Here is a 72089-nt window from a genome sequence, read left to right on the forward strand (position 1 = left end):
TTTCTCACCCAAATTCAAAAAAAATTACATATTCTTACTCCTCTCTTCATCCTCTTTAATTCTATACCAAAATTTCCTACACTGCTACAAAAACTGGAATAAGAAACACAACGGTTAACTAAGATAGGCGATCTCTAGGATTATATAGAACGCCTATCTAAGTCAACCGTTCCATTTGATTTATTTTTTATTTTAATTAAATTGTAAATTTACTATACAGAACGCCTTTCTTATTAACCGTTCTATTTGATTTTAACATATTAAAAAAACAAAAAAAAAACTAGCAAACCCTATTTCCTTGTGTATATGAACGCCCATCATATTTTCTAACTTCTCATGCTCATCAACCGCCGTTCATGCTTCCTTCTCTTCCCTCACTTCAAAAATTTCATTCATCTTTCTTTCTCCCTCTCTTCAGATCTGGTTTATAGCTTCTCCATTGCACTAACCTTAACTCCAATAAACACTATCTCCATCACTTTCTCTAATTGCAGAATACCCATCTCGTCCCTAGTAAAAAAAAACCCTAATTTGGAGCTTCAACAATGGCAAGACAACACAAGGAACTAAGACAAAACTCGATTTCTCTCTCCCTAAACGACTACGACTGCCTAATTTTTTTGCGGGGTTGTTAGAAGCCACACTGCCTTCTCTGCATTCTATCATCAATTCTTCAATACCATTCACATCGGTGGCATTTGTCGAATCAACAATTCCCTCAAGCAGGTAAACTTTTCTCTCCTTTTTAGATTGCATATGAGTATCAATACTTCAAAATTAGATTTGAATGTCAAATTGATATGGGCATCAATTATTATTTGAATCTTTGATTATGTGATGAGGGTTGTGAGTTTAGGATGGTTTTCTATTAGTTCATTGTTAATTAGCATGTACTCCTTATTATTTGTTCTTCTTTTAATTCCCGTATCTATTTCTTTTTTTTCATTTTTGAGATTGTTCATCCGATTAATGTGACAATTTTATGATTTTAATTTATGAATTTTGTGTTGTTGATTAATTTTGAAATGATGGTGAACATCTTCAATTTGTGTTCTATTTTGTGATTGTTCATCTGATTAATTTGACTTTTTTGTTTGTTTATTTCAACAGATTATTCAGGATATAAAGGAGAAGAAAATCATAAAGATCAATCTTCATGGAATCATTTTTCAGTATTAACATGTTCTTCGATTTTTTTTCTTTGTACTTGTATCAAATTGTACTTGAGATGTAATTTATTGAATACAAAGGATAATAAATTTGTTTTAATTTCGTATTTGACTTGACTTTTACAATTTCAATTGCAATTCGATTTATTATATTGTTTGATGTTGTGGATTAGTAGATATGCAACCTCCTTGATTCGTGCAAAATTACATTTTTTTAAAAAAAAAATAGCTCATCATAGAGAACGGTTATCTCAGCCAACCGTTCTCTTTTATTCTGGTTTTTTAATGAGCTAATGAAAGAGAAAGAGAACGGTATCTCAGCCAACCGTTCTCTTTTCTATTACATATAGAATGCCTCTTGCACCCGTTCTTTATACTTTACGCATCGCTTAGCAGAAGAACGCCTCTGAAGCATTCTATAAGGCCTATTTCAACAGTTCTCTATTCCCTTTTTTGTAGTAGTGCCAATTCAAATCAAAAATTTTCACACCCATTTTTACCAAATGGCAGCAAAGAGGGCAAGATCAATTCTCGGGGGAAGTTCAAGCTTGAGCCAACAATATGAACCAGATTTGTAGCTTTCATTGTGGCCAACTATCCGGATAACCACTCAATTGCAAAAGGAGCGGCTCGAAAAGCTCTATGAGCGCGAGGTAATCCCTTCACGGTGGTTACACCGCCCTACTCTCAAGTCTTTGGGCTTATTTGATTATGTTAGACGATTCATGAACGATTAGGAATGAGAAAATTTGTTGATATGCACTATCCTACGTATCGTGAATTAACATGTGAATTTATTTCCACTTTAACTGTTGTAAATAGTAAAAATGGGCTGAATTTGACTTTTAGGTTGAACAATAGGAATATTAATTTAAGTTATTTTGAATTCTGTAAATTATTTGATTTGGAATTTGAATTACCTCATCATTGGCATGCTGATTATAAAATGGATGATGTTTATCGTGTTTTAATTGGTTTGTCGGCCACTAACACCCAACATGCTAGTGCTAGACCTATCCATCACCCCGTTCTTAAATTATGGCAAAGATTTTTGGGTGTTTGATTTTTAGGTAGGAATAGACCACATAACGCCCAAATCAACGAACTTGCTGTAATTGGACATTATGTGTTTGGATTTGGTAAACTGAACATGGGTAGATATATTATCCACCACCTTGTTAGACATGCCACATCTAGTAACTTGGCTAGTACCCCTATTAGGTTAGGAGGCCAAATTACTAGGATAGCCGTAAAGAAGGTCAGGTTTGTTGAGAGTATGCCCCAAGGTCTCACTAACTGTGGGCCGGACACCTATATGAACCTTAGGCACCTTGAGGACTTGGGTTGGGTGAGATTGGATGGCCAACAAATCCCCCAATAGTGTGTTAGGTTAGTAGCCAAGCAACCCTTGCCTATCTTTTCGCTACCTACCCCTGACTTGACTGCTTTTCCTCCTAGGTAAGACTCTTAAACTTATGACATGCTAGTTTCCCATGCCCGAGGGCAAGCACAGCCAGTACCACCACCCCAACCTGAGCCCGTGATAGCACCATCACCACCACGTATGCCTCACATGCCCCCACCTCCTCCTAAGATTGACTCTGAGCCAGTTTGGGACCTAAAGAGTATAGGTCAGGCCTTAGGACGTATAGAGCATTCACAAGGGGACCTTAGGAGGATGGTAGGCTCCCTCGACTAGCGATTAGGGTACCTTGAGAGGAACCAAGGTAGAGCCTTGTACCCCATGTACGATGATTATGCTCGTCGAGGTAATATTCCCGACGATGCTATTTACCCTGATTGGTTTCAGCCCCCACCCTAGGGATACAATAGAGATCCCACCACCCGTGTTATTTAAACCAACTATTCATCTTTCCACGGGTACGGCCAGGACACAACTTTTTGGGGACCGGCTGGGGGGGTCTTTAGCCTAACTATTTTGGTGGTAGCTTTTCTGGTGCAGGTGGCAATGGTGGAGGATTCGGCTCCATGGATGAGGATGATGTGATTTAGCCATGTTGGGCTAGTTCCCGAGCCAATGAGGACATTGTCTAATCTTGGCTTTGGGGAGATTTTTGAATTTGGTATCTTTCTTCTTCTCTTTCTTTTATTTTTGGTGTGTTTTAGTATAGGTCTATTACTTTTTGGTTTATTTTTATTGCTTTTATAAAAATGAAAAATACAAAAAAATTGAAAAGATCAAAAATCCAAAAATACGTTCCGATGAATTGTAAATCATGCTTCCCTGTGCCCCATACTTGAAAATTGTTTCGATTCTTGGTATATGATGATGAGCATTGTGGATAGGTTAGCTATGATTTGAAGTTTGATTGCTTGGATGCCATAACATGCGTCAATTTTGTGCAACTACTTGTGAATATAGTGCTTGACTAGTTGATTTAGTAAGTAATGTGTGTTAGCTCCTGGTATGTCAATGAATTTGAGTATTGGTTTGCAACTTTGAGTAATATTTATATGACTCATTATTATGCACATTGTGGAGGACAAAGGCATTTGTTCTTTTAGGTGACCTTCAAATGATTGTAGATACATTTGTTCCCTTCTTGCTACCTATGTTGTTGCCTTGACTATTTATTGCTTATAAGCCACATTACAAGCCTATTTTTCCCCATTGGTTACTAGTCACAAGCTTGTGTTGGGGGAGCTATTAGTGAGTGAGGTGAGGGAGTTTGTACCGTGCTTATTGTTTGCACAATTTGGGTGGGTTTTGAGAAGATATTTTGTTCTTTATTGTGGTTTATTTTTGATGAATTTGAAAGTTTAATTTTCTTGAAAAAATAAAGTATGATGTTAAAAAAAAAAAGAGAAGTTCAAGAAGAAAAATAAGTGAAAAAATAAGTTAACTTTAAAAGAAAAAAAAAAGCAAAAGGAAGGAAAAAAATTGTTTCAAAATGTTCAAATGTTCTAGTTGGAGGTTGATCAAAAGAAAGGAAAAAAAATGATGAGTTTTAGTGAAAAAATTAAAAGTTTGGAAAATAAAGTTTGTTTATTCACTCAAGTTCAATATTATTATATTTTTGTGAGTGATATTGTAAGTGTTGGGATTTGTTTGATATGATTGGAATTATTTGGTGAATTTTTGGTGGAGTTGAGTTATGTTGGAGATGATTGGTCATTACTTGTTTTTTACCTTAGTTTTATTAGGATTTGGCTCCTTTAAGCATGGCTTTACTCTCACATTTTCCCAAATTTATCCTACCCTTTACCCTAGCCTTACATTACAAGCTTCAAAGACCTTCTGACCTTTGTGCATAGAGTTGTGTGAATGTGAAAGTAGTTGTTTGTCAAAGCAAAGAATGATTTGACATGTTTCGAGTCAACTATTTAGGTTGAGTGCTTGTCTTTTTAAACACACGAGAGCGTGAGTTTGGGAGGGCATTGTTCACATTAAAGGGGTTGGGATGGAGAGCGATCGAGTACATCTTTTACTCGCCACATAAATGGGAGTTGAGTGTGTGAGCACTAGTCTTAAATTCTATATGCTCTTGTGGTTTGCTCTATTTGACAATTGTTAGAGAGGATGAGTGATTGGATGGATGAGATTGGTTGATGTTAATGCATGCTTGTTGGATTTGCCCCGAATTGGTTGTTCTTGATATTGACTATTTGGGGTGAGGCATGTATTTATTTATTCATTGATGAGATCTTTGCTTAGGGACAAGCAAAGGTTTGGCTTAAGGGAGTTTGATATGTCCATTTCATATAGTATTTTACCCCCGTCCCTTGGTCATAATTGGTAGTATTTTTGGCTCTCTAGAGCCACTTTTATTACTGTAGACACCCATTTGTGTCTCTCCAAAACCAAACCCAGTGATGAGTATCTTTCGCGTCGAATCATAATCAAATGAAGTGAAAGTGTGGAAAGTTTAGTGTTCCGGATAGTTTTAATTTCTTTTCTCTTCTCTCTGTTTTTGAAAACTTATTTTAAGAAAAAACGGTCAATCCAGTTTGGTTGGTCCATTATATGGGTCTAATAGTAGTGTTGTTGGGTAGGGCTTGACAAGAGTTTTCCAACGATATATTATAAGCCCAATTCCGATGAATATTGAGGAAGTTATGGCCAATTTACTGAACTGGGCCCGGTTTGAGCCTTATATGCGGCCCAATGATTTAGGGGAGGGCCTAATATAGATTTATCATTCCTAATAGGAATGGTTTTAGTCTTCTAGATTCTTCTAGAAGGTTCTTTTCATTCCTAATTCAAATTTCTTTATCTTTCGGGGGCCTTCTTCATCTATGCGAACTGAAACATCTGAGTAGCTAAAGGAAGGGAAATCAACTGGCGAATTCCAAGTAAGATACGAATGAATCCCAGGGCACAATGGAATGAGAAGGGTTGGAACAAAGAGAAGAACAGCATCGGTCTTTATCCCAAAACGGTACACACAGGTGAGTTCGATTCTCGCTCTACCTTATTCCATTAAGCTAAAAACTATAGATTGTTGGATCTCGTTGGTAGTGACAAGGACAGAATCTCCTATAGGCCGTTCCTGTATAGCAGTCTCATCAACCCGATAGGCCGAAAGAGACGAATCCGTTAAAGACTGCATTGAGTATGTCGCATTGGATACTGACTCCTGAGAGGGTGACTCATCACTCTTGCCTTTGGTCAAAACCTGTTAGTTGGATTGCTTGTTTGAGAGATAAGTTCGAAGATATTAGCCCTATGTAGAGTAGAGAAGGAAGCAGTTACAAGTTATATATAGACTTGAGGGGTAAGCATTTAAAAGAGCATATATCTCACTCTTTGGAATTCACTTTGGGGTGTTTACTCGCTAGGTTATCTTTTTCGTTCCTGCCCTACATGCGTGCTTCACTTCACTCTAACTAACACAAGGGCTTAATGCAATTGACCGGCCCGGCATCTCTTTCGTTCAATAATGCCTTCGCTTCAAAACAAAACGCCGATTATTAAGGCAGGATGCTACTGTACCAGTAGTGCTGTTGAGGCTTTCCTTGCCCTTGGTATACCGGAGAGTGCTAGTTCCCTTTCTTCTAGAAGGTTCTTTTCATTCCTAATTCAATTAGCATTGATAAATTGACTTTTGTTGACTTTTCAGAGTTTTAATTAAAATCAAAGAACATTTTTTGAGGAAAAATACGATTTTATCCTCCTGTACGGCAATTTTTATCTGATTTTAAGAAAACGCATGAATTTCTGATCAACGCCAAACGCCAGCTGTAGCACCTGGTGCTACGCTTGGCGCCTGGCGCTAGCATTGGCGCCTGGCGCTAGCATTGGCGCCTGGCGCTAATGTTGGCGTCTGGCACCAATAGCCAACGTTGGCGCTAATTAATTTTTATCTGCGCCAAAACTCTGTTTTGATATTTTATCTTTTTGGCTGATTTTCTTTATAAATAACGTCGTAAAAACTCTGTTTTCATTCACCAACTCTCATCAAGATTTTATTGATTCCTCTCTCTCTCTCTTTTCTAAACTAGCTTTTTCTCATATACAAAATTCCGCATTCATTAGATCTAGAAACATCTAGCCATATTCGAAGTTGCCTTCGCCCTAGACGTGAAAGGTTTAATTTCTGAGGGTTTGGTCCCAAATCTCTCTTTCCATTATTATTTGATTTAATTGTTTTGTTTATTATTTTCCTTGAAGTTACTGATGCGTGTATTTTATTATTAGAAAGAGGTACGAGGCATCAAAGTAAGTACCTTAATGGTTTAATTGATTTTATTGATATTATGATATAGAGTTCATGTTTAGATTGTTATTATGATATTCCTAGTATCATGTCTACGGTAACTTTAATACTAAGTATGATCGTTATGATGCCTTTTATGTTCTTCCTAATATTTATGATTGTTAGTATCATGTTAGGGCTAAATATATGATTTTTATTGATTAGTGACATGCTAGGGTTTGTTATTAATTTTGTTAGTATCATGCCTAGGATCTTGCTATTAATATTATGCTTTAATATGATTCTGATTATTTTTATAACTGTTATGATTTATTATTATTATTATTATTATTATCATTATTTTTATTATTATTATGTTGCTTGATGATATTTATTTTTATTACTTATCACATCTTTTATCCATGCTTAAAGGGAATTGGTATTTGTAATCACGCTTAATAAGATGATTAATAATCTTGTTTAGGGTTAATTTAATTATAATTCAAGTGATCGCCAATAATAGTTTATTTGTGCATTAAACTCAACCAACATAGATAAACAGGTTTAGGGTTAATCCTATTGATTGCATGTTAATCGGAAAGAGCACATGAATACGATCTGAATAAAGTAGATGCCTATTATTAGGGCAGGTTCAATCTCTTTTAGGTTGGATTGGTACCTTCATCCCCGAACCCTATTTGGTTCAAGACCTTATGGAGTTGACGATCTCTTGGATCATTAAGGGGTGTAACCTTCACCTCGTGAACGGTTTACAAGTTCCTAAAAAAACTTATTGGCAACTCTTTTGCTCTATCTTCTTTCCCTTTGGACGCCACCGTACTTTAGTGTATGATCACAGTGGGGTTCAAGCTAGGGGATTAACGCTTGAATTATTCCCTACAATTACTAATTGGTGTTTTCTAGTGTTTTTGTAGTTTTGGTTGAGTTTTTTAGGGATTTGCATCTTTGGAGCATTTTCCCATGATTTCTATGAAGCAACTACGAGCATTGTAGAAGCACGACCGGTTTTCGTAGCCCAGGGCCGGTTAGAGTCATCAAATCGGTGATTAAGGGCAAAACATTGTGGTACCGAGGCATTTGGACTGAGTATTCAAAACTCGAAAGAGGAAATCCGGATTGGACCGAAGGATCGGAGCCCAATCAAGAAGTCCAAGATAGCCTAAGAGCTTCGCCCGGCCAAATATGGCTCCGCCCGAAGGCGCGCCTGGCCAGGCGGGGTGAAAGAAGAATGAAGCAGCCCTTCGTCCGAGCTCGCGCTCAGCCGGGCGCGAGAGATGCCCTTGATGGAAAAGAGGAGGGCCCGACCGGGCGCGTGTTTTTGAGGAGCTGATTTCGGCGATTTCCTTAGTTTTTTTTTTTTTTTTTGGCAAATCGATTTCCTTAGTTTTAATTAGGATTAATTAAGTGTTTGATATAAATACATTTTTAGAGTTATTAGTTTAGTATCTCTTCTCCTATACTTTCTCTCTCTACTTAGCTTTATTTTCTCTCTCTACAACTCTACACTTTGTTCTTGATTCATCTCTTTATTTACGTTAATTTTGGTAACGATTTCTTCTTTATTAATTTCAGTAATTCTATTTATTTTATTCATTATGTTCTCTTTAATTGCTTTGATTAGTTTAGATTTAATTATGCGTGGGTAGTTTTCTTTCTAGGGTTTATGGGGATCTATAAATAATATGAAGGGGTAATTTATTATTGTTGATTATCAATGCTTGATTAATTTCCTATTGATTGATTTAATGCTATGCAACTAGACATGCGCTGGTCTTTTATGTATGAGTTTAGCAATATTGATTCGAGATTCAAGAGATGAGAATTGATATTTAGGCTTAGTTTCAATAGGCAGGTTAATTTACAAATAGTTAAGTCGAGATTCGAGAGATGAGATTTAATACCGGTAGATTAATTCTGTGATTGTAATACGTAGCGAAAGCCCTTTATGATCTGGTTAATTGATGCATTGATGATTGATTTTTATGTTTTACCCTTGAATATTATTTATTGGTGAACCTATGCCCTAGGTCCTTTATTCATTGATTTCTCTTTACCCTTAATCTTTGTAGTTTAGTTTCCCTTCGATAATAATAATTTGTTACTCAATAATTTAGATTGCTTTGATTAATTAGGAATAGAAAGACTAGTTTCCCTGTGGATTTCGACCCTACTTCCCTATTTATATTTAGTTAGTGGTTTTAGGTAATACTTTTGATTGGGTGATACAACTTTAGCCTGTCAGCATCCAAGTAAGTAATTAATTTGAAATCATGCTTTGATTATTTTGATTCCTAGTATCATGTTAGGATGTATTTATTCCTTCCTAATATCATGTTTAGGGTAATTGTAGACACCTAAAAATGTCTCTCCAAAACCAAGCCCAATGATGAACAACCTTTCACCGCCATTATTAGTCGGGTTGAGTATTTAATCTTGCAGTGCTTCAATCCATATTTCCATTTCATGAACCAACCCAAATCCTATCCCATTTCCCCAAACCATAACTTATTTTCCTCTTTTCGTGCCTTTAAACCTAAAATAATTCATTTCGTGTCCTTTAAAATCATTCATTTCGTGTCCTTTTTATAAAAACGTTTAATCCAGTTTATTTTGGTTCATAAACTGGGTCCAAGATTAAATATTTGGATAGCGCTTGAAAAGAGATTTCCAACGATATATTATAAGCCCAAATCCGAGTTATAACGAATAAGTTATGGCCAAAATATTAAACTGAGCCCAAACCGAACCTAAGTCCACCTTACCCACGACCCAATGATCATGTGGAGGGTCCAAATGATTTAATCCAATTCCTTAACCAATTAGGATTAATTAGAAGCTTCTACAAGTTTCTAAAAGATCGTAATTATCCGTTTTGAAAAGATTAGATTAAAGAGTTTGAAATTGAATAAAACTTTTCTTTTTGAAAGTCCTAATTCTATTCGAATCGAAAGACGTTCAAAGATAGACATATAATATTTTAGTGCCTCACAGTTTTTATCCAAATCTTTGATGGTTGGATAGCCCTTGAAATTATCTTTCCAATAATATATTATAATATCAATTCCGAGCCATAACGGAAAAGATATGAATAAAATGTCAAACTCTATCCAAAACTGACACCGTCTCCCTATTTCGGCCTACAGACACCTAAAAATGTCTCCCCAAAACCAAACCCGATGATGAACAACCTTTCATCGCTACTATTGGTCGGGTTTAGTATTTAATCCCGAGAGTGCTTAAAAAATCGTATTTGATTAAATTCGTATTTTTGAACAGTCCATGGATTAGTCTTGATGTTTGGTAAAAGCATAGTTTTAATTTCAGCCCAAACTTATTATTTAATTTTAGCCCAAACCTTTTTTATTTTATTGTTTTATTATTTATTTTTGGCCCAAACCTTTTATTTATTTTATTTGCTTATTTTCTTATTTTATCCCAAATAATAATAAATCAGAAAAGGCCCGAAATTATCAATCGACACTTAAAATACTGAACGAAATTAGGGTTAAAAATGTATTTAGACTGAAAAGCGGACTGAAAATTCCCGCGCCACGGCAGGAATCCACCGTGTCATGGGAATCTTCCCCGTCTAACGGTGGGATTTCCCGTGACACGGGAATTTCCGTGTCCTTTCCGCGTAAACCCTTAACGCGTTTTCTTCCCCGTTTACTAAAAATTTCCAACGTCACTCAAAAATTGCACTGTGTCACGGGAATGTTTCCCGTCTGACGGTGGGATTTCCAGTGTCACGGTACAGTTTTCCGTGTCGCGGGATACTTTTTTAGGGTTTTTATCATTTTAGGGTTCCGTGTGCTCCCTCAGCACATTTTCTCTATAAATACCCCCTCATTTCTGATGTACGGGGCACCAATTAATTCTCTAGTTTTTTCTCTCTTCTATGCTCTAGCTTAAACACTAGCCTACCCTTCTTATTTCAAAATTCCTTCTTCAAGTACTCCAAGGAGTCCGTACTTTACTCGTAGTTCTGTCCTTAAGCCAAGGCGTGAAAGGTAAAACTGTTTGAGGGTTTGGCCCCAAATCAACTCTACTTTATTTAGTTTAATTTAATTATTGTTTTATTATTATTTCCTTGAAGTTACTAACTCGTTTATTATTTTGTAGTTGCAAACAAACAGAATCAAAGTAAGAATTATGTTCCTTTTATTTCTATTATTTTTCTAACGATTTTATATTGTTGGAATTATTGTTGAATTGCTTCCAATATTAATGTTTATTCTATTATTTTTATTGATCACCATATTGCATGTTAAAGGGAATGTGTAATTGAAAATCACGCCTAATAAGATAATTTGGACAACCGGTTTAGGATCCTTTTTAATCTTGTTGTTTAATCAAGTGATCACGAATATTTTAGAATTATATGTTGCATTAATATTAAACCAATTTAGCTTAATAATAGTTTGGAGCAAATTGAATCTCTGTTTGTATGCCTTTGAGATCGCAGGAATGCTTTTCACAATAAGAATTGAGTAGAGGCCAATACGGGCGAATGTGACTCCATGACTCACTTCGTACCATCATCCCCAATCCTCCTTTCGTGGTTTCGAACCATATGGAGTTAGTAATCTCATGGATTATGAATGGGGTGTAACCTTCACGGGTCAATCGTTGTTGCCTTCGTTGTCCCTTTATTCGTGGTTGCCTTTTAATGATCTGTGAACGGTTTACAAGTTCCTTAAAAACTTGTTGGCGGCTCCCTACTTTCCTTGTCCGTAATCGTATACGTCAATTCCCACTTTCTATGATTGCCAAACATATTCACCACATGCTTTTAACATAGGCGCACTTCGAGCGACGCCTACACGGCCATATCTTTTATTTTATAAAATATTTTAATCTGATTCTAATTGGGTTAGAAAGTAGACTTTAAGAGCTTTCTAACGATATCTTATTCATATTATTCCGATTTCTGGATCAAAAGATATGATAAAAACACAAACCGCAAAAACTGTTGTCTATCGCAAGAGTTTTAATCCGATTCGAACTCGATCTTTTCTTGATTCTTCGACCTTTTTTTTCCCTATAAATAGATGTCATATCACCCCTTTTCCAATGATCAACAAGCTTGATCACAAGTTTATTCTCTTCTCCCTCTTTAGCCTAAACACTAGCCTCCCTATTCTTTCATAACACTTCCCTTAAGCACTCCAAGGAGTCCATACTTGACCCGAGGTTCCGTCCTTAAACCAAGGCGTGAAAAGGTAGAATTAACTGAGGGTTTGGACCAAATCAACTCTAATTTTAATTTAATTTAATTTTCATTAGCTTTATATTTTTATTGAAGTTACTAATAGTTTATTCATGATGTAGCAATTTAAAGGAACGTGCGGAATGTGAGTAATTAATTAATTTAATTACTTATTTTATTTTAATATTGCTAGCATTTATATTATTATTTGATTTGACTAAAAATTTATTGTTAAATTGCTTCCAATATTAATGTTTATTCTATTATATTTTTTATGATCACCATATTTCATGTTAAAGGGAATATGTAATTGAAAATCACGCCTAATAAGATAATTTGGACAACTGGTTTAGGATCCTTTTTAATCTTGTTGTTTAATCAAGTGATCACAATATTTTAGAATTATATGTTGCATTAATATTAAACCAATTTAGCCTAATAATAGTTTGGATCAAATTGAATCTTTGTTTGTATGCCCTTGAGATCGCAGGAATCACTTTTCACTATAAGAATCGAGTAGAGGCCAATACGGGCGAATGTGACTCCATGACTCACTTCGTACCATCATCCCCGATCCTCCTTTCGTGGTTCCGAACCATATGGAGTTAGTAATCTCATGGATTATGAATGGGGTGTAACCTTCACGGGTCAATCGTTGTTGCCTATCGTTGTCCCTTTATTCGTGGTTGCCTTTTATGATCCGTGAACGGTTTACAAGTTCCTTAAAAACTTGTTGGCGGCTCCCTACTTTCCTTGTCCCTAATCGTATTATGTCAATTCTCACTTCCTATGAGTGCCAAGCATATTCACAACATGCTTTTTACGTAGGCGCACTTCGAACGACGCCTACGGTAATAACTAAAATTTCTAATATCATGTATGTTTTTATGATGCTTCCTATTTTTCTTCCTAATATCATGTTAGTGTCATGTCAGGTATAAAGTTTTGATCTTTATTGTTTAGTGACATGCTAGGATTTGTTATTAATCTTGTTAGTATTATGCCTAGGATCTTGCTATTATTATTATGCTTTATTGAGAATATTATTAATATGATTATGATGATTGTTAATTATTATGTTGCTTGATATATTATTATTGTTATTGAATGATCACACCTTTTATGCATGTTTAAAGGGAATTCGTACTTGTAATCACGCTTAATAAGATAATTAATAATCTTGTTTAGGCTAATATGATTATAATTCAAGTTATCGCCAATAATAGATTTGTTTGTGCATTAATATTCAACCAACATAGATTAAACATGTTTAGGGTTGACCTATTGATCGTATGTTAGTCAAAAAGCGCACATGACTACGAGAAGAATAAAGTAGAGGCCTATTTTTAGGGCAGGTTCAATCTCTTTTAGGTTGGATTTGTACCTTCATCCCCGAATATCCAGTCATGGTTCCAGACCACTATGGAGTTAGCGATCTCATAGATCGTGAAGGGATGTAACCTTCACCCTGTGAACGGTTTACAAGTTCTTAAAACTTGTTGGCGACTCTTTTACTCTAACTTCCTTCCCTTTAGACGCCACCATGCTTAAGTGTATGATCACAGTGGGGCTCAAGTTTGGGATGCTTAAAATATTCCCTACACCGTACCTTCCTTCTGTTTGTTGTAAAATCTGTATAATTACTGTAATATCATCCATCTTCAAAAACTTTAGATTAAACATCCGTAAAAACTTACAAACAGTTGATACAAGTTTTGGCGTGTGAAAAATGTATTTAAGAAATGTAAGAATCAATAGGTCTTAGCTGCATCCTGGTGCAGCTAGGATAGCTGCGTGCACCATGCCCTATAAAATGAGCATTTAGTAAAAAAAAAATATGAATACGCAAAAACATTGAGCATTCAGTTATAAAAAATGAACACGTAAAATAAAGAATATTTAAAACTAGTAACAGAAAATATTTTAAATAAATGATCATTTGAAATATTAAAAATGAATATATTATCATATAATCGCTGGCGTACGATCTTAGAAATGAAAATTTAGTAAAACAACACATAAAAAATGAACAAATAAAAAAATGAACATTTTCAAAAAAAATAAAAAATAATAATAATAATAAAAAAAAGAAGAAATTTTGAATTTTAACACCTCCAAAAAAAAACATAATAAAAATGCTCTATTTTAGCACCATCTAAAGTTTAAAAATTTTGATTTTACCATAACTTAACGATTGTCGTCCAAAAAATCGTTAAGTAGGGTCTTTTGTGCCGCATGTCGCCAAATAATTAGTTTTTTTTTTTTTTTAAATCTGAAAAAACAAAAACCCTAAACTAGCCACCCTATCCTCACCGCTGGCAGCACGCCGCCGCCCACTATCCCACCCTAGCCACTGCAGATTCCGCCTCTCCCTTTTCCCTTCCCCAAAACCGATAGCAGCTCCCTAACGGCCGCTAAAAACAAGTAGTCTTTTCAAACCACCCAACACCGACTATCAATAACGACCGCTAATGGTCGAAAACGATCGGTGTAGTGCCTAAGTGGTTGAAAACGACCCTTAACGGCCATAACTCGGTCATTTTCGACTCTTAGCAATCGTTTATGATGGTCGTTTCTAAGGGGTGTGAAAAACAACCACCGGTTTTTTGTTGCCATTTTGGTTTGGTTGCCAATTGTAGGGATGGGGAAAGAGTTGGGGTGGAGAATCAGGTGGCTGTTGGGCCCGGGAACGACGATGTTAGGGGGGTAGTGGCGGTGACGTGCTGCCAATAGTAGCGAAGTGGGTGGCTGGGTTAGTTTTAAGGTTTTTGTTTTTTTTATTAATTTAGACCAATAATGTGTTGACACATAGGAATTGTGGGTCCCACTAACGGATTTCATCCATGAATTAGTGAAGTAGTGGTGATAAAAAACCATTTTTTAAAAAATTTTTGTGGTGTTAAAATAAAAGTTTCTATTTTTGAAGTGTTAAAAACTATTTTTGTGTTTTTTTTTTTTTTGATGTTAAAATTCAAAATTTCCTTACAAAAATATGAACATTTATCATACAAATCATAAAATAATTGGATATTAAAATGAACATTTCATTAAAAAAAATATGAACACATTAAATAAAATGAATACGTAAAAAAATGAACACATCAAATAAAATTATAGTATTTAATATTTTAAAAATGAACATGATTTTCATATAGCTGCATAGGTTCAATTTCATTGTATATATATAATTAATAACGACAAATAAAGATAACATAATCATTAAAATATGTTCATTTTTATGTACTAGATATTCATTTTTAAGTGTATTAAATGTTCATCTTGTACTAAATGTTCAATTTTAAATACTACGTGTTCGATTTTTTTAAAGAAATTATACACAAGTTTGATTGTAATTATTATCTAAATAGTTTAATATAGGAAAAATTGTCAAAAAACATCTTTTACAACACCTGTTTTTGTGAAAAAACTTATTAAATTTCCTTGTGAAAGCACATCTAAAGCCACCTTTTAAAAAAAAAATAATAAGTAACACCTTAACCCAAATTTTGGTGTTTGATTTGGTTTTCTGACATTGACTTTGCACATGATCTCATAAAATTAGCTTCCTTTATATTTTTCCCCATTCCCTCACCAACACCACCTCACTACCACCCCACCGCCACCACCTCACTGCCACCACCAATTCACTACCACCCTCACCAACACCATCTCACCCAATAAATCTACTCCCATGAAAATTCCACCCCCGTCAATCACCCCCACCATCCAAAAACCCCACCCCACCTCCTCACCCCCTTCTTCCATTGAAGCTCAATATTGCAAACATATAGAAAAAAATAATAATAATAATCAAAGACCATATTGGTGGGCATCCTAAACACATCGGCCCCTTGAAATTATTGCTAATTCTATCCTAAACACATTGGTGAGCATAAATCAGTCCCAAAACAGTAACCCTAATTTCCAATTACAAACCCTAATTTATGAATATTTGAATACCCAACAAAATTAACAAGTAATTTCATTAAATAAATACCTTAATAGCCCCGAAATTAGGTTAATTGCAGCAATTTGAGCTCAAATATGGAGTTTCCTTCTTCATTGGAAAGTAATTGAGGCTTGGTTGGAAGAATAGAGGATAAAGGAAGTTCGATTGGAGGGAAAAAGTGGAACAAAAATTAAGAAAGAGGTTTTTATCAGACCATGTGTGACTCATGTGAGAGTCAATGCTTGAAAATAAAGTCAAACACTGTAAATCAGGTTAAGGTGTTCGTTCGAAAAAAAAAAAAAATTAGGTGTGCTTTCAAAAAAAAAAAAAAATTAAAGTGTTTTTTTCACAATTTTCACAACAAATATTATAAAAAGTGTTTTTTGACAATTTTTCTTTAAATGTAACATTTTTAAACCATAGTCATCATCAAAATAGCTTAATACTTCCTCCATTTCACTTTGTTAGTCTCTTTTGAAATCAATCACTTAAAATAAGAAAAAAAAAAGGAATCTTAGTAATTTGGAATTTGATTGCAACTTTGTAATGTATGTTTTGTCTTTTCTTGTTTTATTTGTTTTACTTATGGTTATTAGCTATAATTAAATTGCATATAATAAATTTTGATTGGAAAATTTGTCAGCAATTCACTAGCACATACATTAACCAATCAAAATTATTTGATTCTTTAAACACTTTTTTTTTTTTGAGAAAACTTTAAATACCTAATTAGATTAATTAGGTACTAAATGCAGGACAATTTCACCTAAATACAAAATAAGTTATTTTTTTTTAAAAAAAACATTATATTCCAATTTTGTCCTTATTTTAACTTAATCCTCTACAATTTTTTTAAATGATAAAAATTAATCTTGTATACTCCTAACTATATAATCATCCATATTCCCTACTGTTTAATTTACAACCAAATTCTAACGTATTCAGTCTTGTATCCTATTTAATATTGAATACTATACAAATTCAAAGACAATAATGAAGTGCACTATGACGATTTTTTTGAGGTGCGAAAATTATGTGCCGTAGTAGATAAATAATCAAACTTAAATAAAATTTCCATCTTGTACGGCTAAGATTTTCGAAAGTCTCCAGCACCCCCCTAATACGATTTATGGGGGTCTCTGGTACCCGCCAGCTAAGATTTCCGGGGGTCTCCAGTACCACATCTATGATTTCCAGGGGTCTCCAATATCCACTTAATAAGATTTTCGGGGGTCTTTAGTACCCATCGGATAAGATTTCCAGGGGTAAACAATACCCCCAAAAAACATAGATGGGGGTACTTATAACGAAAAATTACAACAATTCAACAAAAAAATTAAACAAAAAACCTTAGACTGGATGGTTTATGAGCAGTGAACGACTTCTTCGTCTCTAAGGCTCAAATTGAAGAATTTTGAGGGAAATAAAGCCTACTGAAATGGCGAATACGTTTTTTTTTTTTTTTTTTTTTTTTGTAAAAGGCTATTTCAGTCTTTTGATTATTTTCGTATCATTAATTAATTCCTACATTTAGGTTATTTTGTATTGCATTTATGCCATGTATTATTTGCGCACAATTTATTCACCTTAAAAAAAATGTTAGGAAATATTCAATATGGGTATATCCTTTTGAAACGCCCAAAATAATATACGACACTGATAAAGAGAAATGAAGGGAGTAATTACTACCTTCCTCAATTTACTCTTTTTTCCTGAACCACACTCTCTCTCCTCCACAACCACCGGCTTCCTCCGCCGTCAAAGATATCATCATTAGTCACCATTAAAGTCCTAAGCTCAACAAATGAAGCCAGCCCCAAACCCTCCATCATCATTCCTCTCATTTCGAACCTACAAATTGATGAATTAAGAGTTCAAGAACTCAGGGGGAAAAAGGGACGTTTTGGCTTCAATGGGGTTATCACGTTCTCCGTTGAATCCTTCTAATACTTGTATCTCCCATTCAAGCAGTTTCTCAGGTAACCTGTTTCTTTTTGTTATCATGATATAATTTCACAATCTAATTTAATTGTCACTGCATTAAGTGTATATTTTAGAGTATAAGTTATTGAATTGTAGCTTGTTTTTATTATTTGAGGTTGATTACTTGATTTGTGATGAACTAATGTATAATTAAACTTATAATTCTTGTTCAATGATTGTGTGATGTGTGTTACTTGCCTACTAACATTAAAAGTTTGGTGTAGGACTTTTTATTTGGTTTCTTCCATGTATGCGACGATATGCATTATGTGAATATGCATTTTGCATTATGTGAATATGAATTAGACAAGTTGCCGCGATTTCCATCCATCACCCTGGTGTAATATTACACCCTCATACATTCTTCTCCCAGCATACGTGTAGAGGAGATTGTGAGAGGGTGTAGGAAAGACGTTATGCAAACTTACTGTTCAATTCACTTCATTATGTCATCGACAAAAATCTTCATCCTCCATCCCTTACAAAGGAATAATCACCTTTTGGTTTATGTATCTGACCCCACTTATGGAATTAAGGCTTTGATTGATTGACTGATGTCAATGTTTTTGGTGATAAAAATGTAAGATTTGGGTACATTTTTCTATCTTAAGCCAACAGCAGATTTTTGTGTGGATGGTGGTCATAGTTATATTTTCGTCTTTTGATTTGACTGGTTTCTGTATGACTTAAGCATTTTGCCTCACTCTTCAAGTCTTCATTTTAATAAACTTGAGATCTGGATCATGATTGTAGGTTTCAATTGAAGATTTAGAATGATTTGGGATGCAAACTTCTTTAGATATTGTTTTGTGGAGGAGCTGTCGTTTCTTCTTCTCTTCTACATCTGGCCAATTGAAGAGATCAAAGTCTATCTCTACTCAATCAAAAGAAATCGGGAACCTTCTCGTGGCAGCCCATATCACCAAAACTTTGTCTCGATCTGGAACGGAAAATCTTGATGTTGATTCCGTATCTCTCTCTGGGAGTCTTATTCAGCATGTTCTTAGAAAGACCTCCCTTGACCCTTCAAAAAAGATTGAGTTTTTCAAGTGGTGTTCTGATAGGTATGGTTATAAACACTCTACAGAAGCTTATTCCCAGATTTTCCGTGTACTTTGTCATTCAAGGAGTCGCCAGCACCTTAATGATCATGTGGTGCGGTATCTATTTAGTGCAATGAAGCATGATGGTGTCCTTGTTGATTCAGCCACCTTTAAGCTTCTGCTTGATGCTTTTATCCATTCTGGTCAGATTGATTCTGCTCTAGCAACTCTTGAACAGATGGAAGCTTTAGGAGCTACCTTTAGTCCCCTAATGTATAATTCTGTTGTCATTGCTCTGGTTCGAGAAAAGCAGCTTGGTTTAGCTTTAACTATGTTTACCAGACTTCTAGAAATGTCCAGCGGCAGTGGAGCTGCTGTTCCCTGTGAGCCTGTTGCCTGCAATGAATTGCTCGTTTCTCTCAGAAGAGCCGAAATGAAGGAAGAGTTTGGGAAAGTATTTTCCTGTTTGAGAGAGAAGAACATTGCATTGGATGCATGGGGTTATAATATATGCATTCACTCATTTGGCTGTTGGGGTGACCTTGAAACTTCACTCCGTCTTTTTAGGGAGATGAAGGAACCAAATGCTGGTACATGTTGTGCTCCAGATTTGTGTACTTATAACAGTCTCATACATGTACTTTGCTTAGTTGGCAAGGTGAAGGATGCATTAATTGTTTGGGAGGAGCTAAAACACTCAGGTCATGAGCCTGATGCTTTCACTTATCGTATATTAATCCAGGGCTGCTCCAAATCATATCAGGTTGAAGTTGCAAGTAAGATCTTTAATGAAATGCTATGTAGTGGTTTCCAACCAGATACTGTTGTATACAATTCTCTTCTAGATGCTTTTCTAAAGGCTAGAAAGCTCACAGAAGCCTGCCAACTTTTTGAGAAGATGACGCAAGAAGGGGTTAGAGCAACATGTTGGACATACAACATTTTAATTGATGGGCTGATTAAAAATGACAGGGCAGTTGCTGGTTACACACTTTTCTATGATTTGAAAAAGAAAGGGCAGCTTGTCGATGGAATTACTTATAGCATCATCATTATGCATCTTTGTAGGGAGGGCCAAATCGATGAGGCCTTGCATTTGGTAGAAGAGATGGAAGGCAGGGGATTTGTTGTTGATCTAGTCACTATAACTTCACTCTTAATTGGATTTTATAAGCAAGGTCGATGGAATTCAACAGACCAGTTGATGAGACACATAAGAGATGGAAATTTGTTGCACAATGTTCTCAGGTGGAAAGTTAATATGGAAGCTACATTGAAACATCAGCAGAAAAAAAAAGAGGATTGCACCCCCATTTTCCCAGCTGAAGGCAATTTTAGTGAAATTGTGGACTTGCTCTCAGTTGGTGGTGGAGCAGATAGCGGTGTAGGATCAGGTGATGATGAATATTCAGATTGGGAGTCAGGCACTGCTGATGTGGATGAGTGGTCATCATCTCCTTACATGGATCAATTGGCGAATGAAGTCAAATCCAACGGCCAATTTTTTAAATGGTTCTCTTTGAACAAGGGTCGGCGAGTTCAAGCAAAAGGGATGAACTCATTTGATATTGACATGGTTAATACATACTTGTCCATTTTTTTAGCAAAGGGTCAATTGAGCATAGCCTGCAAACTGTTTGAGGTTTTTACTGATATGGGAATTGATGCTGTGAATTACACATACAATTCCATAATGAGTTCATTTGTGAAGAAGGGTTATTTTGATCAAACGTGGGGAATTCTTCATGAAATGGGTGAGAACCTTTGTCCATCTGATGTAGCAACATATAACATTATAATTCAAAGTTTGGGAAAGATGGGAAGAGCAGATCTAGCTAGCTCCATTCTGGATAAGCTTGTGAGCGAGGGTGGTTATCTTGATATTGTTATGTACAATACTCTCATGAATGTCCTTGGTAAGGCTGGTAGAGTTGATGAAGCGTTGAAGCTCTTTGAGCAGATGAGGAAAAGTGGGATAAACCCTGATATTGTTACTTTTAACACATTAATTGAAATTCATACAAAGGTGGGTAGGCTGAAAGATGCGCACAAACTCCTAAGGATGATGTTAGATGCAGGTTGTTTACCAAATGATGTGACTGATACAATATTGGATAAGCTCGGGAAGGAGATGAAGAAAGCACCAACCAAGGGCAATGATTAGAAAGCACCAAAAAGTCATTGATGTAAATGGGATTTAATCCGATGTCATACCTGAACCTTGAGGTCTTGGGTACTTTCCCTGGGACTTTTACTTTATATTTAACTGGGAAAATTGATTGGATAATATTGAATGTTGCATGAATTATATTGTGGCCCTTGTGGGACAAGAATTCTCTGTTTTGTTGGCTGTTTTCTGTAGCAGATTGTGTATCAGACATTTGGTCCAGAAGGGTATCACTATAAAAAGTGTGAAAACCTAGTTGTTGTAGACTAGTAGTATACATTAATAAATAGAAGGAACATATATTTCTGGATAGCTTTGAAATAGTACCAAGTGGGAAATCAATTATATGTTTTATGAAGCTGCTATCAAGATTCTGATGTCTTATCATGCTAGTTGCTAGCTTAAGTGAATAGGAAATGCCTAAATGGTAAAGTGTTAGTGAAATTTCTGATGATAGCTTAACTGATTTGATCATGGATACTTTTCCGTTTCTTTTAAGTTATTATAATCTAGTTCATGTAGTGAAATTGTTTGTTGATCTTAGGACTTGGAAGTAGGACATGGGGTCATTAGCTATTCGTGTGAAGCAGGTCGGTGTTTATCAAGTACCAATTAGTTTTGCTTTGATGAAGAATGCCATGCTCAGAAGTGCGTTTTGGGCTTATAACAGTGTACGCCAACGATCTACTAATGTGAGCTTGCTTACTCTCCCACTTAATATCCGAAGGATTGGTACAGTTCATTGCACTTTTGGTTCATCTTCTAACGGAAGCGGTAACATAACCGAAAAGGAAAATGATGAGGATTATGTCAACTCCAATGTAATTGAAGCTGGTAGGATGTACTCTCATTACCATTTCATGAGACTGAATGTTGGAATAGCTATGATTATATAAACTTCATCAGCTCATCTTATAATTTGGTATTCTTGCTTGCTAACATGTGTCTGAATTTCCTAGGTCCATAGGATACTACACTGTATTTTGCTGTTAATATCCAAAACTCCAAAAGTGTCAAATGATAGTATGAGACTGCATTGTACAACCCCTATTTCTATGGTTGTTTTCTTACGACCGATTATTAACCAGTCATCTCACGTTCTGTCTCTTTTTGTAACTGTTATCATTGCACTAGATTGTTGGGAATATTGTGGTAGATGTATTATAAACTTTATTTGCTAGGATATTAATGAACTACTTAAGAAAAAACTTGTGTTCTCCTGCCATATCTACTTTTTCAATGGTGTTGATTCAAGATACACCCTAAGTTTAAAATAGATACAAGTCAATTCTGCATGCCTGCTTTGGAGCAAATAAGCTCCAAAAGGCATTCACTGTTGATTCTTTGAAGAATCATGTGTTGCCTGTTTCTAGATTTTGTTTTCTTCACAAATTATTTTGTGCATACTATTAATCAGTATATCTGTATTGCTTTATTGTAGTGGAGGTGAAAAGTGGTTTAGATGGCTTGACACTAAAGATGAGAGATGGCAGCTTCTTGAACTGTGTCCATAACATAACAGCCCTCAAAGTGACCAACTTCCAGATTATGCACCGCACCCAGCCATTGTGCTTAAGATGGAAGATGGAACGGGTCTTTTTCTTCCAATAATCATTTGTATGTACATAGACCTCTTTGCTAGCAGATCTTTGCGTTTTTTGTATTTTGCTAAACCAATTTGATAATTGTCAAAACTTCAAAATTATGTGTTCTTGCAGTGGAGAGGCCTATTGTGTTGCTCATGGCTGCTATGCGTAATATACATATTGTAAGGGCTTGTTCTCTTACGTTGAAATTCAATTCAATTCAATTCAGCTCAGCTCAGCTCAGCTCCTAATTTCCTTCTCTTATAAAATATTCATTTCAGTTCAGTTCAGCTCAATTCAGTTCAGTTCTGTTCAGTTCAGCTGAGTTTAGTCAATGAGAACAGGCCCTAAGTGTATATTTTTCAATGCAATGCAATTTTACTGTGAACTTAATCAGCTATAATTTTCATAGTTATATAAATTTAATCATTAATTTTTCTGATGAAATGTGCAGGTTAGGCCAACAATGTATCAGAATATGAAGGAAATGATTGAGAAGATGAGATACACAGTAAGTGGATTTAAAAAAAATTCCCCTCCCCATCGGTTATTTGGTGGAAAGTGTAATTTGTCTTTTGAACCCCACCAAGCATATTTCTTAGATGCATCTTTGCAGGCCAAACTTGTCCTTGTATATAAGAGAATCTATAAAGCATATATTGCTCAGTTATATCTCACAAAGGCATGTATATAGTTATGTTTACATTTATAGATTGTTTAAGTTTTTCTTGTGAAGAACAATAGAAAGTCAATGATAAAGGTTGATAATGAATTAAAATGTATCAGTTTTGACCTTCGACCTTCAGGTACATATATTTTCTTCAAATAATTACTCTTCTGGGGCCTTTTCGGATGCTATCTTTCCGTTTAGCCTTTTATAAAAAAATAAAAAATAAAAAAAACCACTTTAATTTACCTTTTTTGTTCTGAGCGCTACTATACTGCGTCCTTTTGTTAATTTTTGCTAGATTCAGTGCTAGTTGCCTGATATCCTTGTATTTCAGTTCAGATTTTGGATCTGTATGCTTTTAGCTTACTGAAGTCAGTGCTATGCCTGTCTGTTATGCTATGCTGCATTGTATCGATATCTCAACTTGTCTTCAGATGATTGTACCTTGTGTAAAATAGTTTCTGTTAAGCAACTTACACAGAATACTGTTTGCATTGTTTCAGGCAAGGAAATAAGTCTGATGCAACTAGATCTGTTAATTATTTGATTATTATTCTAAATTTTTCCTCATATGCTATAATAGTTACTCAAAGTTAATGCATATGCTTTCCCCACGGTCCAACTGTTGGTTTGACCATTTGATAGAAAGACCTAAGAGATATGGAGTAAATCATTCTTCAGTAATCAGTATCGAGTTCTTACTATATTTTACCATTAGAAAGTTGACTTACCCGCTCTTACACATCTTCTGCTACAACATGCTTTCTGTTGAAAATGAAGAAATTTATGTTAACAGAAGCCCGTCAACTAATGTATCATAGACTTTTCACTACAAAGATCTCTTCTTATGTACAAGCAATTCCAAATAACACATACATATCACAAAGTCTATCAAATCTTATAAATTAAATAGTTTTTAAGCTTTACTCTGAAGCTTATCTGTATCTTTACAGCAGCACAGGTGCCTATACAAGTCAACAGGAACTTGGCTCAAAGTGATGGTATGAAGATTGTTGAATCTCCAAGGGCCTTGCATAAGTATTCATGTCAATCACAGAAGGATTAGTGACATTAAAGAGGATGTAAATACATTTCAAACAAAGCCAAAGCAGATGCCTTCTGAGAAAGAGGAGTTGCTAAATGCTGCAATATATTGAGTGGATGCACTAGATGCCAGGTTGAGTGCAACCAGAAAGGTAGCTCTCTTAATTGTAAATTTGTTACTATTACTAATCATATAATGAACTGTTTTTCTGATGTAAAAAAAATGAATAGAGAAATCAAAAGGGCAGCTCTTCGTGTGTCCTGCTGCAGGAAAATTAAACAAGGCTGTGAGGTGTTTTATGGTTCTTTATATCATTGTTTGATGGGCAGGCATTACATGAAGCTTTGATGAGGCAGGAAGACTTGCTTTCATACTTTGATACACAAGAATCTGCTAGATTCCGGGATTATGAAAAACCTTGTTCCTTCAGCTATTGATGTGAATGTGGAGTTTTCATAGATGCTTGTTGCTTACGTTTATCATTCAATCTGCAGGAGAGAAGGTTCAGCTGGTGAAGAATGGGTCGCTGCTTACGAGAAACTTGCCATATTCTTTGAGTCTCTTTCTCAGCAGTGTGAATTGCTGTAGAGTTCTGATTAACAGAGAATTTTCCTATATTTCTGAACAGTAATGATGTGATGGATGTTATAGTTTTCTGTTGAGGTTAATATTCATAGAAATGAGAGAAAAGTTAGTATGGTCTACTATTAACATATCATGTGATTGCCTTTCTGAATCAAACAAATTTCATAGGTGTAATCGATATCTACTGATATTTCTTACAGTCTCCTGAAGATCTGATTATATGAGAAGAACTATCCCAACCAAAAGTTATTTCCAATTTTAATCAAACACAATAATGCGGAGGTAACTGTCAGTCCATTTAAACTTGAATCATTCACCATCACCACAATAAAATGCTAGCCATGTCCAGACGGATTACCAACTGCTACAAAATTTCCGCAAATATGTACTCTATACAATTGATCAATGCATTTTTTTTTTTGGCAAGTAGACAAAAGATATATTACCACCAAAAAAAAAAAAAAAAAAAATGTACAGTGCAGTGCCTAGAGAGAATGAGATAGTGATATATGTGCTCACTCACATTAGAATATTACTGACAATATTCTCTTGAATCCTTTTGAGATAATCAAGCTCAGCATGATTCTTGTGAAAATTCAATGCCTTGTTTACAGCCCTTCCACTGTCAACATCACAAGAACTATCTTGTGAACTGGAGGATACTTCAGCAGCATGGCTCTTGCGGACATAAGTCACAAAAGAAAACCGAATACTATTTTCCACCATCTGCCTGGATGAGAACAATGGACTGAACAATAATGAATCAATTTGGGGAATGAATGTATCACATTCGATGTTTACCTCTATATCAGTCAGATGAATCGCCTCACAACCAGGATCATTCAATGCTTCTCTGTAACAAAATAACAGAAAATGACCATCAGCAACCATTAAAACAATAAAATTGAAATTACGATTCAAACTCATTTCACATTGTTCTGATTTCCATTTTTAAAATTTAATCGTAGTATCAAAACTTCCAAAGCAAATTATGTATGCCTAAATCTCTAAAAACACTAAACAACAAAACTTCAATGGTACCAAAAAAAACTTATTACACAGCTACAATCAACTTACTTCAGAATTTCACCACCTCCTATAACAAACACCTTCTCAGTAGACGTATAATGAGGTGGTTCGGCCAGTAACTTCAATGCTGAGGACAAGCCATTGCATATAACTAAATCTTCAAAACTTTCAGCTCCCAACTTCCCTGCACGAGTCAGCACAACATTGAGGCGGCCAGGTAGAGGCCGATACTTTTGAGGAATGCTTTCCCAAGTCCTCCTCCCCATGATCACTGCATTTCTTTTACCATCACCCATTGTAGCTGTTGTGATCTCCTTAAAGAATCTGAGATCAGATGGCAAATTCCACGGCAATTTTCCATCCTTCCCAATTCCCATTTCTCGAGTTGCAGCAACCACAACATGATAAGGCCTTTCAAGACTGCAATTTACTTCAGTCTTCCCATTGCAAAGATCCACAGAAGCTTTGCTTTCACAAGCCCTTAGTGAACAAGACAATTCCGGCCATGTACTCTTATTTCGAAATGTCGATAATTTTGGCATTGAAATTGAAATATTGTTGGCATAGCTACTTCCATGAGAGATCAACCAGGTCTGAATAGTAAAAATTTGTGACACATACAAGTCAGCGAAATTACAGATTTTAGCATTTACTTTGAATCTTGATCAACCATTTCATAATTATTTGATACACATGATCATGATCAAGGAGGAGAGAAAGATCCCTTAACTCCCTCATTTTTTTCGCCTCGAAAACAATTACAAGTACCTCTCATTTCCTCTATTACAGTCCATTTTAACACTGGTATACCATATAACAAAGGGTAATCTTGTTAAAAAATACTTCTACATGGTTTGAGGCGATTAAACCGTCGTATCATAGATTCCAAATGGGACCAACATAAAAGAACGGAGCAAGAAACTCTCATTCTATCAACATAGACAAAATTTCATAGTCAGAAAAAATAGGCACAAAGCAAATGTAAGATTGTGAAGCAAGTTTATAAATTAAATTTGACTATAAAGGAGAAAATAATACCTGGGAATAATGCAAAATTCGACAGAACAGATGGGATTTTTGAGCAAATTGCCCTGTCAACATCTGCTCGCATACAAGATGGGATTTAAAGTTTTTTTTTTTTTTTTTCTTTTCCTTCGAGGTAATTGCTTTTAGGTTTTTATCGATTTATCTGAGAAAATGAGTAGCAATTCATCTACTGAATGACTTTTTTTTTTTCCTCTCTTTTATGTAGTAACGGCATGATATTGAATGTGTGCCCATCCTATTGAGAAGTCCCACAGTGTAACCCCATGGTATGGTTAGTAACTCTACCGTAAGTCCGTAGCCCATGTCAGCGAACATTTAAGACAAACGTTAGAGGAGCAATTATTCCGTCACCTAATCTTCACTTTTAACTGTACCTTTCTCTCTCCTTGAAAAATATTACTGATTTGGGTATTTCTACCCTGCCACATGGCCTAATGAGAGCGCGGCATGTGTCACCTGAACAGGCCTCCAAGTGGACATCTCAGGGGCGGCTGACACGTGTCAAGCAGATTAGCCCTCAGAAATTAGCGGCCTTCAAGACCCAATTCTCGAGGTAGTCGTAAAACGGCACAGCCTAGGATCCTAGATCATCAAACCCTAGAACAAGGCACACATTTTAAGGACCCTATAAATGGGACATTCCCCCAATTATTGGGATACCTTACAAAGTTACAATCATTACATCATTTACTATTCTCGAAAATTGATAAAACACCTGATCTCGAAATCCGAGAAAATATTTACTTTCCGCACGTTTTTCTCCGATCCCGTACTAACTTAACTGCCGAAAGCGGACATTTGGCGTCTTTTGCAGGTACATGCGACTTGGATCCAGCCTGTGAGTTGTAACTCTCCCAAGGGACACAAAGAACCCTAAAACATTTGGCGTCGTTTGTGGGGAGAGTACCTCAAAGATGGTTTCAAAATAACATGTTGTTGGAGAGGTTTTTTCAAACCATGACACTGATAACGACTGTGAAGTCGAAACCTACGTGGCCCCTAATGGGTCACTCACCTCTAAGCGCATCCGTCCTAGGGACAAACTGGAACGGAACAATGATCAGGCGGGTACCAGCAAGCCCCCTGGACAGCCGTCTGTTTAGACACAGGCGGCAAGATCTGCCTAGTCACCCGACACGAGCTCATGAAATTCATGACGAGTTTCAAGGGTGAAATCAAGGACTTGATCACCAAAAAGACGATTCTTTGCTCCTACAAAAGAGTAGTCGGCCAAAAAACCAGCTCAGTTTGAGAGAGCTAAGTCAGTTAAAGACCGACACCCTACTCCTCACCCTGTAACCAAGGAGAAGGCTTGGCCCTTGATTGACCTTTCTTAATTCCATTTCCCCGAAACGGCAAAGAGAAAAGCCACCCAGCATGTTCAGCCGGACGACAGTAAAAGACATTTTCTGATGCTTGGCTTTACATCGAGCTAAAGAAGATTCAACAGCTGTTCGAGTCAGCTTCCACGTCGATTTGCCCAGATAGCTTCAAGAATACCTCAGTGAGGAATTCATAATCTGTACATGGAACTTCGTTAGGCAGTCTTTTCGTCCGCACAGGTCCCAAGGTAATTAATTAGGCTCCGTATGCGGCTAGCCATTATACAGGCCGCCTGCACTGCCTTATATTTAACCTGCCTTTTTTTGAGGGCAGGTGGCTTACTATTTTCAGCCTATGGACCGGCAGCTTCGGCTGCAAAACCTTGGAGAACAACCCTCTGCGTTCTCCATGGAAATAACTAAGGTCGAACAGCCGGCCAAGGTTAAAAACGTGTTGGTGGGAACCTATGATGGTACCACCAACCTAGAAGATCACCTTATGGCATACACCCACCAAATGTATCTACAGAGGTTGGATGATGCCGCCTGATGTTGATGCTTCCGGCTACCCTGAAAAGCATAGGCCAACAGTGGTTTGGCAATTTGCCGGCTGGTGATATGTCTATTTTATATAGTATTTTACCCTCGTCCCTTGGTCATATTTGGTAGTGTTTTTGGCTCTTTAGAACCACTTTTTTATTAGTAATTGGTGTTTTCTAGTGTTTTCGTAGTTTTGGTTGCGTTTTGTAGGGAATTGCACTTTTGGAGCATTTTCCTGGGATTTTATGGAGCGACTACGAGCATTGGAGGAGCATGACCACTTTTCATAGCCCAAGGTCGATTAGAGTCATCGAACCGGTGATTAAGGGCTCGACATGTGAAATACCAAGTATTGGACACTGAGTAATCAAGCCCCAAAGTGGAAATTTGGAATGGGCTAAGAAGTGAAGCCCATTCCAAGTCCAAGCATAGCCGGCCCCGATCGGGCAACCTTTGGCTCGATCGGGCAGCTTCCCAGGATCAGAGAACAAAGAAAAAGGCGGGCCCGATCGGGCGCGTGTTTCTGGTGGGGTGTTTTCTGCGATTTACTTAGTTTTAATTAGGATTTGTTAGGAGTTTTGTATAAGTACGATTTAGTGTTATTAGTATTAGGGACCTCTTCTCTTAGACATTCTCTCTCTACTTAGCTTTATTTTCTTTCTCTCTATAACTCTATACTTTGTTCTGGATTCAACTCATTATTTCCGTTAACTTTGGTAACGATTTCTTCTCTATTAATTTCAGTAATTTTATTTCTTTTTTTCATCATGATTTATTTAATTTCTTTGATTAGTTTAGACTTAATTATATGTGAATAGTTTTCTTTTAAGGGTTTGTGGGGATCCATGAATAATATGATGAGGTAATTTGTTATTGTTGATTGTCAATGCTTGATTAATTTCCTATTGATTGATTTAATGCTATGTGGTTAGATTAGGCCTGGTTTGTTATGCAATATTGATTCGAGATTCGAGAGATGAGAATTGATGTTTAGGCTTAGTTTCAATAGGCGGACTAATTTATAAATGGTTAAGTCGAGATTCGAGAGATGAGATTTAATACCGGTAAATTAACTTTGTGATTGTATACGTAGCGAAAGCTCTTTATGATCTGATTAATTGATGCATTGATGATTGATTGTTATGTTTGACCCTGGAATATTATTTATTGGTGAACATATGCCCTAGGTCTTTTATTCATTGATTTTTCTCTTACTTTTATTTCTCCTTACTTTTATTCCTAGTAGTTTAGTTCTCTTAAATAACAACAAATTGGTTACTTGATAATTTAGATTACTTTTGATTAATTAGGAATAAATTAACTTCTTTCCCTGTGGTTTGACCCTTCTTCCCTATTTGCATAGTTAATGGACTTAGGAATTATTTTTTATTAGGTGATTACGACTTTAGCCTGTCAGCTGGATGTATAAACAGCTTCAAGATGCTTGCGTTCTTATTTTCTTCAAACATTTCTTTGAATATCCCTGCAAAGAAAACAAGTCTCGATCTAAACAATGTGCAGCAGGAGATAGAGAAGGACTGCGTTCCTACATCAGGCGGTTCAATCTGGTGAGAATCCAGATTCAAGGGTTGTCTGACGAGGTAACCTATACAAACTTCTTCAAGAGTCTGAAGGATAGATCGACCTTCAAGTTTGACCTAAATTGCAGCAGATGCATATATATACTTAAAATACATAAATCTCATATATTTTCTTTAATAACTTGTAATTTTACACTTTAAAAAGGAAGAATAAAATACATTTACTTATAGCTTTCATTACTTGTAAATAAAAAGTAAAAAAAAAAGAGCTTTCATTACTAACTAATAATAGAAGCATCAGCAGCATCAAAGACAGGAGGTAGTAGCAGCAATTGAGATGATGGCAGCGAAAATTGAAGGTCCCTTTGAGATTTGATGACTACAGAAGGAGGAGAAGGAAGCTGAATGCAGTAATATTGAACTACTTCTTTTAAGAGTCTTGGAACAGGGAATGGAAAACGTTATCATAAGTCACATTTCTAAAGCAAAGATCATATGTAAAGTAGAGAGAGAAAATGTTTATTCGTTGCAAATAATATGAAACAGAGGTAGTATGTTTTTTAGTTATAAATTATCGTACAGGTCAAAGTTTGGTCAAATCAGAAAATCAGATTAGACTAGATCATATAAGTTTAGATAAACAAAAATAAGGTGAACTAAACAAGCCTTTAGTAATGCCCCTAAACTATAAATATACTAAAATAACAACCGTTGACATCACCACTTTTTAAAATTGTACACATGTTAAGCTGTTGTTAAAAATTTTCCCGCCTAAATCAATTGTTGACATCATATTCTTATTTTTTTTTACCTTAAATTATTATAATTTTTTTGAAGACAATTATTATATTGTATTATACTCTATATTTTATATTATAAATTTATAAGTGACTATTTGGCTTCAAAATATAATTACTCCTGTTAAAGAGTACTCTGTATTGCATAATCTGCTAAAATTTTTACTGCTCATCAAAATAAATTAGATCTAAATATCATTGCAATTAATAATTATGTTTCTATAATTAATCTCATATGAGAGACATACATAAAATATAATTATTTCAAAGAATTTTTTATGTCGTGCATCGCACGAGGCTTATCTAGTATATATATTTAAAAAAAACGCCCCTAATAGTAAGAAAATTTTAATCCGTGGTTTATACACACGAGTGTACAGTGCTCACCGTACACCCGGATAAATAAAAAAAAGTCGGAAAGAACATCCTGTGTTTCATACAGAATATACATGTATTTGACAAAGAACATGTTTGTATTTGACAAAAACATACATTACCAAAGAACATAAAGATATAATAAAAAGAACGAGATAAAAACTTAATAAATTTTTCTGAAAAATTACACGTTATTAACGGAAAAAATTGAGCTGACAAAAAATCGAGTAGGGCCGGGTCATATCATAATTTCTCGTGCCCAAACCCGTAGAAAAGTAGCGGGTTTTCGGGCTTTTTTCGAACCCAGTTCGAGTTTTAACTAAAAATGCATTTTTAGGTTTGCCCAAACCCACCCTATTTCGGAGCGGATCGGGTCGGGAAGCGAGTCATGCCAATGTTGATCACCTCTTAAAAAATCTTTATCAAAGATATCATTTCTCAAAAAAATAGTTTTCTATCTCTCCAAAAAAAATTCAACTGTAACATCCCCAAATCTCCCTCTACGGAATTACTAGCATAATACGTATAATTATACTGTAGAGATAGATTTGGGCATATTACAGCCGCGAGATTATGCAAGGCTACTCAAAGTACTTAACTCAACTACAAAACTTGCAGCGGAAACTCAATTTTATTTTATTAATACTATAAAAATAGTAACATTGTTATGAGTGTTCAAAAATAAAGACAAGACCAACATTCCTGAACTAGGTGAAGCAAATCCCTGGACTCCCATATGCTCATTCATGACTCCACCTAAAAATAGTCAACACTGCTTACCATTACGATAAACAGGGCGATTCAAAAGAAATACGGATTAGCAAAATATGCTAAGTACGATAAATGCAAGATAGTGTAAACTCAATTTATTTGCAAACATGCTTTTAAAACCTATTTCAATAATTAATCCAATAAGTTCAAAAATCATTATTCCAAAACCGATTCCAATTATTCAATATTCAAAATAATAGTTAATAAAACCAATTCCTTTATTAAGAACCAATTCCTTTTAATCCAATTCCTCACCCAAGTGTGCACACCCCCCAAGCTAGTCTCCTTATATTACAAGACTATTTTTGAGGAAAAACCCGGTCATACAAAGTCCATGACCTTATCAATAAATCAAATCCGCATAGTGGGATTACTAACATGCTTATAAAGCATTAATAAGAATAATTCAATGGTTCAATAAATTCTTTTGATATCCAATAGTTCTCAATATTACTTAAACACGATAAGTAATCCAAACCATTCAAAACATGATTTAAAAATCAATCATTCAAATACTTTTATTAAAATAAATACCTTCAAACATAATTTATTTCAAAATCAATTGAATTCAATCACCAATCAAATCATGTAAAACATGTTATTCAAAGCAATTACTTTCAAAGGTATCTAGCCACCTAAACGTACCTTGATCATAGCTAGAAAAGCCACACAAAAAGAACCTCAAGAACCTTGATTGAACACACCCTACAAATAAATATAACCTTAATCAATATAAGGTTAACAAATAATCACAAATAATTAAATTAAAACCTCCCAACTATATGTACATGAACCTTTCAACATAAACATTATTAAAAATCTGATTTTATATAATTAAAACTACTCATAATAATTATTTATAAATCCCCCATAATAATAATAATAATAATAATAATAATAATAATAATAATAATATTATTATTAGTTGAATAAGAGAAGAGAATAAGAAAAGATAAGAAATCAAGGAAAAGAGAAGAATTGGATTTGCGTTGGAAAGAATATGCAGAACTTGCAGAGGCTATAACTCCTTTGATATAACTCCGAATTGGGTGATTCTTGAGCCTAAACTCAAGTAGTTTTCGAGAGGAACAATATTTTGTGAAATGTTAATACCCCAAAACTGACCAGAAGTGTCCGAAAATTGGCTTCAAAGATAAAAGGGATGATTTGTGTAAAAAGAGGAGAAGAAAAGTAGAGAATTGGTGTGAATAAGTGGGAATAATTAAGGGTCTATTTATAGTGTTGAGGGTATAGAAAGGATATAGCTTAAGGTGGATGAGATTAGAATAAGAACATGATAAGTTTAAGTTTGTTGAATGAATTTGAGTAACATTTGGTCTAGATTAGTAGGTTGATTAAAAGATAAGAAAAATTAAATGGATACACATGTGGTTGTGTAGACACCTAAAAATGTCTCCCCAAAACCAAACCCGATGATGAACAACCTTTCACCGGCCATTATTGGTCGGGTTGAGTATTTAATCTTGGAGTGCTTAAATCAAAATTTCCATTTCATTAACCAACCCAACTCCTATCCCATTTCCCCAAACCATAACTTATTTTCCTCTTTTCGTGCCTTTAAACCCAAAATAATTCATTTCGTGTCCTTTAAAATCATTCATTTCATGTCCTTTTTATAAAAACATTTAATCCAGTTTATTTTGTCCATAATCAGGGTCCAATGATTTAATAATTGGATGGGGTTTGAAAAGAGCTTTCCAACAATATATTATAAACCCAAATTCAAGTTATAACGAATAAGTTATGGCCAAAATATTAAACTGAGCCCAAACCGAACCTAAGCCCACCTTACCTACGACCCAATGATCATGTGGAGGGTCCAAATTATTTAATCCCATTCCTAAACCAATTAGGATTAATTGGAGGCTTCTATAATTTTCTAAAATATCTTAATTATTATTTTTAAAAAGATAAGATTAAAGAGTTTGAAATTGAATAAAACTTTTCTTTTTGAAAGTCTTAATTTTATTCGAATTGAAAGACGTTCAAAGATAGACAGATATTATTTTCTTGCCTCATAGTTTTTATCCAAATATTATATGGTTGGATATCCCTTGAAATTATCTTTCCAATGATATATTATAATATTAATTCCGAGCTATAACGGAAAAGATATGAATAAAATGTCAAACTCTATCCAAATATAATACCGTCTCACTATTTCGGCTATATCTTTGGTTCTACAAAATATTTTAATCTGATTCTAATTGGGTTATAAAATAGACTTCAAGAGCTTTCCAAAAATATCTTATTCATCTTACTCCGATTTCTGGATCAAAAGATATGATAAAAACAAAAACCGCAAAAACTGCTATCTATCGCAAGAGTTTTAATCCGATTCGAACTCGATCTTTTCTTGATTCTTCGACCCTCTTTTTTCCCTATAAATAGAGGTCATATCACCCCTTTTTCAATCATCAACAAGTTTGATCATCAAATCCTTCTCTCTTCCTCTCTTTTACACCAAAATTCTACTCTCTCTCTCTCTCTCATATTCTAAGCCTTAAACTTATATTCCTAATTACATCATTCTTCCCTTAAGCACTCCAAGGAGTCCATACTTAACCCGAGGTTCCGTCCTTAAACCAAGGCGTGAAAGGTACATATAAATGAGGGTTTGGACCAAATCAACTCTACTTTCTATTTAATTTAATTTAATTTCTATTTAATTTATATTTTTTTATTGAAGTTACTAACAATTTATTCATGATGTAGCAATTTAAAGGAACGCGCAGAATGTGAGTAATTAATTAATTTAATTACTCTTATTTTATTTTAATATTGCTAGTATCATGATTAGGGTTATTTTATATTTGATTTGACTAACGCTATTATTGTTAAATTGCTTCCAATATTAATGTTTATTCTATTATTATTTATTGATCACTATATTGCATGTTTAAAGGGAATATGTAATTGGAAATCACGACTAATAAGATAATTTGGACAACCGGTTTAGGTTCCTTTTTAATCTTGTTGTTTAATCAAGTGATCACAATATTTTAGAGTAAGGTGTTGCATTAATATTCAACCAATTTAGCATAATAATAGTTTGGAGCAAATTGAATATTTTGTTTGTATGCCTTTGAGATCGCAGGAATCACTTTTCACTATAAGAATCGAGTAGAGGCCAATACGGGCGAATGTGACTCCATGACTCACTTCGTACCAACATCCCCGATCCTCCTTTCGTGGTTCCGAACCATATGAAGTTAGTAATCTCATGGATTATGAATGGGGTGTAACCTTCACGGGTCAATCGTTGTTACCTTTCGTTGTCCTTTTCTCGTGGTTGCCTTTTATGATCCGTGAACGATTTACAAGTTCCTTAAAAACTTGTTGGCGGCTCCCTACTTTGCTTTGTCCTTAATCGTAATGTCAATTCCCACTTCCTAAGAGTGCCAAGCATATTTACCACATGCTTTAACGTAGGCGCACTTCGAGCGACGCCTACAGGTTGGGAGAAGTAAGATAGGAACAAAATGAGATAGAGAATTAGAGGTTAATTTAAATAATTATTAACAAACTAAGGTGATAAAATCACTCTCAAAAACATGATAAGCTCACGTTTACAAAAATTTCTTTTGTTTTATTTTTTATATTTTATTTTATTTTATTTAATTATATATATATATATATATATAAACAAAAATCATAATAAAATAATTGAATAAATAAATATTTTAGATAATATCAAAATTAGTTAAATAGTTAGTATAATAAAGTATGGACCGACCTTAAAAAAAGATAATTAAACCTATATTATTAATTTAGAAATCCGAAAATAATTAATTATTCAAATGATTAAATACTTATATTTGACGCCAAAATTCAAATATTATTTTGGCTCTAAATAATGAATTTACTAAAATACCCTTTTTATAAAATAATTCTTAATTAATTAATTAGAAAATACGTTTGAAAATATGGGGTATTACATCAACTTCCCATAATAAGTTAGTTTTTTTACTCTAATATTATTTTCAATTAAAAATAATTTAAGATTTCAATATCAAATTTCAAAATAACATATGTTAAAAGAACATAATTTATATTGTAAAGTACATATAGTTAATACCTAAATAACACACTAATCAAACACAAAGAATATACGATAATAAAAGTAATTTAAATATGACATATGATAATAAAAATAGAATTTGGGTGTCACTACGACCTTAAAGAACATACACGCCAAATTCAAAGAACATACTTTGTATTATTAAATCCAAAAAAACATATATGTTTATCAACATATGTTAAATAACATAAGTTATAATGTAAAGAACATATAATTTTACTCAAAGAACACACTGATCACACTTAAAGAACATATTAAAGGTATGTTCTTTGTTAAACATTGGTATGTTCTTTATCAAACAATATATGTTATTTCCGCCTTATTTTATTTACCCGGGTGCACCATAAGTCGGGTGTATTAGAAAATTTTGAGATTCTCTAATATTACAGGTGTGTAAGTAATCATCCTCTTATTTTTTTAATTTTAGAAATTAGAACCATAGAGGCAACTGTTAAGGCCTATTCAAATTTATTTAGGTAACTGAATTGATTGGAGTCTTGGAGATAAGATGAAGTGAACCGAAATGAAATTAAGCTAAAGCTAATGCATTACCGCGTTAGATTATCTCATTTTTATAGTGCACCTTCTCTCTCTTCTATTAAAACTTCAAAGCGTTCTCTGACTTCTCCATCGAAGCGGCTTCTGATCTTCTCCTCCATTGGAGCAATTTCTAAGGTAATAATAATTTTTTTTTTTTTTTTGTTAATATTCATTGAATTTCAATCCCAAAATCTAGGGTTTTGTTTCACAATATCGTTGATTCAATTGTCAATATAGTCGATTTAGGGATCTTATAAGGCGGATTATTGAACTATTGGCTATACTTACTGAAGCTATGAATATTTATAACGAACAAAAATATTGCTAGGATTTTGTTATGTGCATTGTACGTTGATATTCTATGCAAGAAGATTTGATGTGATTTTTTTTACCCTAATTTGATAATTGAGTCAAATTTGATTGCTAATTTGTTGCATTGTTCGAGCCTAATTAAGTCCACAAGCGGAGCCTCTTTGGGGTTATTGGAGCCCGAGCTGTGTGCTTGGGTTTCGAGGCTAATCGAGTTTCAGCTCGCCGAGCCTGCCTAAATTCTATTGAACTCGCGCCAAATCTACTCTTAATCAGGCTTGGCTCTACGGTTTAGCACCCAAATGAACCCCTCTTAAGGGTTTTATGATTAGCAAGGCATCAATAGTCAATATCATCGAGTCACTTCAACCAATCAGCTTAAATTTGCTGGTAATAGTTTATAGCTCGATAATGTTAGAATGGAACTACGAATATGGGCCTATTCTCCCCAGGGGTTACAGGATTGCCTAATGCAAGCCAGATTATTGCCAGGAAGCTTAACAGAGTATTGGTTAATGACAATAGGCTTGCTATTTCCACGAACTCCGAAGCAGACTTCAATAGACCTGGATTTCAATCATAACCACAGAGCAGTCACCTCTCCTGCCCTAGCTTTGGGATGTGCCTGTTATAGACAGATATTGGTCGAATCCTAAAGTTATATGAATATCGTTTTCTTTGTTGCTTTTCTCATTTATTAGCTGATTTCAGACTTGCTATTCATGTGCGAATATTTGATTATTGAATCAAATATCCTTAAAATTATGTATTTTTCGAGATAATTGAATATGAAATTAGACCTCTTTCCCCTGGTCTATCGCTTGTCGTTGTATTCAAGGTTGTTAGCTGAGTTCATCTCATTAACTTATCTGATCATAAAAAAGTTTAACTTGTGTGAATATTATAAATTTGGAATTGACTTTTTGTTGTTGTATTTTGTGTGAGCTTAGTTTCCTTACAGGCATGAAAAGTTGTTGTCTTACTTTGGTGTTGTTGAAATCTATTGATCTTAATGAAATGTTTAACCTAAAAGTAATGATTTTATATGCATAGGTGTTTACCTGTAACAAGATGATAATCATGATTAATGTAAGTTTGAGAACCGTTATTGATATTATTAGTATGAGAATCATGAATAATGTTAGCTTGAGAAGTCGATTGATGTTAGAGTTCATGCATAGGTACGAGATGCCTCAAGTTAAGGCATTCAACCATTCCTTTAGTATTCCTTTGCTTTCACTTCATGGTTCTATCTATGGTGCTTTCTTACTCCCCTGTACCACAATGTTTGGCCCGTCGTTTGCCTTGATTGTCCCTCAATATGACAAGGTGCTATGTTCTGCATTTAACTTTCCCTTCTGGGTCCATCATCTTGACACTTATTAGTGATGATGCTGTAAATTAATTGTTGATTAATAGTTGTCATCATCCTGTGTTCCTTGATTGTTTGCAAGTATATTTTCAACTTCAGTGTTTGTCACCATTAGTGTATGGGTTGGTATGATTGTTTATGGTGTAGAGTAAAATAATTTTTGTATGGATTGCCAATTGGTATATTTTGTTTTCCACATTTTATTACTTGTTGCGACTTGAGAAAGAATAAGATTTTGAAGTTTGATGTTCAGTTGATTTTTTAGTATTGATGTATAATGATATATTGGAGGGGGCAGATTCTGCTTTTATGGATTGGTTTTCTTTCTCTTGTTAGCTTGAAAAATCAAGGGTATAGACGGCTTGCTAAATTGTTGTGATTATTTACAAGTTTCTGGATACTGTTTTTTTTTTTTTTTTTTTTTTTTTTTTTTTTTTTTTTTTCTCCCCTCTTTTTTCTCCTCTTTTAATTTGAAAAATTAACATTCTATAGCTTGCTAAGTGATTGTGATTATTTACAAGTTTCTGTTATTCTGTTGAATGTAGACCTATGTTACTTGGACTCGGATGAAGTGTCTAATTAGACATGGGTGTCCAAGTATCGGACTTGCCCATTTTCTCGAAAAAAATTGTGTTTTTAGTTAAAAATGAAGTGTCCAAGTGTCGGTGTCGGTGTCAGTGTCCGACATGAGTCGTGTCGACACGGACACGCGAGGTAAATGAAAGAGTCCGAGTAACATAGATGTAGACCGCTAATATTTTCTTCTGTGAAAACTGGAAATTGTACCTATAACTTTCACAATAGTGAACGGAATGGCTGTTGTCTGTGGTTAGCTGATCTTGATTTTCTATACTCTTATATTTATTCTTTTTAAGGCGTCTGAATCTGGTTTGGCCCTTTTATGTTATGCACTAGTCCTTAGTTAATTGCCTTGTGCTTGGTTGACTTCTCCGAGGCTCTTGCTAACTTTTATTACTTTTTACTGGCAAGCAGGATGGCAGAGCAAGAGGCTCCATTTTTCCCAAGGGAGAAGATTCTTGAGAGGCAAAAGTATTTCCAAAGTGTCCAGAAGCATACATATCTAAAAGGACCCCTCGACAAGGTCACCTCTGTTGCCATTCCTATTGCTCTTGCGGCTACATCATTATTCCTGATTGTAAGTCGTTTTTTTTAAGCCTTAATTATTTTCAATTTAGGTTTAAGAGAACTGTGCTTCATGTCCTCAGTTCTCACTTTTGGTTCTGTGTTACTTTTCACTTTTTTCCTTCAGGGTAAAGGGATCTATAACATGTCTCATGGAATTGGGAAGAAAGAATGATGATGCAATATTGCTTATTGGCTGCTAATAGGATTGGCTATAACTTGATAATTTTGTTGAAATATGCTTTCAAATTGTAGTTCTGATAATTATGTTGAAATATGCTTTCAAATTGTAGTTTTGTTTTCCTTTCAAAGTGCTTATCAGGCCTTTTCATTCTAGTGCAGCATTTTGCTTGGTATTGAAAAGCAATGCTTTTGTGCTATTTGTACATTTGTTTCTGATTTCGCCGAAAATATTTTGAATAATTGGTCCGAGTCATTTCTAGTTTACTCCAAGTCTGCATATACAGTATCATGAATTATTGAATGAGTAGTTTTTTACTGGCAGATTATGCAGAGAAGCTTCATTACCATTTTATGGTGATCTGTAGGATTATCGTGGTATTATATGAGAATTTTGGTGTGTTGGCATTGTGAAGTTTGCCCATAGAAAAGGTGAATTATGTATCGAAGAAACAGGGTACTGATACCTTTCTCCACAGTTCATCTATATGAAAGATTAAGCTCTCACACTGTAATTGACTAGACTAAAGTGTTGTTTAGGGCATAAGGGGAGGCTACACCAAGATACGTTAATGGCAGGGGACCATAAAAAATAATAATAATAATAAAAAAGAACTGTAGTATTTGTAATTTGCTAGATTAGTTATTATGATTTTGCTAGTTTATTACATGTAAAGTTTTAGGGCTTGTTCTCTTATGTTGAAATTCAATTCAGTTCAGCTCAGCTCAATTCCTAATTTCCTTCTCTTATAAAATATTCAATTCAGTTCAGCTCAGTTTAGCTGAGTTCAGTCAATGAGAACAGACCCTTACATTAGTCATCTAGTTTGATTTTCAATGATTACAAGCTTGATAGTTAAAAGAAAAAATTGTCACGAATAAAATGACTTTTTACTAATCTTCTAATAATAAAACAACATTTTCATTGTTTGGAATAAAATGACCTTTGACATGCATTTGCTCAAAATAGAACGTGATAGGTTGATAACTTGTTTAAGAAGTTAAATGTAACACGTGTTGTCATATGATTGGTCAATTTTTATTTATTTATTTGTAAAGTTTCTTGTAATAAATTTGATTCTATTTTTTTTTTAAAAAAAAACTAATAGCCCACCATCGCCTAACCTCCACTAGCCATTACCCCCACCCTCCAATACTCCACCCACCAGCTCGATCCCCTAGCCCTCACCACCACCCAGTCACCCACCACCGACATTGAAATCCAATCCACCACAAGCCCTCAACCTAACCTCGACGAATACCACTCCATCCCCCACCAGCCCGAACCGCCACCCTACTCTTCCACCATGAACTCGAAATGACGAAATTTCTTACCTACAACCCTCTACGAATCCGAAACTCTCCTATCGAAACCAATCGACCACCAACCCTTACCCCCCCACCATTTTGAAACACCCATCCCAAAAATTAGTCGGCGTTGTGGAGAAGTAAGAGGGGCTTTGGGCATTGCAGGAATCGAGAGTGGGGGGGGGGGGATGAGGCAAAGGGGCATGTGCTGGTGGCGCTGAACAGACGAGAGCGGGGAGGTTGCTGAATGGGGAAGGGGTTGAGCTAGCTAACGGGGAAATAAGGGTTATTTATTTATTTTTATTAAGTTTTGTTTTTACAAAAATTCATTTATTTAAATGAAATCTGTAAAAAAAAAATTAATATCTAAGCAATCGCAGTTATACATGTCTGGTTTAACCTATAAAATAGGTAGAAGTTTATTTATTTTATTTATAGAATATATATGTCAAAGGTAGTTTTATTTTAGAATAATCAAAAGGTTGTTTTATTTTTGGATGATCGATAAATGGTCGTTTTATTCCAGACAATTTTTCCCAATTAAAATATTGGTGGTTGGTTTGTTTGTCATAAAAAATCAAACACAACTTCATAGGAAGTGAAAGATAAATTGTGGTATTGCTTGGTTGACAAAACTTTGAAATGTCATACTTTCAATTTTACTTCACACAATTTGACGACGTATGTGACATATCATTGCAAATTGTACATTTTTTTATATTATCTTTACATATCACTATAATTTATAATTTTTTTGGGAAATTTTTTCATCTAATCATAATTGTAGGATTAATTTCTTTTTTTGTACATGCATAAATATTTATCCCATGAAACAACTTGTGTATCATTGAACTCATAAAAACTAAAACCAAACAAAGCTCAGTATAGAGGCACACTTACTACACTCAAGGGTTATTTTATTAAAAATAATAACATAAACATGAATTTAAAGTAAAAGGAGAGATATGAGGTTGCAAAGGCTATGGCTTTGGAATAAATAAATGGGAAATTCTCTTTAATAACATTGTAGTTTTAAATTTTCTCAGTGGTGAATTGCAAAAAACTTATTATCAATGGTAAACTTGAATTTTTTATATTAAGTTAACCATAACATTATTGATAAATTGTAGTTAAATATTTAACTATAGTTAGTTTATTTATTTTATTATTATTTTTTTACTTTAAAAAAAAAAGAAATTATTATTTTTAAAATAACAAAAAAAGTCAGTCCTTCCCCCACCAACCAGCCACCACTCTCCGCCCCAACCCATGCCGACACCCAGCCCCTCTCTCGCCGGCGCACAGACCTCCGCCTCCCCTTGAATTAGAGGTGATCAACATTGGCCCGGCCCGAAAATAGGGCGGGTTTGGGAAAGCATAAAAAGCATTTTTAGTTAAAAAGCCCGAACCCAGCCCGAAAAGCCCGTTTTGGCCCAACAAGCCCTCTACTTTTTTACGGGTTTGTGCATGATAAATTGTGTTAAGGCTCGGCCCGACCCGATTTTTTATCACCTCTACCTTGAATCGACAATAGCCATTACTACCTTCCCCACCGTTAGTTTCGGCCGTATAATAGTTTCGACCATCTTCCCCGCCCTTAGTTTCTTTGCCGTCAACAGCCTTCCTTCACCTTCTCTTTCGTCGACGTTTTTTTTTTCTGATCATTTCGCTTCCAATTTGACCTTCTTTCTCTTCGTTGAGATTTGATGGGTGGTTTCTTGCCGTTGATCTTCTAAATTGGGATTTGCAAGAGAGAATTTGGGGATTTTTGTAGAGTTAGGGTTTTGGATAAAAATCAAGATTGGGAGGATGCATGGGGAATTGGGGTGGAGGGAATAAGAGGGGGAGTCTGGCAGGGGAGGGACGCCGGATGGCTAGGGGAGGGGTCATCAGGTAGTTGTGGTGGAAGGAGGAGAAAGATCGAGAGGTAGGTTATAGTTGCGGTGGGAGGAGGGTCGTTCAATAGGCAGTGATTTAGAGGTTGTGCAGTTGGTGGTAGTTGAGGAAAGGGAGGGGGATGGAGGCGGTGATTTAGGGGGGATGTGCGCCGGCCTGGGGAGAAGGGTTGGGATGCTGACGGTCGGGTTGCTTGCTGTGGTTGTGGTTGGCTGGTGGTTGAATGGGTGATTGCTTATTTTAAAATTATTTTTAAAATAAATTAATTGTTAAAAAGTAATTAAACCAACCATGGTTAAGGAATTTGGTTAAAATAGTTATTTTCTTTGGTAACAAAAAAAATTCAAGTTTATTAATGATAAAAAGTTTCTTTTGTAATTCACCACTGAGAAAACTTAAAAATACAATGTTACCAAAGAGAATTTCCCTAAATGATTTGAGAAGAGTCAAATATGATGACTCTTTAGGCTAGGTAAGCTAATAATGTAGGTTCAAGCCTCCAAGTCTAGCTCTAAAGGGAAGGGGTGAGCATTGAAAATCCCTTTAATATGATCATGTATGCAATGAAATGAATGTGATATCAATTTTGGCCACACCTCGATGTGAGGTTGCCTAAGTTTCTGTTAGAAATCAGGCTGAATGTAGCTCTAGCTGAATTCACACAAGATTATGTAAACCTCAAAGAGGTCTTTTAAGGGTTGTAACGTGGTTAGGCTAAAGGTTAAAGAAGAAAGGATAAAAGACTCAAGACCTTGATAAGCCCCCCAAGATGTGCAATTGTGTTTTTGGAATTTTGAACTTTGCTAGCTACATTTTTCAATTTTGAACTTTGCTTTTATTTATTTTGCTTTGAATTTTTCTTTTGCATAATTCTCCAAAATCATGTGGTCTATCACACATTTAGCATTCATGTTTCTCAGGCACGGTACCAAGCACTCAGTCAAAGACACAATTCGAGACTTGTTCATATAAAAAACATTAGAACATTTGCTCTTTTACATTGTTTATTATTATTATTTTTTTATTACTACTACTTGCTTTTTTGTACATTACAAGATTTCACACCTTCCCATCCCTAGTGGAGTCGCCAAATTGTAAGGTGTCGCACAAAGTGCGCCTATGTGGAGCATAGGTGGATATGATGCTTAGCAATCATAGAAAGTTGGATTTGACATATAACGAAAGGGACAAAAATAGGGAGCCACCAACAAGTTTTTAAGGAACTTGTAAACTATTCGTGGATGACTAAAGGCAATCACAAAAAGGGACAAAACCAAAGGTAACAAAGATTTGATCAATGAAGGTTACACCCTATTCATAGACAATGAGATTACTAACTTCATAGTGGTCATAAACCATAACTAGCAAGATATTCGGGGATGATGGTACAGATTGAATCATGAACCCAATACGTCCGTATTGGCCTCTACTCGATTCTTAAAGTGACATTTATTAATTGCAACCCAAAAGACATACAAACAAAAATCAATTCGCTCTAAAGTAATTAATCTTAGCCAGTTGAATTTTTAATGCACACATAGATCTAATTATTGTGATCACTTGAATTCAACAACAACATTACTAGAAACCTAAACCGATTATCCATATTATCTTATTGAGCGTAATTTTTAATTACATAATCCCAATTAAACATGTAATATAGGTGACGAAAACAACTAAAATAAATCATATAAAATAAATAAGCATGCATAAGTATAGGAAGCAACTCAATATTATTTATAGAACGAATTAAAAGCTTCCTAACCATGATACTAAATAATTATTAATAAAATTCTAACCATGATACTAAGAAGAATAATATAATGCCTGAACATGATACTAATAATATAAAATAGGAAAAATTGCCACCATTGATCCCAACTTTTCTCCATCCGCCAACATTAATCTCAACTTCAGTTTATTCCCTATCACTCCTAACTTTGCACCCTATTAATATTTATCATCCCAACCGATCATCCAACCTTATGTAGAACTGACAATATTTCCTAAAAAATAACAATCTTAAACATGATACTAGACAGAATAAATATTGTAGAATTAATTAAACGCAACAAATAATTAAATCTACTTACTTCGATTGCGAAAAATTGTAACTACATCGCAAATAAATGGTTAGTAAACTTCAATAAAATAATAAATTGAAATAATCTAAACTAAATTAAACAAAATAAATTAAATTGAGTTTAGATTGAAACCCTCACTGTTTATGATCAACCTTTCACATAGTGGACAACCAATATAGCTTCGGGTAAAGTATTGATATTTAGGAACATTTGAAGGAGGAATTTGAAAGGTTAGAAGAATGGGAGATTAAAAGAATTAGAGTATGAGTGAGAATGTGAGCAGAAAACGATCTCCCATGTCCTACGAAAGGCTACTATATATAGGAAAAAGACAAAAAAAAGGATTTACGAAAAAACCATCTCGACTCGGTAAAATTGTTGCGTCGAGGAAAAAATGCCACATGCGGCATAAATGGCATTCCACGTGGCAATATGTCACTCCACGTGGCAAAGGAGTTTCAATCCCATAAAACATGTCACATTCCTTAACAAGATTCAATGGTTTGAGAAAGGTTGATAAAATAGGGGGTTTGAATGATACTCCTTGTGCATTTGGAAAGGATGCATCATGTGTGTCATGGACTATAATCGTCTATTTGATTCACATGTTTTAAGAGCATGTTGTGATAGATTTCAATCGAAAACCAATTGAACACTGGAATACAATTTGAAAATCCTAAATTCCTTGCGTAATGATTAAGGAAGATTCTTATTGTATGGAGATGAATATTATTATAAAATTTAGAAGTTGCAAAATTCAAATTCATGTTTATGAGAATGTCTAATGAATTGTATTAACTAAGCTATTTCAATAGCCTAAAGACATAAAAGACTCATTTGAAATGACATGATGGTGGATGGTTGTGGTTATGTGCTAGAGAGTCACAATTACAAAATCATCAGTCATGTTTCCCTATGTTTATCAATTAAAGCAAAGTTTTAATTTTACTTAATCATGGTTTAATATTAAATCATTATTCAAGATAATTATGAATTGTTGAGATCATCAAATGCGTAATTTAGTGAATGAAACCCCGCAAGTGAGCATAATTCATAAATTATTTTAAGTTCCTAGTTCAAAATCATTAAATTGGACATAGTAATTTCAATAAATGAAATAGCATGTAAGATTCATTGATAGTTCAGTTTCATGGGATATAGGGACATAGAGATGTTCAGTCAATCACATGGATATATATGAATGATACATGATCAAACTTTGACCTACCTTGAAGTTCAGACCTACCTTGAAGTTCAGGTATAGAACTTCCGAATATATTAGTGGATTCCTTTGACATGAGTAGGACACTATTTTTGCTTAATGATCAATTTAGCTGTGATTGTACTCCACCATCATACCGTAAAAATGATAGGAATGGTGTCCTTCGAACAATTGTATTATTCCGATAGAGGGTTCCGAATTATTAGAAAGCTAATTATTTAGTGAGGTCAAGTGATCGGAATGCCTAGTTGGAGGCTGCTTCCGATCCAATTAGCAATATTAATCCATAATTAATCACTGGTAGAAAAATTGAATTAGGCACCGCTAAATTGCCACCGGTTCAACCTAAAGCGGTGGGGATAAAAATGGGCGGGATTGGGGTGTAGGTAATTGGCACCGGTTCAACCTAAACCAGTGACATATGTAATAAAGCCCACCAGTTCAAACTGGTGGCATTTTTTTTTAAAAAATAACCCACCTTATTTCTCCATCCCCCTCCTTTCTTCCTTCTCTTTCCTTTTTCATTTTTCGTTCTCAGCCATTTCCCTCCTCTTTTGCAAAAACCCTTAGCTTCGTGCATTCCCCTTTTCCGTCCACCACAGCCGCCACCTTCAACGCCAGCCACCTACACTGTCGGAGGTTCGAAAACCCTCCACCATAGTCGCCTTTTCTTTCTCCCCTGTCCTTCTCTTTCCCCTTTCTATCTCTTTCATTTTCGGACCACTCCACCACAGACGCCTCCACCACTCCGCCACCTGAAGGGTCGCTACAGGCCACTCCACCACTCCTCCAAGCCCGAGGTTCTCCCGTGCCCTGAGGTTCTCCAAGCCGATCCCTGAGCTTCTCCAAGAATTGAGCTTTAAGCCGCTACGCCACCGCCCCTGGTTCCTCCACCACCGAGGGTCATCCTCTGTCCTCAATCTCTCCTCCCCTTTAACCTCCAACTAGAGTAAGTTTTAATTTCTTTGTTAAAATTTGAACAATTATTTTGAAATATGCATTTATATTATTTTCAATTGTATTTTGAACAATTTTTAAGAAAATTAAAGTTAGGATTTTTTTTTACTTTACCAGAAAAAAAAAATCACGACATTGTTTCACTACAAAAAATTTTAAAAGTTTTATTTTAGGAAAATTTTCAAATTACCACCCAAAAAGGGGTCCTAATTTGAAATTACCACCCAATAAAATTTTTATTTTAAATTACCACCCATTAAAAATAAAATTCTTTCAGATTACCACCTTTTTATGTTTTCCGGTTGAAAATCCGACTGTGGGTCCCACCCTTTTAACTTCCCTCTTTTTTTTTTCTTTTCTTCGACCTAATGTTCTAACTGTTGCATTAAACTCCATACTCTTCATCTCTCCTCAATTCCTTCTGTTAATCTAACCAAAAATCATCAATTTTTTCCCTCTTTCTTCCTTTAATTCTCTGTCAACTTCTCAACTACCCATATAGGATTTAATCAAAACCCTAAGTCTACTTTTTTCTGGAAATTGAATGCTTGGTTGTAATTATTCTCCTCCATTATATTTCTGCAAGACATAATCCAAAAACAAACAAAAAGAACTAGCTTACAACTTCATGCATTAATGAATCATTCAAATCATTCAATCGCAAAACACAACACATAAGATACAATTATTCAGCATAATAAACAATTGAAGAACAAATTTGGACAACATCAACTTCAATTAGCAGAATTCTAACTAAATCGCACAATTAATTGCAAACAAATACCCTAATTGCAAAAAGCCCCAAATTTTATTGCCTCATGAACCCTAATTACTAAATTAGGGAAAAAAACCCTAATTTACGAAGTACTGGAATCATACCTTAGCTGCAAAATTAGAGTATGAAATTCAGTTTATATCTTCTTCTAACAGTATATATTGAAATTTGAGGGATTTAGAATGAAATTTGGGGCAAAATTTTTTAAATTGAAGTTTGACAATTTATAAACAACAGAAATCGGGGAGAGAGAGTCAAAGTAGTCGTTTATAGCTGTTATGTGGGGCCCTCAAACAGATTTTCCATCGGAAAACAAAAAAGGTGGTAATCTGAAAGAATTTTGTTTTTAATGGGTGGTAATTTAAAATAAAATTTTTATTGGGTGGTAATTTTAAAACAACACCCCTTTTTGGGTGGTAATTTACAAATTTTCCTTTATTTTACCACCAAAAAAAATTAAAAATTATTTTTTACCACCTGCCGTCAAAAACCTAACGGAATATTTTAAATTCTTCGATTTTCGTGCCAAACAAATCATATTTAAGGGTTTTGGGGGCGTTTTGTCCCATTGAATCCAATTTGAGGCCGGAATCGACAAAAAATGATCGGAAATGATTCCTTTTGTTTGTTTAAATATACCTCGGTTAGGTTGGAGTGATAAGGACCCTTTGGAAACATGCATATTTTCACTATATGAATGGTATATTCACGATGTGTACTTGAATTTGATTTACATAAAATATGTAGCAATTACACATTATTCATTGTATGTTGCTATATATGTTTAGAGATAATTTACTAAATGGAGAAGGATCGTGGTTGGATATATGGTAGACGTGATACATTGGAATTTTGGAATGGGATTCAAGAGATTTGCGAGAGGGCTTTATCTTATCAACGCAAACTGGGTGACAAAGGCCTTTATTGTCCTTGTGTTGATTGTAATAATGTGAATGTGGTCAGCAGTGTTGAAATCATTAGATATCATGTATTATGTCGTGGATTTAGGCTTAAATTCCATGTGTGGATTTGGGACGGTGAAGATGGAGAGTACAGTAGGGATCTTGATAGGAATCATGTACGTGATAGAAGCAATGAGATTCATGTGGTCGAGGAATACGAGAATGATGACTATATTGTTGATAATGGTGAGGATGGAGGCGATGATGATCAAGCGGATGAGGTCGAGGATGAAGATGTGGATGAGATGTTGCATGCTGTTGAAGGTGGCGTGTTTGAGTTATTATCGGAGGCTTCCAAAAATCCTTTGTATCTTGGGTGCAAAAAATACTCTAAACTATCAGTCGTGCTAACACTTTTCAATATTAAGTCGAAGCATGGGTGGACGGACATTAGTTTTACTTCTTTGTTGACCACATTAAGTGATATGTTGCCTGATGGGAATGAAATTCCTAAGTCTTACTATTATGCAAAGAAGCTCATGGGTCCCTTTGGTTTGGAGTATAAGAAGATACATGCATGTCCTAATGATTGTATTCTTTATCAAAATGAGTATGAGCAATTGCAGGAGTGTCCACGATGCAAGTGTAGGAATTTATAGGTACAAATGCGGAAAACATGAATCATATTCATATAACACCTAATCCCAAGATCATGCATAACACATAAAGAATTAGAATTAATACCTTTGAAGCGTGATTCCACGTGCGATCAAACAAGGGAGATAGAGAACCTCAAACGTGATTCCTCTACTTGGTCCACATGCACAGATTAAGACCTCCACTAATGCTAGTTAGTTGCAATCGAACACTTCAATTGACCTTCTATGGAGAAGAACGAGCAACGAACAAATTATGAACCACTGCACCACGATCAAGGAGGGAAGGAGATAGGTGTGTGACAAAGAGAGAGAGAGAGATAGAGGTTTTGGGGATTACTGGTTGCTTGATGTACAATTAACTATTAATTTTGTTGTATCATACAACCCTAGACATGGACCTTATTTATAGATCTCATCTATAAATAAGAGTCAATGACAAAGCCCAAAACCTAACTTTAATCTAACTATGCTAGCCCAATCCAATTCATAATTAGTTACTTGTTCATGAGGCCCATAAATGGGCCTCTAACTTGCTTAACCCAATAACTTTGTTGTGTGACCTCATAGGATCCATTCTAGTGGGTTTTGGACTATTTGACTAGCCCAAAGATCAATGATCATAGTCTAGCAACAGATAATGACGTCCTAAAAGAATGAACTTATTATCTCCATAATAGTGATCCTTGATAAATCTAGTAATTGTACTTATCGAAGACATAATTCCTTCAATCTCCCACTTGTCTGAGACAAGTGCACAATACTCAAATTCCTTAAGTCAATGTGTGTCGATTTGATAATATGATTGCATATCATGTCGTGATCATATTAATATACAAATCTTTTCTTGAGAAACTGAGTTAGAATTACAAAACAAATGATTACTTTGTAATCCATTTGAGTACGGCCATACATTTTCTGAATTCTCCCTCCTCAAGAGGCCAAGACACATTTCTAATTAAATAGGTAGATTCAATCCAATCTTGTGGCAACCAAGGCTCCCACTCAAATCATGAGGTAACCAGGAAACACCCTTTATAATCTCCAGCTACGGGAAGACGTTTGAATGTACACAGTTACATCAATCATTGAATGAAATCAATGTTCCACTCATGTCAAAGGAATCCACTAATATATCTAGAAGCTCTATACTTGAGCTTCAAAGTAGGTCTATAGTTCGATCATGCATCATTCATGCATATCCATGTAATTGACCGAGCTTCACTACGCTCCTATAGCCTAAGAAACAGCGCTATCCAATCAATCTTACATGCTAGTCCATATATTAAAATCATTTATGTCCAGTTTAATGATTCCGAACTAGGAACTTAAATAATATATGAATTTAGTTCACCTATGGGGTTTCATTCACCAGGTTATTTAAATAAATTAACCTGATGAGCCCATCAATCCATAATTATTTTGGACATTTTATTTAATATTGAAACCATGATTAAATAAGAGAAATGATAAACTTTTAATTAAACATAATTCTGCAAATGAATGTATTACATATGTAATAAGTTTTTCTCAAAACAAATACAACTTAAATTACATCATTAGCTTCAATCCAATTACACTAGTATGCTTCTCATGCTTAGGCAATGGAAGGGGTTTAGTAAGTAGTGTTCATGAGACATTCTCATAAACATGAAATTTGCAATTTCTACATTTTATAATATTTTCCCTCGCCCTTTTGCAAGGAACTTAGGAAATTCTAATTTGTATTCCAACATTATATTGGATTTCGATTGAAATCTATCATCACTTGTTCTTAATACATGTGAATCAAATAGACGAGTATAGTCCATGACATGCATGATGCATCATATCCTTTGCAAAATGCATAATTAGCATCACTCAAAACCTTAATTTCATCAGCCTTTCTCAAAGTATTGAATCATTAAGCAATGTGCCATGTTACATGGGATTGAAACTCCTTTCAATATAATGTTGAACCTTATAAGAATCTTATTAATATAAGCTTATTAACTAATCTCAAACAAACTTCAAAACCTATCTCTATAGATCTTGAATCCCAATTTTACTCATCTTCCTCTTCAAGGGTTTTCATACAAAATGCATTATTAACACTCACTTGACTGTTAAAGAAATGAATTATCACTCTTTATACTAGACCAAGAAGAGTGTATAGCTCCCACTAAATATCTTGTACAGACACGACCTTTTCTTCATTTTACGAGAACATTAAACGATTTGATTAACTCACAAAATTAAGAACACTAACTCCATGATGATATGCATCCCTTGGATCTTCAAACTTTTGATTGTATTATATACAAATCTTCTTTCATGAACAATTTCAAGAAAGCGTTTTGAAATCCATCTACCAAATCTTATAAGGTAGAATTCACTAAAATATCTTTAATAGATCTTTGCAACATGACTAATGTAAAGTTTTCATCGTAGTCATAGTCATACTATGAATTAGTTGAATCCTTTAACAAGTCTTTGATTTAGTTAGAAAACATTTTCCTATCTTGTCTGTTTTGCTTATAATGGGTCTCAACCAATTAGGCAAATTATTCAAGTGTCATACACTTGCTTACAGACTTAGAATCTATTTTAGCTTTCCTTGTTTTTAAACCACTTAGAGTTATAACTTGTCAAATAATGTTCCAAAATAAATATTTTAGAACTCTTAGTCAATATGAAATTGTATTTCATTGGCTAAATTTGACATATGCTAGTCATCATTGTGGGTTTTTATGCAACAATTGAAACTTATACAACAACTTTGTTCAGTTTCAATGAGAAACAACAATAGAGGATTTGCACTTGTAATGTACTACCTTTGACACATGGTTATTATTCCCATTACACTTAATGAGACCACGCGTTATCATTTTTAACATGATGTGAATCATGCTCATACTATTGCTTTTATTAAAATACTTCTCGAATTTCTTCAAGATTTTCGAATTAGCTTTTCTTGAACACTTTCAAGGCTCTTGAACTTTTCGAGATTCTTATACTCCCACTTGCCTTTTGAAGAGACATATTCAGCATTGGGTGAACCAACCATGTTTTGAACCATGTTTGTTTGTTGCTTTTCTCGAACTCTTTCGAGATTTACACTACTCCCACTTGACCTTTTGGAACAATTTTCCATAAGGGCACCTACTTGAGCAACAAACATTTTGTGCTAAGTATGATTTGTGTAGTAGTACCCCGTGCTCTGTATAGGAATCAAACGCGCATCAAACGATTTAATACAACTTTTTATTCCTTGCTTTGTAGAAAGACTTAATAATAACTTTTCTTATCCATATCACATATGAAGCCTTTGCTACAATTTGATTTGACCTATGTAGTTTGTTTAGTTTTGTAGCTTATCTTAAAAGTATATCCCCTGAATAATGGTTGGAAAATAGGTAATTTCATCCATTATCAAAATTTATCTCATATAGATTGATATCTCCTTTCATAAACACTTCATAAGGTTTTCTTTACGAGTTTGTTGTAAAACTATTTCACAACTCTTGGATGTTTATCAAGGTATTGGCTTAAATTCTCATTATTACGATCATCCTCGCAATACTTTGAATATATTGCCAAGTAAATGTCTTGACTCAAAATTTTCACAATTACAATCATATTGTAATGTAATCATTATTTTGTCAAGTTGATTTTGAACTTCATACTGGACGTTTTGAACTTTTCAAAACTTTCACAGTTATGCTTCAACTAAGCACAAGTGATCATATCACAAATGAAGTTTCATTGTCCGTCTCTAACCTTTAAACCTTTGGTTCTCTTACATCGATATGTATTCGACCTCGAGTTTGCATCATCATTTCTCTAAATGGTGACTTTGTCAAAATGTCAAATTAGAATGACAATTATATATATCAATAAATTCTTAATATAATGATATTGAAAGTTCATCCCTTTGGATCTTTCGCATGTAATGTTCATTTTCATTCAAATTAATTGACATATTAGAGACAATTTATATAGAAATGGTTTAATTATTTCTATCATATAGAACTTTAAGCCTATTTAGCGATTCAAAACACATTATGACTCAATGAAGCGTAGAATAACATTTATTCCATCTTTTGAATCTTCGACGCTTAGTCATTACTAACATTGAATTGTGTTTTGATAATGGAAAGAATGAATAACATTTATTTAATTCTAGCCAATAACAAGGTAAGGTGAAATATAGTTTCTACTTGTAAAGTTGCAAATTTTGCTTCCAGACTTGTAGATTCTACGTGTGAAGTAGCAACATTTGCTTATAAACTTGTAGATTTATTTCTCCTTTAGCCATAACTTCTTCCTTTAGTTCAACCACATTGTGAAATGAATGATCTAAACAAAACATCTTATGTCCAAGAAGTATATGCTAAATCAATTTCTATAATATACTTCTTAAATTTGGAACATTTCCATTCTTCTACCTTCCAACTATATGAGGTAGTTTCTAATCAATTGGATTTGGTCCAAACATTTGTTGTTCACAACAACTTTTAGCATGTAAGCAGTTTAGGTTTGAGAAGTAGCAACTTGTTTGCATTTCTTGGCCTATAACTTCTTAATGCAATCCTCATATATTCTTAAACCTTTCCCATTTGAGCCACTTGGAACATTTCTCTTAGGTTCAAAATGATGCTTTGCTTAACTACTTTAACCACTTTTCATGATTTTGCTAAGTCTATTCAATCATTATTTATAATAGAGTTTAATCAACTATTTAAATCTTATATAAAGTGGATGAAGAATAGCGTCATTTGATCAACTTTTGATCATAGAGATTTCCAATCACTTTCTTATATTCAATCATATTGAAAATAAGTGATTTTATTGGACTTCTATACTTGTCTTTTAGAGTTTTCATACCTCCTATCTCATTATATCCCTTGAAACATTTTCAAAAATGAAGATGCATTGGAATTTTACTCAAACATTTTGAATAAAACCAACGTTAGACATGTGACATGGATTTCTAAAACTTGCCTTTTAGAACCATCTTAGCAAAATTGGAATATAGGTTTATGGATTATCTTTTAACCTTTTGAGAACGTTTCTTAAATTTATTTTCAATCGAGGAGATTATATATAATAATAAAATTAGAATGACAAATGAGTAAACGCAAAATTCAATTATGTTTAATAAAAATTAAAGTACCATAAGAGAATTAAATTGACAACTTTAAAACATTTATTCAATGTTAAAATGATCCCTATTGGATTAAATGATTTCAAGATCCTTTATTTGTGTAATAGTTGACCGGACTGAGGCCCTACCATCAAGCATTACATTTTCAAGGTGAGTACACTCTTTACTGATTACAACATTTGTAATTCTTGGTTGAATAATTAACCATCACATGTTTAATTATTACACTTAGCTTCAAGGTTCTAAACCCTTTAGGTAACCTTGTTGAGTATGCCCAATTAAATATTTAGAACGTGATCTACCCCACAATACCTAAAATAACAAGTGACGCTCTGCTGAGGCCAACCCATCACCCACGATTAAAGGATTGTTGGGTATCTAATTGGAAAAGCAACCTTAATATTACTGGGACCTAGATTCATTTATGTTGTTATTATTTAGTGAACTTTAACACATCATCAATCAACATAAATAAAATCTAACATGCATAATCTATTAATGCATAAATAAAACATGACATAGTATGGCCTCTTAATCCTAAGAAAAATAATACAGCAAAAAAGGCTCCCACTTGAATCTTCATGGATCCCATCCATTTGGCTCCTTTGGGCCTTCACTCCATTGGCTTCTTAGATCAACTGCAACTTGTAATACTATTCTATTCTATCTACTACTTAAATAAAATAAAATAAATTACAAAAATACTTAACGGTACGCAGACCGTATTTAGATTACAAAAATACAAAACGATGCGCATATCGTATTTAGAATCTATGGGCCATACTAGTTTATATATAGCAATAAATAATATCATATATTATAAAGTGCCACATAATAAATCACTCATCATGCTTTCCTAAACTACAACATCGAATGATCATAGTTAAGGAAACATGGCACAAAATATCTCATATTTTTAATTAATTAATTACTGCAATTAGATAATATCATATATTATTTCTAACCAACCATAAAATATCATATATTTTATTTAAGGTAAGAGATAGAATCAAATCATATTATAATTATGGAAGATAAATCATACTACCTCCGTTAATTGTTTTGTGCAACTTTTGCCATTTCGGGATGTTTTGTATTATGTGCAACTTTCTGATTTCTTTTTATTTTTAGTTAAAAAAGCCTGAAATTACGATATTACCCTTACTTAACCATTTTTTTATTTTTTAATCTATGCCCTTATTCTAATCTAATTAGATTAACCTAATCTAATCACATTCCCTAATCTAATGACTCCCTCCATTTATTCCCCCAATTCCCCCAACTCTCTTCATTTACTCACATGCCCCAACCATCTAAAATTTATGACGATGTTTGGGCTCCTCTATTTCTTCTAGAGATTTCTCCAGATGAACCCTAGTTCTTCATTTGGCGTTTTCTCTCTCCTCTTCTTCTTCGATTTCCCACTTCATCTCTCCAGATCTATTCTTCTCTCCTTCGATCTTTCTCAAACACGAGTCCCTCTCAAAAATGGTTAACTTGGATCCTTTGAAGGATGCGTACATGGCTACCAACGACAAAGGAAAGGATAATCTGATCCAGCATCTCATCCACTGCTTTGAGACTGGTTCACTCTTCCCTCGTCGTTTTTACGAGTTAAGCGAAATGGGTCTCTACTGTACCTTATACACCTACAGAGCTCTGAGACAATTCCTAAAAAGTATTGACGAGGAAGAAAGACAGAAGAGGGAGGAGGGACAGGGTGAGTCCCGTAGGAATTCACTTGATTTCTCTGAGGCTCCTGTAGATCTGGTTGCTGAGAGTGGGGAGGGGAGTGTTGTGGCTCCAAAATAACCTAGATCTAAGAGGGAAAGGCCACCCTACAAGGTATGTGCTACTCGGAAGGCGGCGCGTGTTGCTTTGAGAAGGATGCGTGAGCTTCTCGATGAGGAGCTCATCGTCCTATCATCTGATGAGGAGCTTGATGAGGCACCTCCATCCAAGAAACCTGAAGCTGGCTCTTGTTCTGTCCCTGTTGTGCACTGCTATTAACGAGGGGTGGAACTAGGTCGTTGAAACTAATCCTCCCTCGGTCAAACTAAATTTATAAACACTTAACAAACCTATATACTAGTATAGAGGCAAGTCAAGGATCAAACCCAAAGGAACGGTAATGTTCAAGCGCTCTCAATTATGTGCCTAAGCTAGGTCGAAGACAAAGATAAAGAGAGAACACTAACAACTAACAAACAAAGAAACCAAACAAATAAAACACTAGGAACGGGGATTAACAAGTAATCATGACAATTGTAACAACTCGGAAATACATGCAAGTCAATGGCTATGAAGACTAATGGCAAGGTCAATCAAAAGAGTCAACAAGCTATCTTCTAGAGGTCAAACTAGCGCAAATTATGAGAGACTCCAACTAGGAGCATCAATAATCAAGCTCAATCGACAAATGTAAGCTACAAATCAATGGTCTGTATTAATGTAGACTCACAATGCAATCTAGCATAATTCTCAAGGCTTAATAGAATTATACAAATGCAAACTTCCATTAATCACTTTAATCTCAACAATTAATCAACATAATTCCCAAATTAAGCACAATCAATACAATCAATCAATCATACAAGTTTCACCCATTCCTAGAAAACAACTACACTAACATCATTATCTAACCAACAAAAAACTAAAGAAATTAAGAATCAACAATCTATGAAGAACAATTACACTAATCTAATCAACAATAAAACATCAAAATCATACCAAACAAATATGAAATCAAACAAGGCAATAAAATGAGATAGAGTTTAGAATGCTCATTGATAATAGATAAGATCTCCAACACAATTGTCACCATTGAATCTTCAATCTCTCAATCACCATTGAAATTCCTCACTTTCTCTCTCTAAAATCTACTCCTAAACTAACCTTAAAACTAGAAAGAGAAGCTCTCAACTAATCTAAGAATATGATCTAAAATGCGAAATGAAACTTATTCTAAACTTGCCCCAAAAATCGGGTTTACAAAGGTACTTAAAGAGGCGCGAAAACAAAAACCGAGAAAACAAATAACCAGGAAGGCGTGCCCGCGCTGCAGGGGAGGTGCGCCCATGCTTCAGGGGTGGCGCGCCCGCGCCCGTGCCTTGCGCGTCCGCACATCTCTAGGTTTCTTCGATCTTCTCGTTGCTTCGTGCGTTCGTTAAGGTCTTCGAATGAACGCACAATCATGATGATAATGAACACTAAGTGAGGAAGTCCCAAAAGCACATGATTGTGGGTTCAACACCCCATATTCATGAGAGCACGACTTGAGAGCGCAAGAGCTAGAACTTGGAGAATCCACTTCCTTGCATCTTGAGCTTTCCAATTGCCATGAGCTTGCTCCAAAAGCTTCCTCCACCTTAGTAAATCACCAATATCAAGACCCGAACCTCGTACAATACCTACAACCACGATAATAGAGCAAATAAAGGAGAAAAAACTAGAAAAACCATAGAAATGCACAAAAGCTACAAAATAAGAGAGGAAAGGTAAGACTAAGATCAAAAGCATAAAACTAAGCATTTACTAAGCATGAAAGTCATGAAAAGAAGGTTAAAACAACCTAAATGCTCATCAAATGGGTGCCATTTATGACACCCATCATATACCCCCAAGCTTACCTTTTGCTCGTCCTCGAGCAAAACAAAACCAAAGGAGAAATGATGAGCTTATTCAAACAAACAAAAAGAAGAGAAGAGACAAGAATATACAGTAACTCACTTTCGTAGGAATCACGGTCAATTTTAGCAACTAAAGACAAGCCTCACTTGGTAGCTTTTAATTTGAACCTCTTTGATTGTTGAGCCAAATAGGGATCTTCCTCACTTGGTAGCAGATAGAAACTCCTCTTATCTGGGTTGAGATAAAATCATTTCTCATCAATGTGTATGGTATACTTTATGTCCTCAAATGTGGGGTTCTCATTACCTTGGATTGGGTTTATGTGAGACAAAATCCATTTCATTATAACAACCTTGTGATCTGATGTCAGTGCTGGCTTACTGCTTGCTGTGTGAGTTTTGAGCCTTCCCTTTTTCTCAAATAATGAAGAGTTACATGTAAAATCTTCAGTGCTACAGTATATGATATTTTTGTCTTCCTTAAGTGTAGTGGGACTGATTGTAGGAATTCATCAGAGAATTCCCTTGGCTTTGCACCTGTCATCCCTATCTTTTTGGACCTGACAACAATCAAATTCCCTTCTGCCATTTGCCTTTTTATTTCTGTGAAAATTCTTGTGATTGTTGATTTGTGAACCTTGAATTTAACTGATAATTCCACCTTGTAGCCTCTAGGTAAGTTACCATCTTGCATTTTCAGCAGCATTACCATCTTGCATTTTCAGCAGCATTACATCAACTATCTCTCTCTTTTAATGCATGTTGAGTTGTTTTCTATTTGGTTGGAGAGTCCCTTTTGCAAACAATGATGCTTGTGTTTCATCTTGCTGAGTTTGATTGTTGTTGTGCATGCTTGAGTCTTCCTCTTCTTCCTCTTCTTGCATGTTATCATTTTCTGAGTTGTATGCCTCAAAGTATGCATCTTGCATCTGTTCTTCATGCTCAAAGTGAAAATCTGCCATTTCTTCCTTTGTGATTAATTGATCAATGTCGAAAAAAAAGATCTTCATCTATGTCTGCCATGTCTTCTGTTTGTTGTTTCAACTTTTTTTTTTTTTGAATCATGTTTGTTGTTTCAACTTGTAGATTGCTTTAGATGGTGTGGGGGTGGCTGGTGAAGGTTTTGAGGAGATGAAGCTGCCCTCCAGATTATGCAATGCTGATTTGAAGACTAATTATGTGTAGCACTACTTTTAGATTAGGTGTAATTTTTTGGGGTTAATGTGGGATAAACGGGCGTAATTAGTGCTAACTTTTGGATGATTTGAATAATCTTTTGAAAAACATGGTTCTGTAATTAATGAGAAGCATTGAATGCTTCATGAATAGTGGAGGTTGGTATTTATAAGCCTCATAAATGCTGAATGGAAGATCAGAATTCGAGAATGTATTCTTCCCTTTTTTAAAAAAATTTAGAGGGAATTTTAAAATTCCCAAATTCAAATTTTTGGTGAAAAATTGAGGGGGAAAACAAACCCCTCCAAAAAAACAAAATAAAAATCAGATTTCCCCTCCATATTGCAAGTGGGGGGGACCAACTTTCTCTCTCCACTTTTATTAATTACCTCCCCTTATCTCCCTCTAATCTTTGCCCTCCATCTTTTGCATTAGTATCCATTATCCCCTCCAAAGTTGCACATAACTACTAACGGAGAGAGTATTTATTTTCCATGATTATCCTAACTAATTTAGGAGATTCTATCCTAATTGCTAGCCAATCACATAATTTTAAATCAATTATTATCCAAAATAATTATGGGATAATCATATTATTTAAATCAATCTTTATCTTTTTGGAATATGCTCGAAATATTCTAACAAATCCTATCCAAAATTCACAACTTTAATTTAGGGTAATTATTAAAAACCAACTTTTGAAATTTGATTTTATCCTCAAAATAAAATCAGATTTTATCTTAAAAATTTATTTTAAAACAGAATAATTTAATAAAAAACAATATTTTTTTGAGAGTTTTAATTTAATTATACAACATTTGTAAAATTAAATTAGATTGGGTCTATTGAATTAAAGCTAAACATTTATGCCTAATTCAACTTTGAAATTAAATTCGCAATCTAATTTCAATATTAGGGTTTTTCACAAAATTAATTCAAATTTAATTTAACTTTTAAATCAAACTATTGATTTATACAAAAAATCATATTTTATGTATCAAATCAATCCAATTAAATTTATGAATAATAAAATATTCGAAAATCATTAAAATTAATCACAAAAATCAAAATTTTAGGGCTTGATTTCAATTAAAATTTTCGAAAATTAGGGCCTAATTCGGATTTTGCTAGAACAAATTGAGAAATTAAATCATATTTAATCATATCCCAAAAATTAAATCTCCATTTAATATAAAGATTGAACAATAATTAATTATTCTCCCTCCTAATTGAATTAAAATTGTGGATTATCAAAGAATTAAAATTCAATATGTGTAAATGCAAGAGGCTAACTGATACCACTGTAGGAGTTTATAGGTATGAATGCGGAAAACATGAATCATATTCATATAGCACCTAATCCCAAGATCATGCATAACACATAAAGAATTAGAATTAATACCTTTAAAGCGGGATTCCATGTGCGATCGAACAAGAACAAGGGAGATAAAGAACCTCAAACGTGATTCCTCTACTTGGTCCACAGGCACACATTAAGACCTCCACTAATGCTAGTTAGTCGCAATCAAACACTTCAATTGACCTTCTATGAAGAAGAACGAGCAACGAACAAATCACGAACCACCACGATCAAGGGGGGGGGGGAGGAGATAGGCGTGAGAGAGAGAGAGAGGGAGGTTTTTGGGATTACTAGTTGCTTGATGCATAATTAACTGTTAATTGTGTTGTATCATACAACCTTAGACATGGACCTTATTTATAGATCTCATCACTAAATAAGAGTCCATGACAAATCCCGAAACCTAACTCTAATATAACTATGCTTGCCCAATCCAATTCATAATTAGTTACTTGTTCATGTGGCCCATAAATGGGCCTTTAACTTGCTTAACCCAATACCTTTGTTGTGTGACCTCATAGGATCCATTCTAGTGGGCTTTGGACTATTTGACTAGCCCAAAGATTAATGATCATAGTCTAGCAACAGATAATGACGTCCCAAAAGAACGAACTTATTATCTCAATAATAGTGATCCCTGATATATCTAGTAATTGCACTTATTGAAGACATAATTCCTTCAACAAGATGTCGTGTTACAAGCGCATGAGTTGCAATCCTGGTACGGAGGGACCTCCTACTAAGGTGTTGTTGTATCTTCTCATTATTCAAAGGTTTAAGTGTCTATTCTCAATACTAAAAGACGCTAAAAACTTAAGGTGGCATGCCGAGGAAAGAAAGAAAAACAGAATGCTGAAGCATCCAGCTGACTCCCTGCAGTGGAAGAACATTGATTTGAAGTTTGGAAAATTTGGTGATGAAGTCAGAAATTTAAAGATTGGGTTGTGCACGGACGGGATTAATCCATTTGGCACTCTTAGTACCCAACACAGCACATGGCCGGTACTTTTAGTTAGCTATAATTTGCCTCCTTGGTTGTGCATGAAACTTAATTATGTAATGCTTTCATTGCTAATAACGGGGCCTAGGCAACTTGGAAACGACATAGATTTTTACCTTGAGCCACTTATTGACGACTTGAGAAATATGTGGGACGAAGGGGTTTCCGTTTTCGACGCTCATAAGAACGAGATGTTCACACTGCGTGCAGCCCTTATGTGGACCATGAATGACTTCCCTGCATATGAAAACTTGTGTGGGTACAAGGTGAAAAGAAAAAAGCATGCCCCATTGTAGGGAATATTTCAAGCGTTAATCCCTTAGCTTGAACCCCACTGTGATCATACACTAAAGTACGGTGGCGTCCAAAGGGAAAGAATATAGAGCAAAAGAGTCGCCAACAAGTTTTTTAGGAACTTGTAAACCGTTCACGAGGTGAAGGTTACACCCCTTAACGATCCAAGAGATCGTCAACTCCATAAGGTCTTGAACCAAATAGGGTTCGAGGATGAAGGTACAAATCCAACCTAAAAGAGATTGAACCTGCCCTAATAATAGGCCTCTACTTTATTCAGATCGTATTCATGTGCGCTTTTTGACTAACATGCAATCAATAGGATTAACCCTAAACCTGTTTATCTATGTTGGTTGAATATTAATGCATAAATAAATCTATTATTGGCGATCACTTGAATTATAATCAAATTAACCCTAAACAAGATTATTAATTATCTTATTAAGCTTGATTACAAATACCAATTCCCTTTAAACATGCATAAAAGGTGTGATCAAGAAATAAATATAATCAAGCAACACAATAATAATAATAATAATTATAACGATTATAATCATAAAAATAATCATGTTAATAATAAAGCATAATACTAGCAATATCCTAGGCATGATACTAACAAGATTAGTAACAAACCCTAGCATGTCACAAAGCAATAAAAATCAAATCTTTAGCCTTAACATGATACTAACAACCATAAACATTAGGAAGAACATAAAAGGCATCATACTTTTAATCATACTTGATATTAAAATTACCCTAGACATGATACTAGGAATCATAATAACAACCTAAGCATGAACTCTATATCATAACATCAATTAAAACCATTAAAGTACTTACTTTGATGCCTCTTACCTTTTTCTAATAACAAAATACACACATTATTAACTTCAAGGAAAATAATAATTAAAACAATTAAATTAAATAATTGAAATAGAGATTTGGGACCAAACCCTCAGAAATTAAACCTTTCACGTCTAGGGCGAAGACAACTTGGAATATGGCTAGGTGTATTTAAGTCTTGCGAATGCGGAATTTGTTATTTGAGAGAAGGCTAGTTTAGAAAAGAGAGAGAGAGTAATCAAGAAAATCTTGATGAGAGTTGGTGAAAGAGAGAATTGATGATTGTAGGTGAAAACTGGTGAATGAAAATGGAGTTTATACAACGTTATTTATAAAGAAAATCATCCAAAAAGATAAAATATCAAAACAGAGTTCTGACGCAGATAAAATTGAATTGGCGCCAACGCTGGCTATTGGCGCCAGACGCCAACATTAGCGCCAGGCACCAATGCTAGTGCCAGGCGCTACAGCTGGCGTTTGGCGTTCAGATTTTCACGCATTTTCTTAAAATCAGATAAAAATTGCCGTACAGGAGGATAAAATTGTATTTTTCCTCAAAAATTCTCTTTGATTCTAATTAAAACTCTAAAAAGTCAACAAAAGTCAATTTATCAATGCTAATTGAATTAGGAATGAAAAGAACCTTCTAGAAGAATCTAGAAGACTAAAACCATTCCTAATTTCATTAGGAATGATAAATCTACATTAGGCCCTCCCCTAGATCATTGGACCGCATATAGGGCTCAAACCGGGCCCAGTTTAGTAAATTGGCCATAACTTCCTCAATATTCATCGGAATTGGGCTTATAATTTATCGTTGGAAAGATCTTGTCAAGCCTCATCGAACTACACTACTATTGGACCCATATCATGGACCAACCAAACTAGATTGGCTGTTTTCTTAAAAATAAGTTTTCAAAAACAGAGAGAAGAGAAAAGAAATTAAAACTATTCGCAACACTAGAATTTCCACACTTTCACTTCATTTGATTATGATTCGACGTGAAAGGTACTCATCACTGGGTTTGGTTTTGGGGAGACACAAATGGGTGTCTACACCCATATGTATTGATGACACATCAAGCATATATCTTAAGAATTCTCGCAAAGATATCTTCTTGCAAACTCGAAGGTTCCTTAGGCGTGATCACCCGTACCGTAGGAATAAAAAGGCTTTCAATGAGACAATGGAAGAGGAGACTGCGCCTAGACCATTGACTGGTGCTGGGATTTATGCTCGTGTTAAGAGTATATGAATGGTGTTTGGAAAATCAGAAAAAACTATGGTCTCAGCTGCTTTGTTTAAGAAAGAATCAATCTTTTGGAAGCTTCTGTACTGGAATGAACATGAAGTTAGGCACTGTCTTGATGTGATACATATAGAGAAGAATGTGTGTGATGCTCTTTTAGGAACGCTGATGAATATTCAAGGCAAAACAAAGGACGGAAAGGGTGCATGGTTAAATTTGCAAAAGATGGGGATTCGTCCAGAATTGTGGGCTCGGAAAGGTTAGAAAGGTAAAGGAACCGGGAAAAGAAGATGAAAATGTTTCGAAAAAAGGGAAAGAGAAGAGCAAGGGAAAGGGAAAGTGAAAGGCCACGGATGCGTAAAAGAAGAAAGTTGAGGGAACACCATCGAAGATTATTTCGCTTGAAATAATCCTCATCCGCATTGATAATATTCCACGTCCAAGGGAATACTATCAAAGATTATTTCACTTGAAACAATCCTCATCTGCATTGATAATATTCCACATCCAAGGGAATACTATCGAAGATTATTTTGCTTGAAACAATCTTCTTCCGCTTTATGACCATCTTCCACGTCTAAGGGAATATGATCGAAGACAACTTCGCTTGAAATCACCTTCAGTTATTTGTGACAACTCTCCACAATCTAGGGAATGTCGTCAAAGATATCCTCGCTCGAAGCTATCCTCATTTGTTGCGATAATTTTCCAAAGAAATTACCGAAGATCTCCGCCTATCGATCTTTAAAAGCTCGCTTGAACTTTGCTTCCGCTATGCCTGTACGTCGGCGCTTTTGTTGCTTTTGAACCTGTATGTTGGTTCCTTTTGCGAATGAAGCCATACGTCGGTGCCTTTTGTTAATGAGCCAATGCTTAGGCGCTTTAAGCTAAGTGAGACGGTGTTTCATCAGGTCGATCACTTTGCGCAATCAAGCCGATTACTAAAAATCGTGTCAAATTTCTTAGAGGGGCTAACTGGCGTACCAAGGAACCCAAAATATATTGTAAAGAAGTAGAACAACCTCACTGAGTGGCTGAACATCCCGGCGCCGCTGAAAACACATCAGCGCCACATAACTGGCCGTAGCGCCAGACGCTGGGATTGGCGCCAGGCGCTAAGCCTATATTTTGACGCCAAGGTCTAGCGCTTGGCGCCACAATAGGGTATTCTTAAATACCCTATTCTTCATCATTTTTGCTGTTTGCTCGTCGCGTTTTGCTCGAAAATCTCCAAAAATTCATTTGCTTCATTCTTGCTCATTTATCAACCAAATTCACTCAAATTTGTTGCAAATCAAAGCTCATTTCATCCATTTTCCCGATCTATGTAAGTTTTCTTCGAACTCACACCGGTTTTTATAAATTTTGCATGTGTTTATTTTCAAATTTCATGAAATTTCGAAACTTAGAATGCTCAATTCTCTTTATTTGTCAAATTTTATGCCATGAAATTGCTTGATTATGTTTTTATATTTCCTTGGGAGTAATTTGAGACTTGTTTGACTCAATTTGGTGAAGAAATGAACGAATTGCCATTATTGGACCTCTTAAGGTCAGGAATTCAATGTGACCCGTTCTTGACGTTTTTGCTAGAAATTCTTGTCCAATTTGTCATAATAATTACTATAGTATTGCAAGAAATTGTTTGATTGCTTGAAAAATGCCGTGATTCTCAATTTGAATTTGTTCTCTATTTTAGTACTATGTACTCGGTTTTTTGCGAACATAGTATCATGCGGCTAGGCGAACCTTAGATACTATAGGACCTTAATTTATGATGATTCTGCACAATGTAGCATGGCTAGACAGCGAGGCTCTGGTTCACGATCCCGAGACGCTCGACGGGAGCATGAGCCCGTGGAGGACGACGTCGAGCCGTCCACTTCGCTTGGTCGACTCCCTGAGTGGGCTGAGCGGACCTTGTCCTTTTCCCCCGTCCACCACATTTCTGAGAGGGTGAGACGGGGTATCACCGTTGGGAGGACGCGCTGTCATGGCTCCGGTTGTGACGGTTTGGGCGACCTGTACAAGATGTACATCGCTAGGGATGTCGAGATAAGACTCCTATGGGAGTCTTGCGGTCTTACCGCGTTGTACAAGACCTCCGAGGCGATGGTTGCCTCCAGCGGGGGTCACCATGTAGTGCGTGCTCTGGTGGAGTTCTTCTGGGACACCACCAACACTTTCCACTTCCCTTGGGGTGAGATGATGGTCACTCCTACCGACTTCAGTCTCATCACAGGACTAGAGTTCAGCTCCGTGCCACTGTCGTTTGACAGCGGGATCGACGTCTTTTCCCCTGAGGTCGAGGAGCTGTTGGGGTCGATTACCATTCGGGCTTGAGCTGAGGTAGAGTCATCTCAGTTCAGCGCTAGGGGGATTCGCCGCTCGACTCTGGCAGCGGCTTTTGATGATGGTGCGACCACCCGAGAGCAGCGGGTGCGCATCTTTGCACTTATTTTGTTGTCAGGGACGTTCTCCCCTGAAAAGGGTAGTAGGGCGCTGCTTTACTACCTTCCTGCCGTTCGCGATCTACATCGGATCGGGACTTACGACTAGGTGTAGGGAATATATTTCAAGCTTTAATCCCACTAGCTTGAACCCGACTGTGATCATACACTAAAGTACAGTGGCGTCCAAAAGGGAAGAAGATAGAGCAAAAGAGCCGCCAACAAGTTTTAGGAACTTGTAAACCGTTCACGAGGTGAAGGTTACACCCCTTAACCATCCAAGAGATCGTCAACTCCATAAGGTCTAGGATCAAATAAGGGTTCGGGGATGAAGGTACAAATCCAACCTAAAAGAGATTGAACCTGCCCTAATAATAGGCCTCTACTTTATTCTGATCGTATTCATGTGCGCTTTTTAATTAACCTGCAATCAATAGGATTAACCCTAAACCTGTTTATCTATGTTGGTTGAATATAATGCACACATAAATCTATTATTGGCGATCACTTGAATTTATAATCAAATTAACCCTAACAAGATTATTAATTATCTTATTAAGCGCGATTACAAGTACCAATTCCCTTTAAGCATGCATAAAAAGGTGTGATCAAGCAATAAATAATAAATAATCAAGCAACATAATAATAATCATGATAAATAATAATTATAATAATCATAATCATAATAATCATGTTAAAACATAATAATAGCAAGATCTTAGGCATGATACTAACAAGATTAATAACAAACCCTATCATGTCACTAAGCAATAAAAATCAAAGCTATAGCCCTAACATGATACTAACAATCATAAATATTAGGAAGAGAATAGGAAGCATCGCAGCAATCATAATAAGCATATTTGATATTAAAATTACCCTAGACATGATACTAGGAATATCATAATAACAATATAAACATAATTTCTACATCATATCATCAATTAAAACCATTAAAGCACTTACTTTGATGCCTCGTACCTCTTTCTAATAACAAAATACACACGTTAGTAACTTCAAGGAAAATAATAAATCAAACAATCAAATTAAATAATTGAAAGAGAGATTTGGGACCAAACCCTCAGAAATAAACCTTTACGTCTAGGGCGAAGGCAACTTCGAATGTGGCTAGGTATTTCTAGATCTTGTGAATGCGGAATTTTGTATGTAAAACAAAGTTTAGAGAAAGAAAGAGATGATTATAGAATATAATGAAAAAGAATTGATGATGAATGAAAACTGATTGTAGGTGAATATTCGTGAGAATTGGTGAATGAAAACGGAGTTTTTAATAAGTTATTTATAGAGAAAATCAGCCAAAAAGATAAAATAAACAAAACAAAGTCTGACGCACGAAAAACAGAGCTGGCGCAAACCCTGGCTAATTGGCGCCAGGCACCAACACTAGCGCCAGACGTCAATGGTTAGCGCCAGGCGCCAGGCCTGGTTCCAGGCGCCAATGCCTGGGGTCAGGCGCCAAGCCTGTTTTTAACGCGTTTTTGAAAATCAGATAAGTTTGCCGTACTGGAGGATAAAATCATATAATTTCCTCGAAAATGCTATTTGATTTTAATTAAAACTCTGAAAAGTCAACAAAAGGTCAATCTATCAATGCTAATTGAATTAGGAATGAAAAGAACCTTCTAGAAGAATCTAGAAGACTAAAACCATTCCTAATTGCATTAGGAATGATAAATCATATTAGGCCCTCCACTAGATCATTGGGCCGCATATAAAGCTCAAACCGAGCCCGGTTTTGTAAATTGGCCATAATTTCCTCAATATTCAATTCATCGGAATTGGGCTTATAATATATCGTTGGAAAGCTCTTGTCAAGCCCCATCCAACTACACTACTATTTGACCCATATCATGGACCAACCAAACTGGATTGGCTGTTTTCTTAAAATAAGTTTTCAAAAATAGAGAGAAGAGAAAAAAAATTAAAACTTATCCGCAACACTAGACTTTCCACACTTTCACTTTATTCGATTATGATTCGACGCGAAAGGTACTCATCACTGGGTTTGGTTTTTAGGGAGACACAAATGGATGTCTACACTAGGCCAGCTTGGCCTATGTTGACTTCATTCGAGCGCTGAGGGATACGTGTCGACACCGGTCCTTTGGGACGAATGTTGCTTTGTCCAGCTTTTGGAGGGTCGTAGAGGTAAACATTATTCCCTACAAAGTTTAGCTCTACATTTTAGCTAGCACTTGCTGATAATTTTAACTTCTTATAGATCTGGTTCTACGAGTACTTCCCTTCTACTGCACCGGCGAGACCGTCGCCGCACAGGTTTCCAGTCAGTGCTTTCTGGGGCAGCCGCCGTGTGGGGATGTCCAGTGCGTATGTCCGAGATTGGATCATCGAGGTATGATTCTTTTCTTATTTGCCATTTTGCGATGCTTTAGATAGATTTTTTCCTGATTGACGCTCTTTGCAGGAGCCTGAGGTGCTGTACTGGCCGTTGGTCGGCCTGGCAGTCCCTGGGTTAGCCGCGCAGTATTCCGCTGAGCGTCGCTATTTCCTGGGGACTTATGGAGCGACTCCATACCTTGGAGAGAGGGTTGCTAGACAACATTCCTTCGATACTTTTGTCGTCCCTGCTCCTCCACCACGTCACATGTTTGACGTCGCGAGGTTGTTGAGCATGTCAGAGGGAACTGGTACCCCTTGGCGATCTTGCACGATCCCTTGGCAATGCTATGCGGAGGAGCTACTACCGTTGTTAGCTCCAGTTCCTGTACCGGCTGAGGATGTGGCGGTACGATTTTTTCAACTTTTACCTTTCGTTAAGTAGCCCCCAGGTAATGCTTTACTAACTTTGTTTTTTGCTTTATCAGGACAATGCTACTGAGTTTGTGCCACCCCGTATGTCTATCCATTACCAGGCGACATACGGGCCGATTGAGGAGATGATTCCTCCGGCTCCTGAGGACGAGCGCTTTGTAGAGCGGTCGATTCCTCGCCACCAGACTCGGGTAAGCTTATTTATTTGCAACTTTTGTCCATATATATTATGTATGTTTACTGACTTATTTCTTTGACAGTTCTCGCGCGAGGTGGTTTCGGCGATGGCACGATGTATAGATGCCTTCCGAAGCCAGCTTGTTCGGATGAGGAACGTGGCTACTTGCCGTCGGGACAAAACTGTTCAGGAGGTAGCCTTTCTTTCATATGTTTTGCATTACCGCTTCGATTTTGCCTTGTTTCTGATTTTAATTCCTTTTGCAGGGTCAACCCATTTCTTCTCTTACCCGCACGAGACCTGAGGTGCGGAGGGATCCGACGAGGTCTAGCTCGAGGCGTCACCGTACTACTTCAGGAGGTAGAGGCGGTCGCTCTGAGGCTGCCCGTACTGATGTAGCGGAGGGCTCAAGTTCCTCCTCTGAGGGTGCTCATGTTGCGCCGGTAGGCCTGGGAGAGGCTACGTCGGCTCTTAGAGGTGGTGGGATGTACGAGGTCGACTCGTCATCGCAGTAGCCTCCGCAGCCTTAGCCTCAGGTTGATCTTGGGTGGACTGGTCCCACGTTGAGTTTTCCTCCTCCTGCGGATACTGGAGCTGATACTGGAGCTAGAGTAGGTGGAGAGGTTACATCTCGTACGGCGGAGTTTTATGCGATGATGGGTTTACCTCCCCCCATGCCGTAGTTTGTACCTGTGCTTTTTATTTATTTTTGACTTTCTATAGAACTTTGCCTTTTAGTTAGACTCATTTTTAGACATATTTTGTATATACATACTGTTATGAGTTTATTTATCAATTTTTTTCTTTTTTTTATTATTATCATTATTATGTGTATGTTTGTGTGTGCAAGAAAAGTGTGACAAATAATTTTGCGCAAAAATTCCATCATTTTTATTATTGATGGAGGGTATCCGACTTTCTCCCCCAAAAAGAAAAAATGAAAAAAAGGAAAAGGTAAATAAAAACTTGGGTTTATAAAAACTTGGAAATTAACCTAAATAAAATCCAAAAAAGAATAATATAATTAATATATTAGCTATATTAATTATAAAAAAAAAGAATAAAAAGATGTTTAGAAAAAGATAAGGGAGCCGTAAAGTCATTAGTAGACTCGAATTAAGGTAAAAACGCGGTTTTAGAAAGCGCGTATGACGAGGAAGATTGGCGCCAGCTGGCGCCACGCGTATAGGTGTAGCGCCAGGCGCTACACTTAGCGTGTGGCGTCAAGCTTTGGCGTCTGGCGCCAATAGCAACGTTTGGCACCAAATAGCGCCGACTCCGTATCCTACCCGATTAAAACTGCTATGATTTCGTGCATAAATAGCCCCCTGCCCAGCCGATTCTTTTCATAATTTCAACAAAAAATAATTCTTAGCTTTAGAAAAATAATATCATGTCTCTAGTCACCAAAACTTTTACCCAATACACCCATGAATGGTGTCGGTCTCTTAATGCCAAAGAAAGAAAAGAATTAGATGTGTTCCACTTGGGGGGGATTTATGGTATCAAAGGGGTAGATCTTGATTTAGATTTTATTCATACCGCTCTAGAATATTGGGATGTTGATACTCATTGCTTTAGAATGGGGTATGATGAAATTAGCCCTTTGCCGGAAGAGTTTGGTGCTATTTTAGGTTTCTGTGCAATAGACCTCATAGTAATCCCTAGAATAGATGCATACTATTACAAGGATTTTGAACACTTCTTCAATTTAAAAGAAAAGGATCTATAAAAAATAGTAGATGGCAACATAGTTAATTTGAAAGAATTTGCTCGCCATTATTTTGATAAACCTCACTCCGGATCTTTTCATATATATAGAAGAAGGGCTTTCTTATTTTGTATGCTTAATCAATTTTTTCTTAGTAGTGGAAAAATAATGAGGGTCAATCAATTATAACCACTGTACTAGAACAAATTGAATCAGGCAGAAATCCAATTCCATTGATAGTTGGAGAGACTATGATTAGTCTTGATGAATTGAAAAGGAACCCTAAAGCACCCTTTCGAGGCTCTCC

At 35.4% G+C, this 72089-nt stretch overlaps 3 protein-coding genes and 1 long non-coding RNA gene across 5 annotated transcripts; 3 read left to right on the forward strand and 1 right to left on the reverse strand.

Annotated features, from left to right (window-relative positions):
- The first annotated feature begins 17159 nt into the window (after positions 1 to 17159).
- On the forward strand, positions 17160 to 21222 carry LOC110724196 (pentatricopeptide repeat-containing protein At4g01570-like). Its single transcript, XM_021903603.1, has 2 exons — positions 17160 to 17984; positions 18742 to 21222. The coding sequence occupies exon 2, from the start codon at positions 18772 to 18774 to the stop codon at positions 21193 to 21195; it is 2424 nt and encodes an 807-aa protein (XP_021759295.1). The 5' UTR covers positions 17160 to 17984; positions 18742 to 18771; the 3' UTR covers positions 21196 to 21222.
- LOC110724199 (bifunctional nuclease 2-like) lies at positions 21211 to 25258 on the forward strand. Its single transcript, XM_021903606.1, is given in 8 exon segments — positions 21211 to 21264; positions 21743 to 22032; positions 22640 to 22707; positions 22710 to 22815; positions 22917 to 22966; positions 23239 to 23295; positions 24408 to 24650; positions 24994 to 25258. Coding segments are annotated over 6 exon segments (609 nt in total). The 5' UTR covers positions 21211 to 21264; positions 21743 to 21758; the 3' UTR covers positions 24462 to 24650; positions 24994 to 25258.
- A 101-nt stretch (positions 25259 to 25359) lies between these two features.
- LOC110724197 (bifunctional dihydrofolate reductase-thymidylate synthase-like) lies at positions 25360 to 27504 on the reverse strand. Of its 2 annotated transcripts, none has more exons than XM_021903605.1 (3): positions 27152 to 27504; positions 26162 to 27042; positions 25360 to 25937 (listed from the first exon to the last, which is right to left on the reverse strand). In XM_021903605.1, exons 2-3 carry the CDS (start codon positions 26653 to 26655, stop codon positions 25604 to 25606), a joined length of 828 nt encoding a protein of 275 aa, XP_021759297.1. In that variant the 5' UTR covers positions 26656 to 27042; positions 27152 to 27504; the 3' UTR covers positions 25360 to 25603. The 2 variants fall into 2 exon arrangements, with proteins under 2 accessions (XP_021759297.1, XP_021759296.1); XM_021903604.1 differs by having other exon boundaries at positions 26162 to 26706; positions 27152 to 27503.
- Positions 27505 to 37125: 9621 nt separating this feature from the next.
- On the forward strand, positions 37126 to 40425 carry LOC110724200. The gene is made up of 3 exons (XR_002511898.1): positions 37126 to 37283; positions 39823 to 39985; positions 40100 to 40425. It is a non-coding gene; the product is annotated as an uncharacterized LOC110724200 (long non-coding RNA).
- The last annotated feature ends 31664 nt before the right edge of the window (positions 40426 to 72089 follow it).

This window comes from Chenopodium quinoa, unplaced genomic scaffold (genome assembly GCF_001683475.1).
Source record: "Chenopodium quinoa cultivar QQ74 unplaced genomic scaffold, ASM168347v1, whole genome shotgun sequence".
In the NCBI taxonomy this organism is placed as follows: domain Eukaryota; kingdom Viridiplantae; phylum Streptophyta; class Magnoliopsida; order Caryophyllales; family Amaranthaceae; genus Chenopodium; species Chenopodium quinoa.

Coding starts and splice junctions, on each gene's coding strand:
- LOC110724196 (XM_021903603.1), top strand. CDS start 18,772: ATGCAAACTTCTTTAGATATTGTTTTGTGGAGGAGCTGTCGTTTCTTC.
- LOC110724197 (XM_021903604.1), bottom strand. CDS start 27,214: ATGTTGACAGGGCAATTTGCTCAAAAATCCCATCTGTTCTGTCGAATT. Junction 26,707..27,151: donor GAATTTTGCATTATTCCCAG/GTATTATTTTCT, acceptor TTTACTATTCAG/ACCTGGTTGATCTCTCATGG. Junction 25,938..26,161: donor GGAGGTGGTGAAATTCTGAA/GTAAGTTGATTG, acceptor ATTTTGTTACAG/AGAAGCATTGAATGATCCTG.